The sequence below is a fragment of the Theropithecus gelada genome, chromosome 18, assembly GCF_003255815.1.
Source record: "Theropithecus gelada isolate Dixy chromosome 18, Tgel_1.0, whole genome shotgun sequence".
Lineage (NCBI taxonomy): Eukaryota > Metazoa > Chordata > Mammalia > Primates > Cercopithecidae > Theropithecus > Theropithecus gelada.
The window spans coordinates 23,416,047-23,476,994 of record NC_037686.1 but is presented as its reverse complement, the minus strand read 5'-3'; the positions used below and the strand labels follow the sequence as shown (position 1 = coordinate 23,476,994).

Genomic DNA, 60,948 nt, shown 5'->3' with positions numbered 1-60,948 from the left:
TCCCTTTTTGACTTGAAAATTATTTCACCAACTACTTTTCTGAAATGCTGCTTATAATGCATATTCACAGATTGCCCCATGTGTTATTCTAGTCATTGGCCCTTTTTTCTTATAAAAAAGGCCATGGTTTGTATTCCTACAAAATCTGCAGACACTGTTAACATAATACACGTCATTATACATCATATGTATGCTACATCTATTCACTGACATTTAAAAAATAAGGAGCTATTTTCAAAGACTAACACAGGATCTGTTACTGAGATGTGTGTAGGAAGAAGCTCAATGTAAAATATTTTCTTTGCATAGATCCTTTCAAAGTGATTAAAACACGCAAAATATTATTTATACTAAACTTTCTTAAATGTTCTATGATATTTCTATTTCAAAATTCTCTTATTGTGAGAATATGTGAAATATAGATGTAGCAAATTTAATGCATAAGCTTATACCCCTTAGCTTGAGGAAAAGACCCATGTATGGCCTCCCAGCACCAAAAAGATGGAAGAAACTCTACTGCAACTATTTCCCTTTCTCCAAGCAGCTCAAAATGCTTTAGCAAATACCTTGTGATTCTTACATCATTATCAATGATATAAGAAAAGGCAACGGAGATAAGAACCAGTGCTCCTGCTTAATCCACTAAACCACATTGCATTTTAAAATGATAAACACCTTCCTTTGGCAGTGGAAAAACAGAAGCTTAAGAATGTTTAGGAAAATTTCCTGGCGAATATGATCTTAAGGGTTTTGAAAAACTTTAAGATTTACTACAATTTGAATAGTACTTCAGAATTAGGAGTGACAACATAATCGCTTTTGGGGTATGAACCCAAACATTTAATTTATAATCGTGATCAGTTTATGAGAGAAGCTAGTAAGTGCCAAATTATTAGCCCAATACAGTGAGCTTTGCTATGCTATTTTGAATAATTTAGTCCAAAGATCCAGATTTGGTTAGTGTGCTATTCCAGCTCATTCTAGTCATATTAGACGGGAGCAAGGATCCTCTGAACAGAGCATAGTGTGTGACTCTCGTAGCTGCGTTGGGCCAGCTAGGTTGCCAGGAACACTGGAAATGGGACAGATCACCCTTTCTGTCACTATCACATTTTGCGTGAGAAGTGGATCAAAGCCTGCAGTGGAAGGTTGCACAAGGGAACCAGAAGCCGAGTAAGTCTCTGTTACCAAATAGTTACCATGCTGCAGAGGGTCAGGGATGGAAACAGCTGGCTGGACAGACCCAGAGGCGGACAAAGCAGAAGCTCCTTGACCTCCTGACAAAGTCTGGCACTTAATAAATCCCGACTGCTGGACTTCTGTGGAACGGCCACAGGATTCAATCCCATAACCACTGTCTTTAGAGGGTGGCTGAACTTGTTTGCCTTCACCATCAACACCGAGGCTTATCTCTGCAAGTTTTTTAAATTTCGGGCCAAGTGAGTCCAAGAAGCTGTCATCCAGGTCATCAGCAATAAAACTGCAACAACCCACGGAGCCCACAGGAGAACCAGTAGCATCTGCGCCTTCATTATCATAGATCAACAAGCAGTCATTTGCTTCCTGGCCATCGTCTTCCTCCGCACAGGCAAACGCTTTCTAAGACAGAGAAAAAGTGGGAAAAAAATGAATTTTAAGAAAGAGTCAATTGAACAATATAATACTGTTTGTAGAACTCATTTGGATTATGAATACCCAAATTAGGTAATCCATATAAGTAAAGGACACTGTGTACTAACAATCTTGTTCAAAAAATTATCTGGTGTTTGGACAAAAGTATGGTTGACATTCCCTCAAAATTGGGCTAGAACCTTTGTCTAGATTCTACAAACCTTGTGGGAGCCTGACCTGTGGCTGTAACACACATCCCACCTAGAAATATCCCAAGAATCCTCATCTCAAACAATCCCTCCCTTTCTCCCCTTCCCCGCAGTCTTTCTTCAAACACAATATCACTCTTTTTCTGCTTGGATACTAGGTCAAACCTTGGCACTTACCAGTATCAATACCAAAACTCAATGTGAGATCCATTCTAACCATGCCTGTCTACCCACTAATCTTTGGTTATCAAATGAGAGGCAAGCATCCTACTTTTCAAAGTCTTGTCTGTTTTGTACCCATGTTCCTTTTCTGTTCTATGCTTCCTGACATGTCATTCCTCCCATCACTGATCTTCCATCCTGTTCTTTTTGCCTCCCCTTTTTTGGGGGTCATTAATTCAGTGGTTCTTCAACTTTTTTAGACCGAGACTCTTTTGATAATGTGAATACTATACCACTCTCTCAGGAAAATATACACACGGGTATTTGGATATCCTTTATGATATAGGAAATACAAAGTGAACTGATTTGTATTCCTAAAGAAGATGCTGGAAATTCTCATATAAAAGAGATTTGCCCTCAGTTGTTTGTTCAGTTGGAGGAATGAGATGCTACTTGCTATATGCTTTCATGTTGTGGTTATCTACTCATTCTTCTTTTATTATTAATTTGTTTATTTTAGAGACGAAGTCTCACTCTGTTACCCAGGCTGGAGTGTAGTGGTGCCATCATAGCTCACTGCAGCCTCTACCTCCTGGGGGCAAGCAATCCTCCCACCTCAGCCTCCCGAGTAGCTGGGACTGCAGGCATGTACCACTATGCTTGGCTCCCATTCTTCTTTTCATCAGTGATCCAATTTTGACAGCTACCTTAGGTTATCTGTATTATTTTGGCAAAAAAACTAACAAACCACTTTTTTCTTACATTTTAACAAGCTGTAAATAAAAAGAACCACAAAACTGAAGTATATAATCAAATAAAAAGATCTCTAATGTAAATAAGATAACCAAGAAACAAAATTTTTCATCAAATTACCTGAGAAAAGTAGGAGTCCAGAAAATTCATGCTTATTGCCCCTTCAGCATAGTCCTTATTGGTTCCTCCAGTGGAATGCCTTGTTCTCATGGTTCCAGACTGCCCTGAGGAACAGATGCCAACTCCAGTGACTGCTCCGAATCCTGAAGCAGCCGCTGACACTGTCCCTGTTGCAAAGCCTGCAGCACCTCCGGATTCAGTGGCTGCCCCAAGCTTAGTGGTCATTTCCATTCCCGAAGTGCCTTCCACCGCTGTCCCTCTGGCATACGTACTTGTACAAACTTCTAAAAACAAGGGAGAACATTCTGTAATATCTTATGCTGTTATTTGTTGCGTTTTTATAGAACGGGTCTTGGGTGTCTATAAGCAGTCACCACGTAAAGCAAGTAAGTGGGAGAAAATACAATTATATGACTAGAGATGATAACATCCCACAGTATGTTAAGTGAGAGTCATAAAGGGGGGCATATAAGTGGGTGAAAAAGCTCTACAAATATACTAATTTTAAAAATGTACAAAGAAATAAGATTTTCAGTGACAACAGCCAGAAATAGAAAAGACAGGCTATTTAGTACCCAGCTATGGGAAGCTTCTAATGCAATGCTTGTATGTTTTAATGAAAAAACATTATAATTCAGCAGTCATATGAGCTCAGTATGGAAACCAAAGAGGAAACATACATAATGTAATCATGCAAGTTAGCATGTCTTGGTACCTAAAGAGAATTTAATAAATCACGACTATTCAGCCTGTTACCTTTACATTATGCTTTCATGGAAAGTTATTTTTTCTAGATAATTCTTTATATAGCTCTTGCTATGTAATTCTAATGGGAAAAGCAGGTGAGGATTGGAGCATCTGATAAAGGAAGACAGTTACATATTTGGGGAAATCTCATGTGGATTGTGCAGGATGGACACTTGAAAACAATCTAAGTATGGAATTAAGCAAAACTTTAATATTAGGCATTATTATTGTTCTTTTAGTTCACTGAGTAGTTGTGGCACTCAGATAATATTAATGAAATAGCCACTTGATAAAACCAAAGAAATAAACAAATTCACCTGCATGACCTGTATGACAACATAAGTGACCATGTCCTATTATGACTGAATGAAGGAATTAGTGATTGAACTGAAATCAGGATACTGTTAGTTCTGGGGAAGGAAGAAGGAGAACAGGATTGAGGATGTGCACACGAGACTTTAACTGAAAATGTGACCAATGTTTGGAATAGACAAAGTTGGGTGGTAGATACATAGATGTTTGTTATATTTTCCCTTACATTTTTCTATATGTGTGAAGTCTTTCCTAATTAAAAAACTAGTAATTGATTGAGAACTATACTTCACTAAAGTTTGGAAAAAGTATAACAAATCTTTAGATATTGAAAATGGTGGCATCAATGGATAAATTAATTTATTGAAGCCAGACATGTCAGGGAATTGACTAATATAAGAATATTAAAACAGCTTTTCTCCATTTCAGTGGTAACAGCTCCTGACATGTGCACACAGATGAAATTATTAAGAAGATAATTTTAATTTTAACCACTTCTTATTTTTGAATATCTCTCACTTAACTCACCATTGCTTTCAAATATTTTATGTCCACTTACCAGAACTTTCCATGAAATCGGCTCCATTGGCTGTTATAGGAGGCACACAAATATTTGTGATTTCCTGCAAACCATGTGAAAAATAAATTAATTTAAAAGTGCGCTAGATTTCAGAACAATATAGTGACATGTGGCCCCTTGCAAATTTGCAAATGATAACATTACAACAAGTGCAAATTCTTGCAGGGATAACCATTTTTATGATTTTGACATCTGAAGAGCTAAAATCCTAAAAGCCTGCATCTATTCAGCACTGACTCTCAAACTGAAGGTCAAGAAATCTCTTGTTTTTATGTCTCTTTGCCTCTTTTCCTATCTCAATGTAAATCAAACATTTTTTCTATTTAATTGAAATAAATAATTTATGAACTGGATGTTTACCTTGTCTTCAGGATGGGCTCCTTCAATTCCCCACTGATGAATTGTTCCTTCTGAGCCATCAGGAACTGGGATAAAACCACCTGTCACTCCCCCAGTAGAACCTGCCCCACAGTCACAGGTCAACAGCAGAAGGGGGGCCACTAATGGAAAACAAAACAAAACATCAGAACACTTGACTAATTTAGGAACTATTTAACATGACAATTGTCAGAAATGTTACAAAGAAAATACAGTATCTTAAATACTTGTAGAAAATTCCTAATGAAAGCCAAAATTAGTTTCTACAAATGAAACTTGGTACAGTAAGCACACTAAAATTTCATGTGATTATGAAATTGAAGGAGACAGATCAGATCATTTCTTTTTTTTTTTTTTTTTTGGTATGTTGTCTTAAGATAGGCACTGATGTATGGTGAAAGTGGCTGTTTGGCTCCTCAATCCTTTTCTTTTATATGTTTTTATGATTATTGCATTTATTTGCACATTTGGGGCTATGTGTATTGTGTCAGGTGAATACACAGATAAATATATGACCAGAATGGTCCAGATTTTAGGTGGGCACAATGGTGTTTTGGCAATCTAGTCTCTAATTATCTCTTAGTAAACAGTAATTAACCAGAAAACTCCCTCAGTAACTAGAGTGATAACCTAATAAATGGCTATCAATGCATTCTTAATTGTGATTTAAGAATTTCTTAGTTGTGGCTTGAGCTTGGCGGGCTCTTCTGGCAGTGTAAATATCTTTCTGTGCACATCCGTGCCAATAAAGATTAACGTCATACTCATGTTGACTGACCAAGAGTGAAATACTTTTTCTTGAAAGCAGGTGTTTCCTATAGTTTGTTGTCAGTGGCCCTACTGCCACCTCTGCCCTGCCAAGGCCACCTGAATCCTAATGTTTCAACTCTCTTCACTTAGAGGCAGCTTAGTGAGGGGTTTAAGCACGCACTCTCTGGAGTCAGATTCTAGGGTTTAAATTTTGGCTGTACCACTTAACAGCTATGTAATGTTGGGCATGTGACATCATCTTTCTTTGCTCAGTTAACTCATCCATAAAATGCGGCAATAAATAGTATCTACATCATAGGTTGTTGTGAGGATTGAATTAATATAGGTAAAGGCCCCACTCATTAATACTATCGCATTAGGGTTTAAATTTCAACATATGAATTTTTTGGGGGGGAAACACACATTCAGACTATAGCAATTCATCTCCCAGTCCTCTCCAGGGGCCACTGTAATGCACTGCACGCTTGTCCTTTCTTTTCCAGTCTCATGTCACAGCTCTGAATTTGACCTGCATCATCTCTTTTGAACTCTTACAATGACCTCTTAAGTGTTCTTTCCTTTCTAATTTACCGTACACACTGTTGCCAGGGTTGTCTTTCTAAAATACAAATATAATCATGTTAGTCTTTCATTCAAATGCTTTTAGCAGCTCCTCTTTTTCATAGGATAAAGCACAAACACCACAGCATGTGTATGCAGGCCTTTCAAATTAGTCCCAATGCATTCTCTGTTTCTCCTTCACTTTCCACAATTTCCCCATGTTTTAGCCTTCCAAGGCTGTATGATTCCTAAAACAGAAAATATTAAGTGTTTTCTGGCCTTGGCTGATGCTGTCAATTTTTGGAAATGCCTTTTCCATTTTTTATACTGATTATATCCTAATCATTCTTCAAGGCTCAATTGAATTAAGCCTCTATTCCGTAAAATCTTCTGTAATTACCCCTTTGTAGTAATTTCTATTATAGCTTTATCATGGTATTTTTTTCCCCTATAGTTAGATATGCATGAAAACCAAAATCAAGTTTCCTTTTCAGCTAGAAGCTAGCATAGTGATTCACACAGAGGTACTTAAAATTTTTTGATTCTTCTACTCGATTAATATGATACCGAAAAACCAAATCTCTGAGTGTCAATTTCAGCTCTTAAACTAAATGGTATATAATAACTTTAGAATAGTAAATGCTTTTGGAGAATAAGGAAGGGAAAAACATAGCATGTGTGGCAATTAGCTGTATCTATAGCAATTTATTTCTTTTCAAAACAGACTTGAAAAATATCGCAAAACATTAATATCTGTTCAGTTGAAGTGATGGTTATACATGTAGTTGTCTACACATTTTCTCTACTTTTTGTGGTTTTAAAATTAATAATCATAAAATTAATTTTAACTCTAAAGGTCTGTGATTTTTATAATAAATTAAGAACGTGTGAATTTAGCAAGGATTTCTCTTGTTTATACAAGAATTAGTCAGGAAGTTCTTTTAAATAGCGCCCTCTTACAATCAAAATACTATTTGATTTACAAGATTTTGATTCAAATACAACTTTTCAGAAACCTATCTATTGAATAAATTTTACCTTTATTGAAAAAGGATACTTATGCATAGTTTTCTAAATGTGTTTAATAAATTAGTCATATTTCTAAATGTGTTTAATAAACTTAGTGAAGGTCTTAAAGGGGATGTGTATTCAGATGGTAATCTATTTTGAGGAAATGCTAGATGAAGCAATAACTTCTCAGAACCTATGCTATCTTAATAGCATATGATGTTAATATTAACATCATTAATAACATATGATGTTAATATTAGCATCATATGCTATTAATTAATATTAGCCTATGATACCCTATTTGTATTTCCCTAAGTTTGACTAGTGTTCTCTTTTTATCTTAGAATCTCATGAGATGAAATGAATATGGAGAAAACATCTTAGAAAGTGTCACACTCATGGATAAAGCCATAATTTTGACCATGAACATTACTAACAGTGTATAGAAAGTCTTCATGATTCGCTTTTCTCTTGATTAACTCGTGCTGTCTTCTAAATGTCTGACATATATAACTTGTGTTGCTATATTAATATAGACTGTTAGCAAGTGACATGTTACACATTTCAGATTCTTTCTGAAAATGCCATTTCCCCCTAGCTTTACCTATAAAACATCAGAGAATGTTCTTTCCCCGTTGCACAGATGAGCAGGGTAGCATGGAGGCCTTTGCAAATGAGGACACCCCATCCAACAGAGAATGAAACATTGGCTACTCACACAGCAGCAGCAGGAGTCCAAGGAGCAGCAGGCCGATGGCGGCAGGCCCCAGCCTCCCTGAGGGCGGCCTGCCGTATCTGGTCCCAGGCCATGTGGTTGGGTAAGAAGTTCCACAGACGCCCCTGTTGTCACACTGACAGACTTCCAGTGTCAAGCTGCCTGGCATCTCACACCGATTGTTCTGACTGTCTGTAAGTACCAGGGAGATGTGGTATACTCCAGGAGCTATCTGTTCCTGGGCTCTGAGGAGGGCCGAGGTAGCTGTAGAGAAAGAATCATGCAAATCAACAGTGGGACGAGGTGTCTTTTCAGTCTGTTTTGTGTTGCTATAACAGAATGTCACAGACTGGATAATTCATAAAGAAAATACATTTATTTCTCACAGTTCTGAAAGCTGGGAAGTTCAATATCAGGGTGTCAGAATCTGATAAAGGCCTTTGAACTTCATCATCCCAAGGTGGAAGGCAGAAGGACAAGAGAGCAGGAGAGCAAGTGGGGGCTGAACTCACCCTTAAAACAACTCACTCTTACTGTAATGAACCCACTCCCATGGTAACACCATTAATCCATGCATGAGGACAGAGACTTCATGACCTCATTACATCTTACAGGTCTCACCTCTCAACACTGTTGCAGTGGGGATTAAGTTTTCAACACACGAGCTTTGGAAGACCTGTTCCAACCGCAGCAGTGTCTTACGCTCTTACTACTTATTTTCATTAGCAGAGTTAGAGTTGCCACAAACAGTAGGGTTGATAATAGAGAGAGGTTTGAGCAGTGATGAGGGCTATAATGGGTTCAAGTGGGTAAATCTGTCTATACCTGCCTCCTTGTCCTCTCTGCTGCAGGTAGGCCCATTATTCTCCCCCAGGAAACTCAGTTCTACTCTGCTTTTCCCACTAAAGAAGATGGGCAGCATCATTTAGAGTCAGGCACTCCTCTTCTGGGGCTTAACCACTCTCTTGTATGTCTGCACCCATCCTTGGACTTGTGTGGCCCTCTGAGTGTGTATGTGTTCCTGACTCTGTGTTCTTGTGTTTTACTTATCAAGACTTTCAACTTTAGCTGCTACTACCTCAACTGCTCTTCCCAGTTCTTAGACCATGAGCTGCAGGTCTATGATACGGGATTTCCTTGTGGTGATGGCCTATTGCCTATCTGAGTCCTGAGAATAGACTGTTTTCTATCTCCCATTGCTATGTTGCCTTTTTTTAAGTGGACCCCACAACAGTTCCTGTAAGGTTCAGTATTGCATTTCTTGAATCCTTTCTGATCCCATCATACCCTTTGACATTGTGCCTTGCCCACCTAGTCTAATCACTGTTGCCTTGCCCAGTCACACTTGGGCAGGTGTGTCTTGTGCCACATCCTGGCCCTCTCTGATCTTTTTTTGGCAGCCTCTTCATTGGTCACGTATCCAGTAAACTCATTTGGAGCAAAATGCTACATGCACAGTTTGGAGATAGATCTTTATGCCAGAAGTGTGAGGGCCCAAGGGAAGATGACCATGGAGACCAAGATCCTTTTGGTAACTCTGGCAGTGGCTGCTACTTAGGACTGAAGGGCATGCTTTAACAGCATGTACATTCATGAAAGGAAGCAAGGCTGGTTCAGAAAGGAGCTAGGGAAAAGTGAGTTTACTAAGGGTTTGAAGTGATCCCATCATCACTATAAAATCCAGAAAGGACAGAAACTTTTAGGAAGTCTAATGTTTATTTCTATGACACTTCTGGAAAGCACAAAAAATGTAAAATAAGTATGATAAAGGTTAGGAAAGAGAAAGAATGAATTAGTTCCTCCCTGTTGGATAAAGGGTTTGCAAATTTCAGTCCACTATGCTCTCAAGGTTCCTGACTAGTGACAGTGTAAGTGGCACTCCCTGTGAGCCTTGAGCAGGCTGACTTCTTCATGCTACATGTCTGCTCATAGACTGCTCCATTAGAACAAGTTTATGTATTTAGTATTTAGAAATCTAAACAGCTCTGTGATAAATAGATATCTGACTTTTTTTTTTTTGAGATGGAGTTTTCACTCTGGTTGCCCAGACTGGAGTGCAGTGGCACAATCTCAGCTCACTGCAATCTCTGCCTCCTGGGTTCAAGTGATTCTTCTGCCTCAGTCTCCTGAGTAGCTGGGATTACACACATGCGCCACCACACCTAGCTAATTTTTGTATTTTTAGTAGAAATGGGGTTTTACCATGTTGGCCAGGCTGGTCTCGAACTCCTGACCTCAGGTGATCCTCTCACCTTGGCCTCCCAAAGTACTGGGAATATAGGCATGAGCCACCGTGCCCTACCTAGATACCTGACTCTAATCTTTTTTTTGGGTGCACTATGGAAGTAGAAATAAATAGATTTAAAATGTTAAAATATCAAATGAACCCTAAAAAGGATTCAAAATAAAATATTGAATGGTGCTAACAGCATATCATTCCTTTTCTCTTCTGAAAAGAGAAATAATTCACAAGGCTACAACCACATCTTCATCGCAAAGAATTTTTCAAGTTACTTTTGGAAGGACCTGCTCTTAAATGATCTTCCTTATCCTTCTGGAAATATAAAGGAGCAGTTTGCATTTGTAGAAGCAACTTTACTGTTACTCACCATTGAGGGTTGTGATACTCCATATGGCAGGCAACTTCACAGGTTGATCTTCCAGTGCAAATGTATAGGGGCCAGTGTATCTATTATTCAGTGTTCTAGCGGAGACAACCACGGAAGGAGAAGAACTGCAAATCGCATCTTTATCGAGGACAGCTGTTGGACAATTGTCACTGAAACCGGGTACTGTAACATATACCGTGCCTGTAGAAGTTCTACCTGTGTATTCTGTAAGAACAACGTTTTAGAGTTAAAGAAATGTATAGAACAAAGTTGTACAAAAAAGGAGAATCTTTACATTTCTCTTTTCTGCAGCCAACTTAGTGTGTCTTCTCATGAAATACTATATTATCCTCAGAAGTAAAAAAAGTCATCCTATTTCTGCATCTTGTAAAACGCAAATTGAAATTTACCAAACAGGCTGATGTCTCCAATTATAATTAATTGAAAAATAATATAAGATACTTGAACCCAAGACCGGTAAGATGATGAATTCACCAATTTCAAATGAAATCAGCACAAAAATAATAACTTTCTTAAATGTGTTGATTTCACTTGTAATCAATGTGTGAAAGGTTTTTGCTTCTAAAGCACACATTTTTTATTTGGAATAAAAAATTATGTATTTTTATTACTGAAGATACAAAAGTTTATTAAATAAAAATTTTAAATGTTGAAAATAAAATATAATGAAGTAAAAATCTCTCTGTGGGGGCATTATAAGTCATTTCTGTTGTTACCCTTACTACTTTTTTTCCTGTTTTCCCAAATGGAAATATTTTTGATATTTTTTTTTGGGGGGGGGATTATGTTTTTTATTACCTTCAACATAAATTAATTTTATACTTGGGGAAACACATACACTCAATGAATATTATTTTAAAACATTCTAGAAGAGGAAATTGCATTGTTCAATGATAAAAGTACATGAGGTCTCTATAGGTACCTCACTAAAGCACCTCACATTCAAGTTGAGCTTCCCTGATTTTTTTTTGTCTACGAATCCTCACCCATCCCGTCACACCCAGGGATTTCTGTTGGTCAAAAAGTTTCTGCTTCAACCACTGCAAACCATAGGGACCTAACACAGAATTTGCTGGTTCAAACTCCACTGAGAAGTTGGAACTCTTAGTTTTCTCTCCTGGATTCAGTTGCCTCAGACTTGAGGCCCAATGCTCCTAAGATAATTCTCTCTCTAGTGGTAAAGATAATTCTCTCTCTCTAGTGGTAAAGATAATATGTTGAATAATCATAATCATCTATGCATAGAGAAACATCAATTACAATAACATTTCTCTAAAATGATTCAAATATTTTTCTTACCGTCTATGGCCAGAACCTCAGCTGTGATTGTTTGGTTAACTATGAAAGTGGAATCTCGGTCCATATTTTTGACAAATTTGATTTCAGCAGTTTTTGAATCAATCATTAGGTAACCACCATTGTTACGTCCCATGACATACCTGTTTCATAATATTAAAAAAAAAATAGTTTTCTTTCAAATGTAGAATGTTACATATTTAATGAAAATGACTCATTTTATATTTAGTATATTCATATTTAATATATGTTGACATGGAAATATGCTTTTATAAAAAGCAACAGAAAATTAACATAGCATGGATGAGCCATATTTCATAATTCTTTTTTTTGAGATGGAGTTTTGCTCTTGTTGCCCAGGCTGCAGTGCAATGGTGTGATCTCAGCTCACCACAACCTCTGCCTCCTGGGTTCAAACGATTCTCCTGCCTCAGCCTCCTGAGTAGCGGGATTACAGGCGTGCACCACCATGCACAGCTAATTTTGTATTTTTAGTAGAGATGGGGTTTCTTCATGTTGGTCAGGCCGGTCTTGAACTCCTGACCTCAGGTGATCCGTCTACCTCGGCCTCCCAAAGTGCTGAGATTACAGGTGTGAGCCACTGTGCCAGGCCCATATTTCATAATTTTTAAGCATATATTAGCTGAGTTTTCCAACTCTGCTGTGCACAATAAAATAAAATACCTGTGTACTTGCTCCACATAATATAGCAATTATTTTGCATGGTGCCATTATATTTTAGGCATATATGTCTTTGTATGTGCTGCTTTATATGATTAAAACATGTTCTTATGGTGCACTTCTACCCCTTTGTAAGACTCAACTGTAAGTTTCCATGAGACATGTTCCCAATTTCTGTTGATAGGCTAAGGCATTCTTCTCTTGGTTTCCACTGTAACTTATGCTTACGTTATCTTTGCTTCCAATACAGTTAGATGATCACCTAATGATTTAGCTAAATGTTACTTCTTGAGTTACCCAGTTTCTTGTTTTTATCAATGTCATATCTCTATTCTTGGCGCATGATAGTTTATGTGTTATGTTGTGATAGCTTATAGATTAAAACCTCATCAAGAAATAAGATATAAATAAAAATAGTCTTACCTGACATTTGAGGCAGCTTTGCCAGTGTCCTCATCGATGGCTTGATATGTTCCCAGGATATAATCCACCAATTTTTTGCTACTTATGCCTTTTTGCACAGTAAATGTCTTGGAAGCAGGACGGAATGCTATTCCTTCTCTTACATTTATTACGTGAATTGTGACTGGGGTTGACTGAACTCGGTATCGGGAGATTACTGATTGGTGAAATTCAGCTTTGTTTTTGACAGCAATACTAAGTTTCACATTTTGTAGTTGTTCATAATCTAGAGCCTGGAGAAAAAATAGAATTAGAAGGCAGTTTCACAAAAATATACTCCCGCAAACCCAGTAGATGATGACAGCACACTATGCAAGATGCTGTGAATGAATTCTTTTGTTTTTAAACAGCAAAACAGCCTCAGAAATTATTGTAATGTTGAGATGGAGAAAGCTTTCGAATTCTTAACTCATGAGACCTCAGTTTGGTACTGATTATTACAAAGCAGGGTACCTCTTTCAGACTAGCGAGACATCATCATAGTCTCTTTAGGCTATGAGGTGCAGTGGAAAGAACCCAGTGTTTGCTATGGTAACATAATTTGAATCCTGGTTCTGCTGCTTAATAGCTGTGTGACTCAGAGAACAATGTTTGGTTTCTCCGATCCTCACCTCTCTACTTCTCAAAAAAAAGCCTTACCTCATCAGGGTGTAGTGAGGACTGAACAAATCAAGCCCCCTAATACATTCTTATAACTGGCAGTTATGGTCATTTGCAGAATCTTCATTGGATTTATGTGCAATGGTGTCTTTCCTGACTTTAAAAAATCCTAGGTGGGAAAGGCAAACTATTTTCACAGTCTTGGTTGGCAAATAGGCCCCTGCAAAGCAGTGAGTGGGTGGCCCAGCAACTCTTTGTAGACCCATTTTCAGAAGGTCTTGCATGATAGCCATTTGTTTGATCCCCTTATTGAGGTGGCCCAAATCAAGGCCTGAGGAATCCCAGGATAACTTTTCTTCATTCACTAGTAAATTTTTTTTGAGAGTGATGAGATGAGAAAATGCTCATATTGGTTACACCTGTATATCACTAAAAGTGATTCAAGTAAGAGATCTGGATTTAAGTTTTAACTTTGCAATGACTGGCTTTGTGTGCTGAAGCATTTTCCAGTGAAACGGAAGAGAAAGATGTCTAAACAGGGAACTATAATACAAAGGGTAAGAGGCAAAAGAGATTATAGGGTCTGGGTGTGAAAGCAAAGGAATAATTTTACTTAGGAGAGCTATGAAGGGTTCCTGAGCGGTATTCATCTAAGCTGGGTGTTGAAGGATGCCGGGAAATTACCCAGGCATAGGTGAAAGCAGTTGCAGGCTGAATACAGTTGGCAAATTGTCTTGTGAATTTCATCTTAAAGGGCTAGCAGCTAGCAACCCTGGCTGACCATAGAGTCATCTGAGGAGCCTTAAGGACCCACTGCTGCCTGGGCTTCTCCAATAGTTCCTACACTCTTACTGTCCGGGGAAAGTTGCAGGTGACTTGAGTTGGTAATTAGGGTTGAGGGCCAACTGCATAGCCAATGTAGAGCTAGGGATGGTTTTAAAGATAAGAGTAAGGGATCCAAACTGTTTTTAAGAAAACTGTGGTGGCGAACTGGTAAGAATGAGGAGAACAAAGTCAATAGAGACAAGAGGTAGGGATATCTATTAGGAGGCACTGCAATCATCTAAGAGAAGAGAGGCAAAGCCAGTCCAGGGCACAGGCAGTAAGAAGGTAGAGGAGGGTCAGATTTCAAAGACAATTTCTAAGGCTGTATGTTGTGAGGAAATGCCATGATTCAGGGGTAAGGGCCACGTTTCTAGTTTGGGAGACTGAATGACACCAATACATGAGATAGAGAATAGCTCACTCCCAGGCATTGCTGGGAGTTTATAACAAAACCTTTGCAAGTGGGGATGGCTGTAGCACTAGTCCTGAAGAGTAGAGTAACAAAGGTCTGCGTGTAGAGCTTTCAGCAGCCCCTTGTTAAGGCGTTATATGGTCTGTCACTCAACTGGATTTAAGGTTTAAATAAGGATGCTCCCACGGAATCCAAAATGCTGTACCAAAGGCCGGGTGCAGTGGCTCATGCCTGTAATCCCAGCACTTTGGGAGGCCGAGGTGGGTGGATCACTTGAGGTCAGGAGTTCAAGACCAGTCTGAACAATATGGTGAAACCTCATTTCTACTAAAACTATAAAAATTAGCTGGGCATGGTATCACACAATGTGGACCCAGCTACTCAGGAGGCTGAGGCGGGAGGATCACTGGAGCCTGAGAGGTGAAGGCTACAGTGATCACACCACTGTACTCTCGCTTGGGTGACAGAGTGAGACTTTGTCTCACAAAAAAAAAAAACAACAACAACAACAAAAAAAAACCAACAACCCAAAAATGCAAAAACCAACCAACCAAACAAACCAAAGTGCTGTACCAAGGAAGGGGCCCAGGTCACACTCTCAGATAAGGAGTCTGTCATAGCCAAGCATATTAAAACCTTTACTCAATTATTTGTCTTTTATTTTGCAGATTTTGTTCATACATTCCCATTTTGTAGGAAGAGTAGCAATTTCTTCTCTACTGGCTGTAGCTAATCCATTTAAAACAGATTGACAAATTGGCAAGCCATGATTCCACCTATTCTTATCTCATCCTAACTTCAATCTGATTGCTGCGAATGAGATTAAGTAAAGAAATGTGTTTTACTTTCTTGTGCTTGAAGTATGGACAGCCATAATATATTACTATGTGCTTAAAGTAAACATAGTCACTCCCATAGCATATTAGTGTGTTTGTGTTTACTATAGAAAGTTCAATAGCTTGGAAAGAGTTCAAGATGTTAAGAGAGGTTGTCCTCAGGTTATGGGGCTCTATGGGGATTAAAAAAAATTCAATCTACTTCTATGTGTTTTCTATAATGAAGTGATATTAACAAATAAATACGTTTTATCTGCAGAAATGATCGTTTTGGTTAATACAGATTTTTTTTTTTTTTTTTTACTAGTGAAGGGAAATCAGACCTTACCTTCACCACTTTCAGGATGCCTTCATTAGTTCTGGGATCAGTTTGTATTTCAAACCAATTTCCTTCATTCCCAGAGGTAAAGAAATATACTGCAAGCCAATTATCTGTGTACTCTTCATCCAAATCTGTTACTTGAAATCGAATTAATTCAGAACTTAAGATATTTTCTTCAATACGTGCTGAATACTGAAAAGGTGAGAAGCAGAATTAAAGACTCAATGACAGGTTTTACATGAAGGGATTATGTTTTTTCTAGGTAATCCTTATTTCTCAAATTCTGTATTTCCTTCTTCTGATTCCCAAATTCTTTTATTTTTAAAAAAGCGTATTTCTTTAAAGATAAGTGCAGAGAACTTAAATAAGAGCCAACAAACAGGCAAGTACTGGATTAGGATTTCAAAGTATTAAAAAAAAAATATATATATAAATGATTCTTTAAGGAGCAGTGGGTGTACCTGAGAGTCTCTAAACATTGGGAAGTTATCGTTGACATCTTTCACTTTAATACTACATTCACATTGAGTTGATAGTCCTTCTCCATCTTTGTCTGCACCACTCACAACCAGACGATAGCTGCTAGCTTGCTAAATTTGGGTAAAAAATAAAGAAAAATAATTAATCTCTAAGAATTATAATTGGAAACTACTTGATTCCTATGGGTAAGGAGGTATAAATATTCAAGTTTATATAGAAGACATTTGCGGGGCTCTGGATGGTTGGGTGGAGGTCTTTAAGGGGCTAGGGCAGGTTTTCTGTTTTTGAGAGCTTCTTACGGCAGGACAGTATTGTATCCTTAGAGCAAAAATGGGCAGTGAGTAGGGTGGGAGTAATAAGCTCACTGATGGAGCTTCTCTGTTAGTCTATTGGAAAGTCATTTGTACAAAAATAATATGGAGTCTGACAGGGTAGCCTGTGGTAGTGGAGATAGAAGGTGCTGGTGGTAAGTAATGAGGGAGATTGGAGAAGGAGATTCTTTACTGCTCTGGAAGCAGGGATAAAATTAAAAGGAGTCAGGAGAAAAAGTGTGATATAAAAGAAGGTTTTATTCCAGATAGAAATTTCTCCCTTCATCTAAGATGCTTGCTTCTCCTCCATCACATGAGGAGTTAGTCGTAGTTCAATCTTTGTCCATGTATGTTTATGTCAATGCTTTCTTTCACCGCCCGTGTTTAACTACCATTGGTATGTTCAGGGTACAATTGATTTTGCAGTTGCCCAGTACACATCTTGCCTCACCAGAATCACACTCAAAAATGCAAACAATTTCCCTAGATTAGCCCAGTTAGGTACTGAGAACTTCTTTTCTTTTTTTTATTTTCAGGTGAAATGGAGTCACCTCTCTTGGTTTTCTTATAATCAAACCCTTTATTTTTGAATGTTCCCCCAAGTGCTTTGCTGTACCTCTCGGTCAAGAGAATTGGTCAAAGTACGGACTTCCCCAGTGTTTCTGCTTAGAAGGAACATGGGTGTGCCTGCTGGTTCCTGAGAGACAATTTTGAAGGCAATTTTGGAATTCAAGTGGTTTGGTTCATCTGCATCTGTGGCATTTAGTATCATCACCAGTGAGTCTAGGAATACAGGAAAATGTTTGTTAGAGAATATGTAACAATTGACATTGTGTTTACTTTAAATATTCAAAACAAGTTCACATTGATGCTTATTTCTAAATATCCTTAAATCATCTATATGTTCAAAAAATTGCATATCACTTGTGATACCTCTTTCCGTCTCTCCCAACCAGGTAGAACTGCGCTTCCTTCCATAAAAACCCTTCAGTTCTCTCTAAGCCTTACCTTTGTTGAGATTGAGGCTATATTCTATCTCAATTTTCTCCCTTGATAGATTGTCATAACTCTCCCCTTTCCACAAATTATCCAAGTAATGTGAGTGTGTCTCTGTCCCTTACAACCTAAAAGAGCCCAGCTGATGCATCCAGGCTACCCAAGGCTGCCTGTTTAGCTTTGTGACTGCCAAATGCTCATATAAATTGTATATATAGAATAAGATACTATTGACCTGATAACCAGACTATAACCTAGAAATACAATGATAGTAAATAATTAGCTCAAATACACATTTTAGAAAGGAAGACCCAGATTTATCTTAAAGAATTTTAGTTTTCAAAACAACTGATTAAGAGCATAAATTAGTTTATAAGAATGACATATTGTAGTGGTACTCATATTTGAAAGCAGATAAATTGAAAGTGGTAAGTATCGTAAAAGACTTACTTGAGGCACTATTTTCTTCAATTTCACCCATGAAAATTTGTTGTGAAAATACTGGTGGATTATCATTAATATCCAAAATTTTAACCGTTAGTATAAGTGGCTTCTCTACATCTAGTCCTTGAGCGTTTAGAGCCCGACATGTGATCTAGGAACAGAGGGAAATGTGGATTATGACTCTGCAATCTTAGTTTTCATACTATTAAAACTTGTAGAAATAAGGCCTCTGTTGGCATGTACATAAATTTTGTGCAAAGAATAAATGTTTCCCCAAAGGGTAGACAAAGTGGAAAAAAGTGCCTGCTCTGGGCAGACCAATTGGGCAAATTGCCCCTTCCACCAGGCTAATGCTGTGTCATGGCAAACTGAAGCACTTGGCATGCTAGATTTCAACCCTCATTCATGCACCCTCTGCTGTGTTCCCTCAGGCGAGGCTCTGTGGAGGGACTAATATTGTTATTTGCTGGTGGACTGATTCATGTACTGAACTCTTCTCTAAATTTACCAGTAGAAAAGTGTCACTTTCTAAAGCAATGGTATACAAGGAGAAGGGTAGCCCAATGTTGAGGACCCAAACTTACCAGGAAGCTTGGAGTTTCCTCTCGGTCAACTATCGCTGTTATGTTAATATCGCCAGTGTTTTTGTCAACAACAAAGATTCCAAAAGGCGGCTGATCAATTCCCACTCCAGAGATTCGGTAGGTAATTTTCTGGGTTGCTTGGTAATCTGAAGTAATCTACAGCCCCAAATACCCAAAATGTTGAGGTGACCATTACTCAAGCCTTTCCCTCTCCACCCCCACTTCCATAGTCTAAAGTCAACTGTTTATTCGATTCACTCTTTTTGACATTGTGCCATTTACATTTGCCTTGATAGATACTAGGAATATGAAATAAAATCAAACTGTTGCTTTCGACGACCAGCCTGAACCAATGTGTGCTAATCATTTTGGTGTTAGAATATTTGCACGGACTATGGCCACATGATAGTGTTAAAATGTTAAAAGAAAGTCAGACATTTAATATTGACAAGGCTACTCCTGAAGGCTCCCTCTTTACCTGACATTAAAAAACAAAAGATATTTATTTAGTTTAAATAGGGGGAAGTGGAGAGACAAAAAGGGAAAGAGATCATATGGTAGGGTTAAAATATGTATTAAAATAATTTACTTTTTATTATGGTAATTTTAAAGCTTTTTAACATGAAAAATGTGAAATATATATAAAGTTAGAATAGTATAACAAGCTGGGTGCGGTGGCTCACGCCTGTAATCCAAGCACTTTGGGAGGCCGAGGCGGGCAGATCATGAGGTCAGAAGTTTGAGACCAGCCTGACCAATATGGTGAAACCCTGTCTCTACTAAAAATGCAAAAACAATTAGCTGGGCATGGTGGCGCACTCCTGTAATCCCAACTACTCAGGAGGCTGAGGCAGGAGAATTGCTTGAACCCGAGAGGAGGAGGTTGCAGTAAGCCGAGATCACGCCACTGCACTCCAGCCTAGGCAGCAGAGTGACTCCATCTCGGGGAAAAAAAAAAAAAAAAGAATAGTATAACAAACCTGATACATCCTATCACTGAGCTTCAACAATTATCAATACATAGCCAATCCAAATTTTGCTCCCAACCATTTCTTTGTCTTATACATGCATTATTTTTCCTATTTGTTTGCTACACCCTGTATCCAAGTAAGCCTTCTATGTTAAAATTGGTTAGTATGTCTCAATTCTTTTTTATAACCCTAGAAGCTACCTTCCTCTCTCTCTTTCTCTCATTATTATTATTATTGTACTATTTTGTTGAGGATACCAGTTCACTTGTTCTGTGGACTCCCCAGTCTTCATTTTGTTATTTGGAATTGCCATATTATTTTAATTGATACCTTATACATTTATTCTAAAAACTCATACTGCCCCTGTCGATATAACTTACCTTGGCAATTGGGTTTCTTTTTGAGTTATCTTCTCCTTCTCTGCAGGGTTTGGCAAATTTCACCCATTCACGTTTCTGCCTTCTTTTAGCTTGTTGCACAGTCATCTCTTCTTCGTCATATTGACCTTTCGTCTTATGTAAAAAGGGATTCCATTCGTTATGCAAATTAATGGTAATTTTTACTTAGAATATTCATTACAGACACCTAGGTTGAGGAACCCCCTATGTTTCAAGATCTCTAAGACTGTTAGGTGTCTAATTAGCTCTCCTTGATACTTTGTCAAGCAAGTGATAAATGTTAAATAACTAAAATAATTACAAACCTATATGATTTTTAATATTAGCATTTAGTCATATTTTATATTTTCTTTTTATACTCCACAGTATCTTACTGGGCCCATAGGGTTTGACCAGTTGATTTGCTTAAGATAAGAAGAAAAGAATGCATGAAATAAATTATAATAATGACATTTATAGATGACTAGTGTTTAAATATTGTTGTCAGTTACTAGAATTTTAGTTCTATTTATTTTCACAATTATTGAATAATTTTAGATATTAACTATTTATTTCTCCTAAACACAATTTAATTTTTTAAACTAAACTATTATTTTAAGTACAAAAACCTTTTTCATACTTTACCTCTATTCGCAATTCTCCATGAACCAATATGACCACCTGCAGACATTTAAATAAAGTCAAATTAAATGTGAATTCTTCAAATAAGGAATTACATACAATGAATAATCCAGATTATTATATTCCATTGTTCATATTGTGATTTGTTTCTATTTCAAAAGAAGTAAGTTTCAAGAAACAATAATCAAAGGGTAAGTTCCTACTAGGAAAAGGAATATTACTGTCAATATAAACACATTTTTAATTGACTACAGAATTTTGATGATATAAAGAAGAACCTACTGGACTTTGCAAAAACTATGCCTAATAGTCAGTTGCAGTAACCAGACAATTCTTACCTGGCTGCTTTGCATACAGTTCCCAGAAGCTATGAAAGTCATCACTTTGGGAAACATTGGTAAGCACCATTGTGAAATGCTTCAGAACGGGGCCACAGGGGATTATTAAAAACCATCAGCCACCCAACTCATTTGTAGGAAGGCGATCCTGTATTAGTCCTCTGCAATTACGGAACATTTTCTCTAATTGTACAAGTGAAAAGAATGGAATGGAACCAGTCTGGTTTAGAGAACAAAACAGAAAAGATGAGGATCTGCTATTCCAGTCACAAACCCTGTTTGCAGTGAGGCATGGATCTGTTCGTCTCTGCTCTGTTACTTCACTTTAAATATTGAACTTAATTTTCAGATTGGTCCAAAAAAATTTAAATGAGAGTAAAACGAAGCCATGTAAGCTAGGGTCTTCACCTTCTCAAGAGTATATGAGATGTTCATCTGCATCATTTTTCATCTTCTGTTCTGCCTGGCATGCATTACCTCTTTCTACTCCACCCACTTAAATATTGCTCATCCTTTCAGATCCATCAAGTTTCAACAACCTCCCTGAAACTGTCTTTACTGATGTCTCTTTTTCTGAGTTTGTATAATACATATTCTGTACAACGAAATTTAGCCCATGATGGTTTACCACAGTTTATTATTTCTTGTTTTATGAGCATGAAAGAATTTCTGTGCTAAGCCAGGAGAATTGTAAACTTTCCAATTCAGTGCTGTTAGTTTTTTTTTTTTCTTGTAACCCTCACAGGTACTTAACAAGTATTTGCTAATCCACTGATTATCTGATGAATCTGTAGAAAAATAATGGTGGAAAATCAGATAAAAGGAAAAAAAAACTGGAAGAGTAATAACAGTAGCTAATGTTTTTTGTGTAGTTTCGGTATCAGCTGCTATTTCCTAGAGCTTTATACTTATTGCCTCATGTAATACTTACAGCAGGCACCTGAAGGAGATTCTAGTATTATAATCCATAGTATAAGGATGAAGAATTGGAGATGTGAGGGAATGAATACTTTGCCCTAGCTAGTAGCCATAATAGGATAGCAACCGCAGCAGCCTAACTCCAGAGCATGTACCTCTGGTACCTACTACTAAATTCTTTTTTTCGCTCTTTTTGCCCTGGCTGGAGTGCAATGGCATGATCTCGACTCACTGCAACTTCCGTCTCCCGGGTTCAAGGGATTCTCCTGCCTCAGCCTCCCGAGTAGCTGGGATTACAGGCATGGGCACACCACCACACCTGGCTAATTTTGTGTCTTTAGTAGAGACGGGATTTCACCATGTTGGCCAGGCTGGTCTCGAACTCCTGACCTCAGGTGATCCACCTGCCTTGGCCTCCCAAAGTGCTGGGATTACAGGTGTGAGCCAACTACTGCTAAGTTCTAACGAAAGTTGTCATAAATAGAAAACAAACAAACAAAAAAACAAGCAAACAAAAACTAATGGTACAAAGACAATTATATGACAGTCAATTTAGATTTCTATTTGGCCAAAGGCTGTGGTTGCTCCTGAAACAATGTAGATTTATTACACTGTTTATTTTCTGGGGTTATAATGAATAGACTAGTCCAAGTCTGAACCAAACGAGTAATTATGTCAGACATAAGAAGTCAGAACTCTTCCATTCTAGACATTCCAGCTGAAACCTTGATTCCAAAGAGTGTGTGTTCAAATTTGTCATGGAAAAGAACCATTACCTGTGGTTATAACATGTCTCAAAATGATTTTCCAACGTTGTTGCTCTTTTTTAAAGCAATACCTTGAGTTACTTGGTAGAAAAGACCACAGCGAGGTAGTAACTGCACAATTCCTTTCTCAGAGAATAAGAACGACTCAGCTACACGTGAGAGGAGGGATGGGCCAGGCAGGCTCCCCTTTACAGGAAAGCTGGAGAGTCATCCCGAAAATATGAATCATGCTTGGACTAGCCCCACAGAGAATGATTCTTCTAATAGACAATAAGGTACCATTTCTGTTTTCCTGGGAAGTAGGTGACAGGAGACATTTCTGAATATTGCAATGATCTTTAGATTTTTAGAGGACATCACAGCCTTACATTATTTTCAATAGTATTTTTTTAAAAACAAATTATTTTAGTTAATTAATATTTATATAAGGGCTACTTGTTTTAGTTAATTTACTAATATAATAATTTTGGATATTTTAAAAACAATTTATGTGTTTTTATTTGTAAATCTGTTTCTTTTCATTGGCAAAATTGTATATATTTATCATGTACATGTTGTTTTGAGGTATGTATAAATGGTGGAATGACTAAATCAAGCTAATAAATGTTTACGTAGTTTTCTGATGATTTGAATGAACTAAGTTGACTCTTTTGGTAGCCTGGATTGGAAATACCAATGTGGAGTAAACCTCCCTTATCTTGAGAATTACTGTACTTTTGTTTATTTTTGTTTTCTGGTTATTTTGTAAATTTTAATTATATGATTTTTAAAGCATTGATATAGCCTTAATGCCTTGGTATAGATATGAGTTACAAATATTATCAAAAGCAAATCTAATTATTAAATTTAAAAAATATATGAAATAAAGCAATTTGATATCCATATGCTCTATTTGTTAATAAAAAGGTATATGGTTATATCATTAAGGTTCCTATTGAATATGGTATGTACACAATAAATATAATCTGAGGATATGGGTAGCTAGATTAAACAAAAAGCAACTATAATAGCACCTGCTCTTTAGTTTGGCTGAGATCTTGTTTAGGGTTATCTCATACTTTAGTGTGGCAGGGGACAGAACATAAGACTATGGATTAGATGCAGGGAGCTCATCCCAGCCAGGCCTAGGGCCTGACTACGCTTCTGATTTCTAGAATGGGGATTCTTGTGGAAATTTGTAGAATGAATTAAATAATTCAAATAAATCAGTCAAATTTAAAACATGATTTTGTATTTATTAAGCTTTTTTGGGAAAAATGTCATGAACCATACACAGGCAAGTAATATCATTCATATTAGCATATTTCATAATATCTCACAGCTTTCTATATATGTTGAAATTTAAAATGTAAAAACCCTAAACATTGTGATAAACGTTGTGTTTATCAAGGCAAATTCCTTAATTGAACAAAGTTGATATACGTCTAATTACATGGAAACTATTTGTGAAGAATTCAATTTCCAATAACTGATTTTTAGAGTAAACTCAATTAATTTAGAAAGTTAAGCCTTGTATCATGACAGAATGCTAGAAAAATAAATATCCTTGGATATTCTTAAATGCTCATTTGAAATGCTGTGTAGGCTGCAGTCAAGTATGATAATATAAAATTGGATACTGGATTCTGAATCACTGAATTTAAATCCAACTCTCAACCATGTACTAGCATATAACTTGAGAACATTCCTTAATCTTTCAGTTTCTTCATCTGTACAACAGGAATATTAATTTTACTTACCTTATAGGTTTGTTGTGCGGATTAAATAAATTAATTAGGTGTAAAGCACATAGGTGAGCCCTAGCCCATAGTAAGTTAGTTTTATTAAATTGACATTGACATTTAATGAAATGTTAATGCAATTCTGTCACCAAACTTCAAAAAGAGGTATAAAAGGCTTTTTTTGAGACAGAGTCTCGCTCTGTCACAAGGCTGGAGTGCAGTGGCACCATCTCAGCTTACTGCAACCTCCGCCTCCCGGGTTCAAGCGATTCTCCTTCCTCAGCCTCCCGAGTAGCTGAGACTACAGATGTGTGCCACCAAGTCCAGCTAATTTTTGTATTTTGAGTAGAGATGGGGCTTCACCATGTTGGCCAGGATGGTCTCAATCTCTTGACCTCGTGATCTGCCTGCCTTGGCCTCCCAAAGTGCTGGGATTACAGGTGTGAGCCACTGCACCCAGCCTAAAAGAGCCATTTTTATATGAAGTGACCAGTTATTATTCATTATCAAGGTGCATAAGAATGTTCTCTTTCTTGACCATGAGAAAGAGAAAAGAAATAGTACTCCACTGTACAACTGTGTAGGTTGCTCCTTGAATAATGCCAGGGCACTGTTCACACTGTAGTTTATGTGAATGCACCTCCTGGAGTTGTGCAGTGTACAACCTAGCCAGCTGCACAGCAGCTCTCCAAGAAAAAGGTATGTATTAGATAGATTCAAATATTCATCTCATGATTATGGATAGTAACCAATTGTCTACGTAATTTTCTTATGATGAACTACTCAAGGCAAGGCCTCACCTTAGGCTACCAGATTGACTCTTAACTGGACAGAAAGAGCCAAAGGCTAAAAGGTTTGTGAGAAACCTCATGAGCACTGAATGTTCTAGCTCCAGATGAAAACCAGTTTCAGGTATGAAGCAAGAGGGAGTGCTAATTGGTAGAAGTAATTACATCTTTCCCGACTTCTGCCCAAGTAGGCAGGGCTGGAAGAACCACTTGGCAAGGTTATTCTGATTTTAGAATATTAACTTTTTGAGAGGTTCAGTAGGACATTTATTTTTCTATGTATTAGCAGTGCTGGAAACTGGGTCAATCAGAAGAAGAGATACCTCAGAGATTTTTCATTTTGTTAAACATTTGGGCCATTTAGCCTAAAATTCTTTTTCTAAAGATTTTCTTTTTTAGATATTTTATAGAAAACAAAGTGGTTGAAGATAGTTGTGCTCTATTTAGAACACTTGCTAACTCAAACTTGGTATTTAAACTACTTCTCTCTTTTTTTTCCTACCACCAACTTCTTTAAAAAAAATTGTACTCTAAAAATCTTTAGATTTCAAACATCTCTATTAATTTTTAGTGAGGAAAGCTTTACCTAATATAGTAACATGAAGTTATATAGCAAATTGTTCAAATGCTCATAGAAGTGTTGGATGACAAACTGTTCTGGATTTCGTGAACTATGAAACACAATGGTTTCCTTTGAAAATAATTTTTGTTTTCGAAAGATTAAATCTCTGAAGATAAGCATTTTCAACCACGAGTCCTTTCCTCAAAAACGTTTATTTTACATTGCATAAAATGGATCAAACAAGCACAAGAAACTGATAAATACTGCATTTTTTTCAACGTAGACAGTTATTCCCCATGCCTTCTCCTCCCAAATATAGCTTTTATTTTTTCCTGTCAATTTAAAATTTGATGTGACAACTGTTTTTGATATACTCTTTAGCTGAAGACAAATGTAGGCCCTTTCTTGACTTAGTAACACTGGTATCCATGGTTATTTAAGATAGTAAGACACAATATGAAGAAGATATCAAGAATTACCCCATTACTAAAAATAGTACAAATGATAAAAATTAGAGGGTACAAACCACTTCATCTTTCTCACAGCACTTTTAAATTGTTTTGCATGCGCTGCTGTTTTATTCTCACTATGGCCACTTTCATTAGGCAGGGGGTGGGGTATGATTCTTATTTGACAGTTGAGGAAACAAAGCCTATAGTGAGTCAGTGGCATAGCCAGAGATTTAAGTCTATGACTTTGCTATTATTTCTCACTGTTCTAGGCCACCCATGTATGGATGGTGAATTATTACAAAACCTTTAAACACATCTGCCAACTTTCAGACCCCACCTGCAACAACAAAAGATGAGCATTCCCACTTGAGAATGCTTTAGAAAACATTGCTTTTCCCCCCCATAACCACATTGTTTCAAAACTCTGGGTGGCTCCCTACTTGTAAAAGGTTTCCACGAGCCTTCACAGAATGCACCTTTCAATCTAATCCTCAGCTGCCTTTCCAATTCATGTCCAGATTCTCCAAAGCAAACTGTCATTCTAGTCAAACCGGTGTGTCCATTTCCCCTAGGCAAATGTCCTAACTGTGCCTGCCTTGATTATACTCTTCTGACAACCCACGAGATCTCCTTTTGGCCTGCGCGTGTATACTTATCCCAAATCAGCTCAAATTTCACTGAATCCATAAGGACTTGATTGCCTCACTCCTAACTGACACTGCCTTCTATCAATAGCATTAATAGTAGACCAGTACTGTCCAATAGAAAGATAAGAATCACAAATGCGAGCCACATATAATTTAAAAATTTAGTCACATTTAAAACATTTTTAAAAGGTGAAATGCACTTTAACAATATATTTAATCTAATGCATCCAAAATACTACCATTTCAACATGTAATCAACATAAAAAGTTACTAATGATATATTTTACATTCTTTTGTTCATTCAAAATCTTCTTCCAATTATGATGTATATTTTGTGTTAAACAGCACACCTCAATTCAGACCAACCACATTTCAAGTGGTTTAAAACCACATGTGGCTAGTGGGCCATATTGGACAGAGTAGGTCGAGACCACTCAGTTGAACAATTATGTATGAAGTGATATTGTTGGTTAAATAGCGTGTATGTGTATGTAAAATTTTCCTGAGTGGAGCCAAGTGTATGTCATTTCATAGTTTCCTTTATGACTAGAATTATAGGGACATTGTGGGGGAGGTTTATTGTTTAGATAGGGTTCATTAAATCATTCACTTGTTCATTCTTCAAACAATTGCATGTCCACTCTAAGATAGATATAATAAGCATTGGGAATATAAAAATAAAAATTAGCCTCAATATAAGGATGTCACAGTCACTCCAGAATCAGAGGGGTAATTGAGAGTGGCCTATATGTCAAAGCAGAAAAAAAAGAGGCCTCCTTAGCTTGTGGTGGCCCAATCCTATGTCCTCATGGCAACACTATCCCGACAGCCCATGCTGCATGGCCCCTAACTTCCCGAGCTTTGCCACTGGCTTGGACATAGGGGTTATCAGACTACCTGGAGTGCAGCCCCGACATTTCTCATCTGGAAAGGTGGGAAAGTCATACAACTGTCACATTTCTCTTGAACAACATCCTCCTTTCAAATAAACTCATCAGGTACTGAAAACAGTTACATTGTTGTAATAGAAATAGAATTTTAGAGGCTAGGTGCAGAGGCTCACACCTGTAATCCCAGCATTTTGGGAGGCCGAGGTGGGTGGATTCATTGAGGCCAGGAGTTTGGGACTAGACTGGTCAACATGGCAAAACCCCATCTCTACTAAAAATACAAACAAATTAGCTGGTTGTGGTGGTGCACACCTGTAATCTCAGCTACTTAGGAGGCTGAGGCACGAGAATAGCTTGAACCCTGGAGGTGGAGATTGTAGTGAGCTGAGATCGCACCACTGCACTCCAGCCTGGGTGACAGAGCCAGACCTTGTCTCAAAAAAAAAAAAAAAAAAGAAAGAAAATAATAATAATAATCATCTCAGGGAGAGCTAAGAAAGCCCTTTCCCGAGATCTAGCTCCGTGTGACTTCTTGAAGTCCATTTCTCTCAATGTTTTTAGATGAAGAAATGAGGTAAATTGATGCCTAGGCCAACCCAGCTTATCATAGAAACCATTAGAATTAGCATTAGAAATTGTTTTGATGTTCATTTTTAAGGTATGTTTAACTACTTTGATATCTCCATATAACAGATAATATTGTGACTTTTTTTTTTTTTTTTTTTTTTTGCTATAAGAACACAGTTAAGGAGTAAGTTAAACTGTAACATCCAGGTTTTAAATAGTCTGTAACATTCCGTTTCTCTTTTAGATAATACTATGTACAACTTTCTCAATCAACAGAAGTATTTCTCTTCTGAAAAAACGGCTTTAAAATGTTCTATGTCTTTACCCCCACTCCCAAAGGCTGACATTTTCTTTTGGCACATAATAGCTAAACATAAATACTTACTTAATAATCCTCCCAACTTCTCTAGAGTCAAACACTGCTTTGATTTTAATTCTGCGATTTTTTACTTTTAAAAGCATGTCAGGTATCAAGCCCAGGCGTGTAGAGTTCTTAGCTATATGCTAAGAGACATGTAATCTTGGGAAACAGAAGTGGCTCCTGTGTTCTTGTTTGTGGGTTAGAAAAGCTAATAAAAGCATAACTTTAAAGAAAGTGAAAATGTTGTGGAAAATATAACCTGTGATTAAGATTACTTAATTCATTAACTAAAAAGAAATTCCAAACGGTTTTTAAAACTCATTTCTTTCTGGTTTATTTTTCTATGTAAAATACAACATAGACAGAAAACAACAAAAGAAGGAAATTGGTAATCTTCACAATTTCATTTTAAAGTGTGGATTTGCACTGCTCTCCTTTTAGAACTTATAATAAAGATTGAGCAATCAAATATAATATTCTTTAACAAGAGATGAAGCAGGGAAGTTTGTGATTATTAGGAAAATACAGGACTTACCATGAAGATGGCCAGAGCCCCTGTGGTTGTGGGCAAGAGCCCCATCATTGTCTCTGATTTCCCTGGTGAACAAGTCCAAGTGAGCCGCTGCTTCTATCCTGCCAGCCGTCTGCAGATGATGGCTAAGAAAAGCCGTCAGTGGCGTCTCGTCTCTGCTGCCTTCTGAAGGAGTCTACAGATGGTCTGTTATGCGGTCCCTCCCCACCCTAAACCAAGGGTAGGTCTCACCAGAAACGCTTGCATCACCTTTGCTCCCAGGTAAAAACTTAGCCACACCTCAATTCCTAAAGCAATGAAATCCTTTGTTGGAAGCTGAAAGAAAAGTTCACAGGCTAAAGACAAAGTTTAATAGGAAGGTACCAGATGAATAGTAAATTAATCATGATGTGGAAGTGCAAAAGCTAGTCCGGACTACACTTTGTCAGTGTTGATGTCTTATGGCTGAATCTAGTTGACTATGGTTACAATGAAAACCGAAAAGCAAAGCAAAACATACAAAATCCCCCAAAATCTAACTTGTAAAAGAGCATTTATTTTCAGCCTGAGTATGTGTGGGTAGATCTAAAGTTAAGCAAAATGTAGATGTTAAGAAATGATATATTTTATTGAAAGGCACTAAAAATATGAAGAAAAGAAAAACATCCCATTAAGCAACTACGAATGTAGGCTTTGAATTAAAAAAAAAAAAGAAATAAAGTTGAACAGTTGTATGGTGCTTTGGATATTTGAAATATATAAATAATGCATTGCAAAATTACTCCACTAATATTCAAATGACATCTTTTATGCTGTATTTCTTTTCATTTATAACTTTCAAAAAAGCCTAGATTGCCTAATAAGGTAGATTATCTTGGTGCTCTTTTCATTACTCAAGACATTTTCCCCAGTGTGGTGAACCTGCTTGCTGTTACATAGTCGGAGGTGCTTAAATATTTCGACTCTAACTCAGGATAAAGCAGAGGGGAAAAATTACCAGCCCCATTTTAGCTACTTTGCTTATAACATTAGAATTTAAAGTACTTTTTACAGTTTCAGAAATATTGAAAGAAAGGTTTGGTGGAAGAGCAATTTTATCTTTGAAGTATTACACATCAGGTTTTAGAAACCACTTAATCACAGAGTGTTTTTGTTTTTTGCTTTTTTTGAATTGGGGTCTTGGTCTGTCGTCCAGACTGCAGAGCGGTGGTGCGATCTCGGCTCACTGCAACCTCTGCCTCTCGGGTTCAAGCAATTCTCCTGCCTCAGTCTCCCGAGTAGTACAAAGGAATTTCCTTCCTTCCTTCCTTCCTTCCTTCCTTCCTTCCTTCCTTCCTTCCTTCCTTCCTTCCTCCCTCCCTCCATCCCTTCCCTCCCTCCCTCCCTCTCTCCCTTCCCTCCCTCCCTCCCTCTCTCCCTTCCTTCCTTCCCTCTCTCCCTCCCTCCCCTTCCCTTCCTCCCCTTTGTCTCTCTCTCTTTCTTTCTTCTTTCTTTCTTTGCTCTTCTTTCTTTCTTTTCTTCTGATGGAGTCTAGCGCTGTTGCCCAAGCTAGAGTGCAATGGCACGACCTCGGCTCACTGCAACCTCCGCCTCCCGGGTTCAAGTGATTCTCCTGCCTCAGCGTCCTGAGTAGCTGGGATTACAGGCACGCGCCACCACGCACGACTAATTTTTGTACTTTTAGTAGAGACGGGGTTTAGCCATGTTGACCAGGATGGTCTCTAACTCCCGACCTCAGGCGATCCACCCGCCTCGGCCTCCCAAAGTTCTGGGATTACAGGAGTGAGTCACTGCACCCAACCAATCACAGAGTATTTTAAGCAGAAAGGATTGTGTAGTCTAGGAGTTAGAAAAAATATCAAGTGAGCAAAATTTTGTTTTTGTTACTTTTTAAATTGTGGTAAAATATACATAACATAAAATCTATCATTTCAACTATTTTCAAGTGTACAAATCAGTGGTACTAAATACATTCACATTGTTGTGCAACCACGACCGTTACCACCCTTCATTTCCAGAAAAGTCTTGTTTTTGAAATAAAGCCGTTGTAAATAAAGTTTTATTGGAACACAGCCATGCCCATTTGTTCATGCATTGTGAATGGCTGCTTTTGTGTTGTAACAACAGAGTTGATATGGACAGAGACTGTACGGCCACAAAGTCAAAAATATTTTCTTGTTCTTTACAGAAAAAAAGAAAAGTTGCTCATCTCTGAGTGATACCATATATCTTAAATGGTATTTGTGACAAATCTGATGAGTGTTGATGGTAACAGGGAAATAATTAGGGAACCCTTAAAATCTGCTTCCACTAGGAAGGAAAATTTCAAAAGACCAGATTTGGTGTTCTTTGTAGAGTTCCCGCTAAATTCTATATATCATATTTTATGCACTTTTTGACTAAGATCAAAAAGTGAACTACTACTGAATCCTTTCCAACATGAGAAAACTGAGACACAGGACAAGGTCTTTTCTGAGTGAGGAGGCGATTTCTCTGTGACTAGACTAGTTAACAAATAAATGTGATAAAATCTGAGCTGAGTACTATTGAATTTGTCAGTGATTTATATAATGCAGAATTCAGTGACCAAAATGTTGGTTACCTTTCTGAATTTAGTGTTTGAATTTGTTTAACAGTGGTGAGAGTTTGGGTTCATGTGGATGTATATGGGTGCTTTTTTCTTATAATAAAATGTGAGGACATATATAAGTATGGACAAACCCCATAATATACTAGAACTTATTTTTTGAATGAGGGGATTATAGATGTATTTTTATTTTTTCTTCATTGCATCTTTATATATTATATTTTCTGATTTTGTTTTTTAATGAGAATACTTTTTAATAATTAAAAAAGAAAGTTATTTGAAAAATAATGTGAACAAAGCTGGCCTTTATGAATAATAGCATTCTAAACTTCGAGGCAGGGAAGAAGAGACAAACAATATGCTTTTAGATTTTTTCTTCCCCATCATTTAATATATTGCAACTCTTCAGAGTGTTATTGTGATGAAGGCAAAGGAGATTTTTAAAAATGATAACCAGTGAATTATATTTGTAAGCATACCTATTAAGTTGCATTGTGGACTAAATTCTAGATATGATTCACTTTGTTATGATTTGCATTTTCTAAAACTCCAGTTTGTTAACAATTTTAATTAATTAGTGCTTAAAAATGGTAATGATCATTCCACTGTTAGCTTACCTGAACACAGGTTGAGGATTTCACTGGCAATTCACTTTTGTATTTTGAAATGCCATCTAAGGATTTTTGGTCAGGTAGTATATTAAGAGCAAACGCAGCCTTGATAGGAGCGTCATATGGCACATTGGTCTGATGCAGGCTGATTCCATTTCTTGTCCCTGTAGAGGAGGACTGTAGAACGCAGTGACAAATCTCATCATGCTGTCCATAGGCATTTGGAGATCTCTCATCTTTCCAAGTGCCCTTGACAGCACTACGTTAAGCCAACACTCCCTTTCCTTTGGAAGACTGGGGACCTCCGTATGGTAATAAAGCACCCTTGTATTCGGGCCACATTTATATGGTGTTAGGAAAGTAATCTGCAGGTTAGTCCTGCTGGGACGTGCATTTGGGTAGAACCTCTGGACTTAGCAGTTCTTTCTCTTTTCTTCTCATTTATGTTTGGAAAAGGGAAGAAGGAAAAATTTTCCCGTGTTTTCTGGTGAGTGGTTAGTTATGTTATTACTCTCTGGATAATGTCTTTGGAAACCTAAGCCCAACCTGAAACTGGATCTTACTCAAGAGGTTGAAATAAAGATAAGAATTATAACACTATCATAATCACTAAAAGGGATCTTCATTTTGTCTGTAGATTGTGCTTCCATTAATGTGCCTTGTTGAAAATATATGAGTTGAAAAGTGGGTACAACACATCACAGGTTGAAAAAGCTAAAGAAACCATTCCTCTCTTTGGCGGAAATTGTACCATGTCATGTTGTCACATAAGGAGTGAAGCAATAAGAATGAGTATTTATTCCAATGAGCAGTGTCTTCAGAGGTTTCCATGATGTTTCTAGAGCTCGTTATCTACAGAACTTTTATTGTCTATTAAGTAGAGAATGTTAATTAACTTTGCTTTCACTGGCAAGCCTTCACTGGCTTTAGTTTGTTTTGATGGGAAACACGTAATATATCTTATATCTCAGACATTACTACTTTTTGGTATTTAATTATTCTTGAATATCCAGAAATTCATGCATTGAGATCATAGTTTCACAAATCATGCATTAACAAAATTATATATACATCTTGGGCTGGGCATGGTGGCTCATGCCTGTAATCTCAGCACTTTGGGAGTCTGAGGCGGGTGGATTGCCTGAGGTCAGGAGTTTGAGACCAGCCTGGCCAATAGGGTGAAACCCCGTCTCTACTAAAAATATAAAAAATTAGCTAGGCATGGTGGTTTGAGCCTGTAATCCCAGAAGGGTAATCCTGGGAGGCGGAGGCAGGAGAATCTCTTGAACCCTGGAGGCGGAGATTGCAGTGAGCCGAGAACGCACCACTGCACTCCAGCCTAGGTGACAGAGCGAGACTCTGTTTCAAAAAACAAAACAAAACAAAACAAAACAACCCAAAGTTACACATACATCTTGAAATGGCTTGCAAAAATAATGATCTATCACTTTTTGTTATTCAAAGTAATTGAAATCATACAACTCTTCCATTTAGGATCATCATATGAAAATATCCAGAAATGTAACAAAATGTAATCATTGTGCATCTGTAGAGAACAGTCTGTACCTGAATAATTAGTAAAAGGAACTGTTGACCCAATTTCCTTTTAGATGGTGTGTAACATGGTTCACCATGCTTCTCTGATCCCTGGAATTACTTCTGTAAAAAGATTTGCAAAATTTTTATCATATGCTGATTTAAACCCAGACTTCAGAAGGGTAAATGTAGATGAACATCTTTCTAAACGTTTTACTTATGCTGTGGACCAGAGTCAACCTCTTTTTGCTCTGAATTAGTCTGGTCAGGTAATTGCTTGTTTGTGGGAGTATATTTGTAAGGTCATAAAAAGTGTGACGAAGGAGTTTTCCAAATTAACCTAATGCTCACTTTAAGAAAATGTTTCTTTTAGGAAAATCTCTTCCTCAGTTCTTATTTGTCAGAGGTATAACTGACAAGTTTTGATTTACCTGTAAATGTGTTTTGAATCCACTTTAGTTCTCTCTTCTCTGAGCTTCCTCATTAGCTAAATTTTTAACATCTCTCATGTAGCCTGGGCAGTGGGCTTTTAACTGAACTTTTGCTTTTTTCTCATCTCTTGTCCAGTTTGTCCCTCACTTAGCACACTGAGTGCTATTTCTAAAAAGATCACGGCTTCCAGTGTGCTTGGAACAGAATAGAAACTGCTTGTCATGTCGTATAAGGAACTGCCTGACCCATTCCCCATTATCCTCTCCAGGCACGTCGCCCACTCCCTATCTCTCTTAGGCACACGTTTAATTCTTCCAAAGCCCTAAGCTCTTTCTGCCTCAAGTCTTCACGCAGAACCTCCCCATCATTAAGTGGTAGCTAATGAGACCTTCTCAGAGATGTCTTTATTCCCAACACTTGAGCACCCTCATCCCTATTTTAAAAAATCATTTATCCCAGTCTGTTTCCTGTATAGTGCTTAGTATACACGGCAGAATTTATTTCTTGGGTTGCTTGTATTGTCCTTCTCCACCGCTCAACCGTGAGCTTGACTGGGAGGAATACACGTCTATTCCTTTGACTAGAATATTCTCAACAGTTTGCAGAGTGAATAAATGAAATTACCTTTTAAAAATATGAGCAAATATATCTGTTGGATCAAAAGGCACATATAGTCCAAATTTTTCACAGATTGTCATCCGTAAGACTATACCGATTTATGTTCCCACCGATAATGTAAGAGAATGCCTGTCCCTCCTCCTTGTCTGTCTCCTTCCCATAAAGTTTGTTATTGGTAAATCTTTTCTGCTTCTTTTATGAGAAAAATAGCACTCACGAAAAAACATATTTTAGCTCTATTTAGAAATTTAAATGTTATTTAAATATTCTAATAATTTATTACAACATAAGAAATTAAAATAAGGTAAAGTATTTCAATAGTATATCAACTTAAGACACCAGATTGAGAACTTAGAAAGTTCTGGATCTTGGTTAGACCCAGGGGACCTGGCATCCCTCCTGAACCTAACGTTGTCCTAACTCTTCCATCATGTCAGGTGATAGGATGATATGATATGAAAAGATGAGAACCAACTATGCAAAGTCAAATATTAATTTACTACACTCTTTGGTTCTGCTACGTCCCCTTCATTTGTATATTTTACATCTTCCTTTTGATGATAAAGAGCACAATTCTCAGAAGTCCTCAAGTATTTTTAAGTAACATGGGAGAGTTGGCTTCTGTTTTTCTAGTAATCAAATTGTATCGGTCTTATTGTTGGTAATTTCTAAGGAGGGAGATTTTCTTTTTTATGAGTGTTTTAATTTAGATCTCCACCCATGGGAAGGAATAACATGTAGACAGCTCCACCAGCTTCTGAAACCACAGCCTGGAGTCCTGCCTGCTAATGGAAATGTATGAAGCAGCATCTGTGTTTCTTGCCATGCCGCAGATGCCTGTCTGTAGAAGAATGGAGTCTGAAAACAGCATGGAACGTTAAGGAGAAATGACCTCCAGGATTTCAGGAGTGACTGCAGATGACAACCACTAGCTCTATCATGATGAGGAAGGGAAATGCTTCTAAAAGAGGAGCTTGTCATTGTTTATTCTTCAGAGTCAGCGCATTTTTCTACCAAAGACTCATGTATTACCGGCTTTTTACCTAGTGGGGCATCACAGACTGATACTTTTATGATTAGTAAGTTCCAGGTTCGTTTGTCAAACCTGTAAAACTTGCACAACTTATTGTACTCTGTGTTTCAGTGTTGGTGTTTTAAGAAGGAACTACAAAACCTCCTGAAAAGATTAATTTCAGAGAGAACAGCTATTTCAAGTGTCTTATTTATTTATTTTTTGGCTGCATTTTTCGGGTGACAGAATAACGCGTTCATCTCAAGTGGATCTGTAGTGCTTAGGAAAGCACCAAACTTTTAGTTTACACACACGACTATTTTCTCTGCAGTTTTGGACATGTTTAACTGACTTTCCTTTGAATAAACACAATATTCTATTCACTGACGTTAAGAAGTAGATTAGAATCTATTACTTAACTGAATTGTTAATAAATCTGTCTTATACATTAAAATGAGACTGCAGTCACGCCCTACTCTCCCCTTTGAGCTATGTATTCATCTCCTGAAACTCCTTGCTCTTGCCACAGGCAGCTGTAAATTAACTTAATAATGCCGCACTGGATACCATAACCTGTAACCTACAGGAGGGGTGTCTAATCTTTTGGCTTTCCTGGGTCACATTGGAAGAAGTATTGTCTTGGGCTACATGTAAAATACACTAATACTAATGATAGCTAATGAACCAAAAAAAAAAATCTCATGATGTTTTAAGAAAGTTTACAAATTTGTGTTGGGCCGCATTCAGAGCTGTCTTGGGCCACATGTGGCCCACGGGCTGCAAGTTGGACAAGCTTATCCTATAGCTTAACAATGTATAGCCAATCGTGAATCAATATTATTTATAATATTATTATAATATTATTTATATTATTTATAATATTATAATATAATAATATTATAATAATATTATTTGTAATATTATTATAATATTATTTATAATATTATTTCTTTAAACCAGTGAGAATTTCTGACAAACAACTTTGTATCAGCCTATTCCTGGTCCCCATTTTTTGCCTTTACAAATCCACTTGTTGCTAACTGGAGTATATACTGAGGGCAACTTGAATTTATATCTATGCTCCTGGGTTGCAGTCCTCTAGTTTAACTCAAATAAACTATCTACTTAAGTTAAAAAAAAATCTGCCTTACAGAAAAATGCGTTATTAGCCTATAGTTTTTTCTTTATTGTTTCATATTAACATTTAACATCATTTCAATTTCTTTACTGAAACTTCTTAAGATTCCCATGGATTCATTCAGTCTGAATTCTAGGTGTGCTTCTCAAAGCACAATTTTTGCAGCATAAATTGATGTTTTTGATCTGAGACTGGCACAGCTGCAACATATCTGGCCTTTCTTCTGGAAGGTACGCCTAAAAGAGATTAAAGGTAGAGAAAACTCCACCTCTGCTCTTCTTCATTAGCACAGCATGACCATGAGTCAGTTTAAGCTTCCTTTTTGATACATTAGACACCAGGCCAATTTTATGGATGTTTGTTGCTCAACTTGTGCAACATGGTGGCTTAATGTCAGTCTTCAGTGTGAAGTCAGGATGGACAGATTCTCAGAACATCTCTTTATTTCTTTAGACTCTAAAGTGATGCAATTTCTGCTAAATTGGGTTGGTCTGCTTTCATTTGAGGGCAGTGCTTTGAGCTTGTGAAATTTTATCTCCAGTTACTAAGTGTTGCTATACTGAAGCTCCTCAATATTCTTTATTTATTATTGTTTTTTGAGACAGGGTCTCACTCCTGTTGCCCAGGCTGGAGTGCAGTGGCATGATCATGGCTCACTGCAGCCTAGACTTTCCGGGCTTAGGTGATCCACCCACCTTATCCTCCCAAGTAGCTGAAAGTACAGGTGCACACCACTACACCTGGCTAATTTTTTGTATTTGTGTGTGTGTGTGTGTGTGTGTGTGTGTATATATATATATATATATATATTTTTTTTTTTTAAAGTAAAGATGGCATTTTGGCATGTTGCCCAGGCTGGCCTTGAACTCCTGGGCTCAGGCTATCCACCTATCTTGACCTCACAAAGTGCTGGGATTACAGGTATGAGCTGCTGCGCTAGGCTGCTCCTCAATATTCAATTGATCTATTAAGGTTTTCCTTTTGGGGGGCTATATTTTGATAATTTACATTTTGTGGGAAATTATTTATATCTCCCAATGTTTTCAAATTTATTATTACACATGTGCACTTAGTACTTTTCTTAGAAATTTTAAAGTAAATTTTTATAGAATAAATATATAAATGAATAACTTTTCTTTATCCTAGTAATAAGGATCTAAAGAGTGAATCGAAAAAAAAAATCTATTCACAATCTCAGTTAAAAATTGTAAAATTCTTGCAAGTTACTTTCCTAAGAATCCACAGAAGAATATTAATAAAGGACATAAAATAGGATCAAAGAAAATAGACATTATTAGATTTCTGGATGAAAATAATTACTATTATAAAATATCAATCCCTAAAAAAATGCTTAATGCAATTCTCAGACTTGACCCATAGTATAAGTGGGGAATAGAGGTGGGAGAGAATGAAAAGAATCTGAAAGTCTATGTGAAAGAAAATATGTACCTAAAAGCTAATAAAAGAATAATTATGAAGAATATTGAAGGGTTTTGTCTTACCAGATATCAAAATTTACTATAAGGATACTATTATTCAAAAAGCAACTGTTAGATATAATTATTGTTTCTGAACGCACATTTCTATGTGGGAGGCTTCAGCTACAGGAAATCTAACCTAGCTCCCCATCTCTCCTTAGCGCCTGTTTTTGGATGTAGGAAGAAATCATCTGGTTGATGAGCTTGGGAGAAGAAACTAAACTTGCTTGGTTCAGCCCATTGTCCTTGCCCCCATGAATCCTCATCTAGAGTTTTCTCTCTTTTGAAGCCAGCCTGTTGACAAGACGCATCTTGTGCTTATGCTAGCTATAAGCTCAAAGAGGCACCCTCCATCTTTCTGCCATGGTTGTGGGGTTTGTCTGTGACTGGGTGAGAAAATTCAATTCTGAGATGAGTATTAGGATGCTCACTGTGACTGCCCATCTCAACCATATCACCCACATCTATTGTGTTACAAATTATAAAGCTTATATATATATATATATTTTATCTCTTTTCTATACCTTGTTTCTCATTTGCATCTAATATGTTGGTTCCCTAATATTTAACAGATATGTCATTATGCTAGGAATAGATACATAGAACACATAAAGTATAATATTTTGCAGGTAATAAAAATAATTAATTAGAGATATACCAGGTGACTTAGAGGTATACGTACAGGGTGTTGTTGAGTGAGAAGAGCAAGATATAGAATAGTGAATGTAGTATTTTTTGTGTGTGTGTGTGTGTGTGTGTGTATTGTATATGACTGTAAATGATTATTTGAACATAGAAAAAACTGTGAAGGATCAAGAAAGGCTATTAGAGTGGGTTTTTTATGCAAGAAAACACTACTATGATGTGTTTAACTGAGGGGAGAGGTAGCTAAGCGATAAAGGAAATGGAAAAACATTTCACTGAGAACTCTGGAATACGTATCCTAACACCACACTTATTCATCTTTGTCAAATTAAATACACATTTGAAACATTAAAATTAAAAATAATGTCATTGATATGTTTAATATATTTCCTTTCAAAGTATTAACTATTAAGATAAAAGAATGTTTAGTATTTCATGTTTAAAACTATCTCGAAAAAGATGAACTTTACTATTTGATGTTTAAAACTATTTAGAAAAAGTTTTATATATATACATGTGTAATTATTATTTTAGAGCTTTGTCTAGTAACAAAAATAGCATAAAAATACTCTGCCGTTGGATTTCTCTGAGTCATGTGTTTTGCGCTAAATAAGAACAATGTGGTCTGAAAACACATGCGTCAGTTCTGCTTGTGCTGCTGAAGGTATTGACAGAGTGATCAACTGTGTTCATTTATTTTTCACATGACTGACAGAGATGTGTGCTTGAATTAAAAGAGACAGGGGAAAAAATAGGGAAGAACCTTATTTTTACTAGCAGTTTGAAATGAAATCCCCAAAGAGCATCGTTCACTACTTTGGAAATAACATTCTTACTGCTGAAGACAGAGGGAGAGAATTGCTGTCCTGGCAATGGGTGTCAATAAAAAAGTGACATTACTAGGGGCACTGTGATTCACTAGCAATTTCTAGGATCACAAAAAGTTTTAAAAAGTGATCCCAGCTGTACCATTGGAAACTCTGGCCCATAGCAGGTGGGTAGCTCCCAGCAGGTGAGCATAGAGGCTAGTTATCCTCATCACCAAGCCCAAGGCAATGATCTGGGAGAGTCTCGTCAGCTGTGAGCCAGCATCTCTCTCCAATGGGTCTAATTCAAGAGGCTAACCACGATAGGAAGTGGGGTCTCCAGGCAGTGGCTTCAGATGTGTGGCTGGATCATAAATCAAAGCAATCCTGAATTCATGCAAGCAATTCAGGAAAAAGTATGCAGCCCAAAAGAGTAGATCTCCTTTGGAGGAACTAGCCTGTAAGCTCTCAGAGGGCAGGGGTCAGGTCTCTCATTGGCCACTTCTCACCTGGTCCACTACTTGGCTCTCAACAGCTACTTGTTGAGTAAATAAGTGGAAGGATGAATCATTGGATGTGGGAGTAGAGATGAAGGGAATTGAATTGTGATCCTTAGCTGTGCTCCAGATAGAGCTGGTCAAATAAAAGCTAGAAGCCAGGGGTCCCCATAATCCCCTTGAGGCGATAATCTAAAGATCATTGAATACCCAAATACACTTTTATTTCAAGTGAGCAAGGGAGATGATGTTTACTGAATACCCTTTATATACTTAATTGTGGTACTAAGTATTTTTTAAAATATTATTTATTTAATTCTTTAATTTCTCAAATACCCTGTAAAGAATAGATTATTAACTCTTTTTATAGACAAGGCAACAAACACTCAGAAATGGTGAACCCAGTAATTTATTCAAAATCACCATACTGGTAAGTGGTGTAGCTGAATATTTGAACCAGATCTGTCTGACTTCAAAGTTCATGCTTTTCCCACAACACCAATGACTCTGAAAGGAAAGGCATAACTACATAAGAGAACATTTCATAATTTGGTAGAGAGTGCGTTTTTAGTCTTCATGTCCCCTTATTTGCAGACTGAAAACAAAGCAGTCTTATCGGCTATGACTTTGATTTTTAAAAATCATGGTATTTATTAGAATTTCAAATAATTACAGATTTGTATGTTTATCAAAAGGGGTTGTGGGTTTATAAAAGTTGAAAAATACTGTACTTGTGTATTTTGTGTTCATTCTCTTCTTAAACTGTTTTAATCTTTATCTTTGAAGTTATATTTAAAAAATCAAGGAATTACAATATCTTAATATTTAGTCATGAGTTACTTGTTTTTTTTTTTCAAAAAAAATTTAAAGACAAATTTTTAAGAGAAGTATTTAGATTCACAGTGAAAATGAGAGGAAGGCACAGAAGATTTCCCCTATGTTCCCTACCCCCATAGCCTGCCTGATGATCAACATCCCCCACCAGAATGGCATATTTGTAACAGTAATGAATCTACACAGACACATCACAATCACCGTAGTCTATTGTTTCCATTAGGGAACACTTGGTATTATACATTTGGTGGATTTGGACAAAAGTGTAATGACACGTATGCACCATTATAGTATCATATAGAGTATTTTCACTGCCCTAAAAATGCTCTGTGCTCTGCCAATTTACTCCTCTCCCACCCCAACCCCTAGCAGTCACTGATCTTTACTGTCTCCAGAGTTTTGTCTTTTCCATAATGTCACATAGTTAGAATCATACAGAATGTAGCCTTTTCAGATTGGGCTTCTTTCACTTAGCAATATGCGTTTATAGTGCTTAGATGTCTTTTTATGGCTTGATAGTGCACTTCTTTTTAGTGATAAATAATATTCCATTGTCTGTCTATACCAGTTAATTTATCATCCACCTACAGAAGAATATTTTGGTTGCTTCTCAGTTGTTTTGGCAATTATGAATTAAACTGCCATAAACATCTATGTGCTGGTTTTCATGTGGACATAAATTTTCAACTTCTTTGAGTAGACACTAAGGGGTGTGACTGTTGGATCATATGGTAAGAGTATGTTTAGTTTTTTAAGGAACTGCCAATTGTCTTCCAAAGAAGTTGTACCATTTTACATTCGCATCAGAAATGAATGAGAGTTTCGGTTGTTCCACATCTTTGACAGCACTTGGTGTTGTCAGCATTTTGAGTATTTTAATTGATATGTAGTATTATCTCATTGTTGTTTTAATTTGCATTTCCCTGATGATATATCATGTGAAGCATATCTATTTGCTATTTATGTATCTTCTTTGGTGAGCTGTCTATTAAGGTCTTTGACTGATTTTTAAATCAAGTTGTTTGTTTTCTTATTGCTAAATTTTAAGAGTTATTTCTATATTTTAGATAACGGTCTTCTATCAAGATTTGTCTTTTACAAATATTTTCTTCCAGTCTGTGGTTTATCTTCTCATTCTCTTGACATTGTCTTCACGGAGCAGACATTTTTAATTTTAATGAAATCTAGCTTACCAATTATTTCCTTTATAGATCATGCCTTTTGTGAACTAAAACGTCATTGCCATATTCAAGGTCATCTAGGTTTTCTCCTATGTTATCTTCTAGAAGTTTCATAGTTTTGCATTTTAATTTTAGCTCTATGATCCATTTTAGTTAGTTGTGTGAAAGGTACAAGATTTGTGTCTAGATTCACCTCTCTGCATGTTGATGTCCAGTTCCACTTTCTACATGTTGATGTCCAGTTCCAGCACTAGCTGATGAAAGTATCATTTCTCCATTGCATTGTTTTTGCTCTTTTGTCAAAGATCAGTTGACTATATTTGTGTGGGTCTATTTCTGGGCTCTCTTTTCTGTTGCACTGATTTAATTGGCTAGTCTTTAGCCAATATCACACTGTCTTGATTACTCAAGGTTCATAGCAAGTCCTGAAGTCAAGTAGTGCCAGTCCTCCAACTTTTTGCTTCTCTAAAATTGTTCTGGCTATTCTGAATCTTTTGCCTTTCTGCATAAACTTTATTTTGTTTGTTTGTATTATTATTATTTTTTTTGGAGATGTAGTCTCACTCTGTTGCCCAGGCTGGACTGCAATGGCACAATCTCAGCTCACTGTAACCTCTGCCTCCTGGATTCTAGTGATTCTACTGCCTTAGCCTCCCAAGTAGTTGGAATTACAGGCATGTACCACCACACCCAGTTAAATTGGTTTTTTTTTTTTTTTTTTTTTTTTTGAGTAGAGATGGAGTTTTGCCACGTTGGCCAGGCTGGTCTTGAACTCCTGGCCTCAAGTGATCTGCCCACCTCAACCTCCCAAAATGCTGGGATTACATGTGTGAGTCACTGTGCCTGGGCCTTTCTACTTAAACTTTTGAATCGGCTTGTTGATATCAACAAAATAACTTTCTGGGATTTTGATTTGGATGTAATTAAGTCTATAGGACATGTTGGGAAGAACTGACCTCTTGACAATATTAAGGCTTCTGATCCATAGACCTGAAATATCTTTCCATTTTATTTAGATCTTATTTGATTTCAAAAGTTTTGTAGTATTCCTCATATATATCTTAAACATATTTTGTTAAATTTATACCTAAGTTCTGAATTTTGGGAGATGGTAATATAAGTGACATTGTATTTTAAATCCCAAATTTTACTTGTTCATTATTGGTATACGGGAAAGCAATTGATTTTTTTTATTTTAAGTGTATTCTGCAATCTTCCTGTAATTGCTTATTAGTTTCAGAAATTTTTTGGCTGATTCCTTCAGATTCTTTACATAGACAAAACAGTTTTATTTTTTTTCTTCTCAATCTATATTCCTTTTATGTCATTGTCTTGTCTTACTGCATTAACTAGTGCAATATAACATTAAAAAGGAGCGGTGAGAGGAAACATTCTTGCCTTTTTTCTGATCTTACTGAGAAAATCTTAGAGTTTCTTATCATTAAGTATGATGTTAGCTGTAGTTTTTTTGTAAATATTCTTTATCAAGTTGAGACAGTTTCCCTCTATTTTTAGTTTACTAAGATTTTTTTTTTAAATCATGAATGAGGGTTGGATTCTTTTTTTTAGCTTGTTGATGTGATGGATTACATTAATTGACTTCAAAAGGTTGAACCAGTTTTGCATACTGGGATAAATCCCATGTGGTTGTGGTGTATATTTTTGAAAATACATTGATGGATTTTATTTGCTACTATTTTTTTGAGGATTTTTGTATCTATGTTCATGAGAGATATTGGTCTGTAGTTTTCTTTTTTTTTTGGTAATATTTTTGTCCAGTTTTGGTATAGAAGAATGCTGGCCTCATAGATTGAGTTAGGAAGTATTCCCTCAGCTTCTATCTTCTGATAGAGACTTTAGAGAATTGGTATAATTTATTCCTTAAATATTTGATAGAATTCACCAGTGAACCCATCTGGGCCTGTTGCTTTGTGTTTGGAAAGATTACCAATTATTTATTAAATTTCTTTAACAGATATAGGCCTATTCACACAGTGTATTTCTTTTTGTGTCAGTTTTGGCAGATTGTGCCTTTCAAAGAATACATTTGTTTCATCTAGACTCTCTAATTTGTGGGCATAGAGTCATTCATATTATTCCTTGACTATGCATTTAATGTCCATGGGATCTGTAGTGATGTCCCTTTTTCATTTCTGATATTAGTAATTTGTGTCATCTTTTTTTCTTACTCAGCCTAGCTAGAATTTTATTGATTTTTTTATCTTTTCAAAGAACCACCTTTTGATTTCACTGATTTTTCTCTATTGTTTTCCTTGGTTTCAGTTTCATTGATTTCTGCTCTAAGTTTTATTATTTCTTTCCTTCTGCTTACTTTGAACTTAATCTGATTTTTTTTTTTTTTTGTAGTTTCCAAAGGTGGAAACTTAAATGATTGATTTTAGATTTTTCTTTTTTTAGTGTATACATTTAATGCTATAAATTTTCCTCTAACCACTGCTTTCTCTGCATTCCACAAATACCATAAGTTTAGTTTGAAACATTTTAAAATTATCCAGAGATTTCTTCTTTGACCCATGTATTATTTAGAAGGGTCTTCATAATTTAAAAAACCCCTTTTTAGTATTAAAAAAATAGTAAATATGCATTGCAGAAAGTTAGAACACCCAGTCCAAAAAGAAATTAAAGTCACCAAATTCTGACCACCAGAGAGTATTTTTATTAAAACCTTAAAGTACATGTCTTGTTTGTAAAATGGGATAAATTGCATCTTCTTTGCAAGAAGCGTTTGGGAGAATTAAATAATTAAACAAGTGATGTTAAAAAAATACTTAGCATGACATTTAAGTACATAGAGGGTACTTAATAAATATTAGTTCCCTTTCCTGATTGAAATTCTTCCAGTTACTTTTCTATTCACATTTACTTGTCTTTTTGTACCAAGGTAAGATTCTAGTGTAGGTGCTGTTTTGTTACTTGCTTTTTGCGTGAATGAGCTCTACCTTTTAGAGCTCTACCTTTTAGAGCTCATTAAATATTCATCTTCTTAATGTCAGTAAATACTTATCTTCTCTAATACTCAGTCCATAATCAAATTTCCTCAAGTAAAGAAAACATGATTTTACAGTTCATTTGTCCAAATCAGGATCTGATTCAGAAACACAATTTTTTCCTCAAATTTCTTTAACTTTAGCAGTGTCCTTTTATTTAATTATTCTTTTTAATATCAACTTGTTGAAAAAAACTGAAGCAGTTATCCAACAAAATGTTCCACTTTTGTATTGGTCTTGAGATGTTGTTTAACTTGTTCCTCTATCTTTGGATTTCTAATCCCTTGTGTTTTACTCCTATATTTAAAGGTTTATCAAATTCTAATTAAATATTTTTGTACAGAATGCATCCTAAATACTTCATATTGCATCTTGTCGGAAGACATCATAACATATGATTGACCCACTTGCTTCTTTTTTTTTTTTTTGAAATAAGGTTGGATGGGGTCTTGCTATGTTGCCCAGGGTAATCTCAAACTCCTTGGCTCAAGCTTTCCTCCTGCCTTGGCCTCTTAAAGTGCTGGGATTCCAGACATGAGCTACTATACTTGGCTTTTTTTTTTTTGTCTGAATGCTGCTAATTGATTCAGGTTAAAATGGGAATGAAGACCCCAAGGGAGATTCTAGTGATCTGAAGTGACGGTCTATTTAACCTGCGAAACAAGTTCCAAAATATTTCCACAGTTGCAAAAATACACCAAATATTAAAGATATTAAACTAGCTCATGGTGATATGCTTCAAGGTCTAAAGACAAAGTGGCTTATCTGTGCAGCTGACTTCAGTGGTACCCTATAGGTCCAGGCTGTTACAGGTCTAGACGGGCTGAGAAATAAAGAACTGAAAGCTGGACCAGCCCAATTTCCTGCTTTCATCTAAACTTACTCTCCACAAATAATAAGAGTAAGTTTAAGTAAAGGAAATTTAAGTAAGGGAAACGTATGTTCAGGTTTGCATTTCAGATGTGTCTTTTCGGTGCCAGCACCAAAGAGGCACTAAAAATACACATCTGAAATGCAAACCTGAACATGTGTTTCCCTTACCTAAGTGTTTTCAATGTCTTCCCAAATACCATAAGATAAACTTCCAGCTAATTTGAGTGACACATGGTTTTCCAATGTTTGGTCAACGACATTTTCAGTCTAATTTCCTGTCCTTCCCTGGCATGACTTTATGCTCTTTATATGTGTGACATACCAGACTGCTGGTGGTCCCCCCACCACTGCTGGAACAGGACTCCCCCACCCCCTTCCTAGCTGCTTCCCTAGCACTAAGCTCAGGATCCGTCTTCTCCAGGTACTCGGCTCTGAGCTCGCATACTAGCCTGTGCTCTGTGTCTGCATGCCCACAGCACCCGGGTAGAGTTTTCTTAAAGGTTATATTAACTGAAATGTTGGCTTAAATTTGATCTCTGTTATTGGCCTTTGAGTCCCCCAAGGGTGGGATTCTCTTTGTACCCCCAGTGCCTAGTCTATTCATAGCAGATACTGCATAAATATTTGTTAAGCTGAAGTGAACTCAGTGGATTAAAAGCCTGAGCAAAATATGAGCTAGAAATCATTCCTCTGAGGGTTACATCAAAGAACAGAGCTGGGGGTTCCTGGGAGGAAATCTAAGATCAGGGTCAGTGACATCAATTCAGACAGTAGGATATGGGCAAGTTTCAGTGTCTGAAACTTGAGGAATCAGAAGAGGCAGCTACTTAGTGCACCCAACTCCAAACCAGGAAATGACTGTGTTCTAGAAGGCGGACTCTCCCTCTGCTCTGCCTTGGGCTGGGTGGGAGGGGCTGGCTTCTAATCACCTTTCAGGGTGTGCCCTTCTTCCTGTCTTTCTGGACTCAGCCTACTCTTTCCTGGCTTTCTAGTGTCTCTTGTTCCCTCATTTTTCCTTCCTGCTATTTCATTTTTTTCCCTCTCTGCCTATTGACTCTTCTCTTTCTGTGTTTTTTTCTATTACTTCCCTCCTTTGTCTTTTCACTCTTTCTCATTACCTCTGGGCAGAATGAGGATCTGAAGCTTGTATCAATCTCTTTATCAGAGGAAAATTTTGTGTTTTGCATTTTCACTTAAAAATGTAAATGTCCCCAAATAACTTTTTCTCACTCTTAAAAAAATCAACTAATTAAAGTGCTTGATGTTCATTTAGATTTAATTCAAATCTGCTGTGCAAGAGCTTGAAGAAAAGCAAACTACTGTGTGTTAGGGGGAAACGTGACCCCCACCTTTACTGGGGTCAGGTTCAAGCATCCATCCTCCTGATACATCTATTATCCCCCTGAACCATCTATCATTCCCCTGATCCATCTATCATCCCCCTGATCCATCTATCATCTATCATCATCCATCAATCAGGGGGATGGATGTCCTGACAAAGGTGTGAGCATCCCCTTCTCTTTCAGCCCAACAAGAAGGACAACACAGGGAAAGAGGTGAGGTTAACACAAAATCCCAAATAATTCTGGAGTTCCTTTTCGAAGAGTTGTCCCTCAGGGAACAATTGTTCATTGCTCTCCAAGAGGTTTTGTCCAGTTTTCTCAATTGACTATAAAACATTCTGGGGATTGGATACCTCAATTGACTATAAAACATTCTGGGGATTGCATATCTGCAGCTTTACTCACAAAGAGGATCCTTTAGGACTGATTTCTTCTTGAACAAAATGCCTGGAATCTTCAAGTCATTCTCATTCAGGAAAGATATTTTATCCAACAGGGATTATCTTGCTAAACAGGAATAGGTGACAACTGGGCAATTTAACACCCAGAGATTATGTTGCCCAAGAAACTCATTTTTTGAAGGTGATGACCATGAAGCCCAGAGACATAAGGGACTGGTCTACCCTTCCATGGCCTGCCAGTGTTGAGGACAAAGTGCTAATAGATAAGGGGGACATGTATCAACATCTACAGGATGTGGTCTAATTTTATATTTCAAAAGTTGAAGATCAAAGCAAAGACAGTCAAAAGTGGGGTTTTCTAGGCTTCAGTTAAATGAGCGAAGAAATGTAATGCACCTACAACCACAGCCTTATTTCCATGTAGATAAACTGCCTCTCCTTAGTAACGATTACAGTGGGCCTAGAGTAGGTGAGGATCATTGAGTACTCATTTTTACAAATTATTCTCTGCATTCTAGGGATTTAATGACTTTCTTATTTTCCCAGTGCTTTTCCAGAAGAGGTATTCTGTAGAAAGGACCTACCCAGTGCTTAACTTCCTGTGATGTGAATAATATCGAGTGTATTGATGGTATCTCTCACATGCACAGCATTTGTCCTGCTTCGGGGGATCCTGCCTTGTGTCTATTGCTCTAGTTTCCCTCTTCCTAGCACTAAAACCCTTCCTATATCTCTCTCAACTTACTCACAGAATTCAAGCATTTGAGAGCCTGAGGAAACTTAAAATGAACTAGTCTGGTGGCTTTCAAATTTCTTTTAACCACAACTTATGGTTAAAAACATAGTTATTCCACCAACAAATACACACACATACACACAGACACATGTACAGAAACGAAACAAAATTCTTAAGGCAATACTTACTCTTACTTTGTGTGATGTATTCAGATTTTTTAAAAAATTTTATTAAATTTCATTAAAAATGTTTGTCTAGATAGGCGTGCCAAATTGACTTTGTGATCCATAATTGGAGGTGTGACTAAAAATTTGAAAACCACAGATTTGGTCAAATTCTTTAATTTTATAAATAAGCAAAGAAATGAGAACAGATTTTATGTGACTTATCCAAGAATTAGACCACAGTGTGAATAGAATTCTCAATCCAGTCATGCAAAGTTGCAAGCCTTGGTTGCAAGAAGCTGAAGCATCTAATATTTTACCCCAGAAAGGTTAATGACACATCTTTTATAATTTATTTTTTTAAAGATAAATTTTTCCCATAATCTACAGCTAATAGAAGAGATGATTTTGGTAAAAATGTTAAGAAGTGACTGAAGAAGGATAACTCAACAAATATTCATTTTACAGGCAGATATTAGTGCCTAACATGTACTGAACACAGTCTGACCTAGAGACATAAAGATAAATGAGATAATGGTATAATTTTGGATCAGGGTGTGCCAACAGGCATGGAAAGAAAGGAACTAATTCAATTCATGCTGTGAAGTGTTATACATGACTAATTGGTTATGCAAAATTGACAAATATTTAATGAATGCCCATTACGGTGATTGTATTTTCTAAAACTCAATTTAATGTAACAAGAATGTACACATAAGAGGACAACAGGTGGATGATTTTAAGTTAAGCCTGAGAGGGGCGGTGATAATAATTACGAACCTGCCCTGAAAATTCAGGAGGTATGGTTGCTATTAATCACGCACCCAACCCTTAGAGTCACCAATTGTTTCAACTTTCAGAACTCATGAGAAAGCATTTCCTTGTTTTGACCAGATTTTCTTGTTGGTAAATTGATGGATGTTTTCTCTTTCAAGTAGTCACTGCTAATCTGTCTGCCTGTCATGGAGCTTAGTGGTTTCAACTTCAGATTTCATTTCTCAGCCTTTTTTCTTGTTAAGCTACTTGTTTTTCTGTCTTAGCTGAGGATGCTTGACAAGTACTTTGCCAAAACATGCAGTGAAATGAACACACCCTCATCTTCAGAGAAAGAACACTCCTTTTTGTCCCATGGAAACCATAATTCCTAAGCCAGGGTGATTATCTGTGGTCTTTTCTCTTTATCCCCTCCTTTCGCCCTTTAGGGGAGAGAAGAGTGTGGAGGGAGGAATCAGGGAAGCCCAGTGCCCTACTGATGCTCTGGACTTTGTTTTTGGAGGTAGCCTGTGATGCAGGGCAGAAAAGAGCTGATGCCTTGGAGAGAGACTGGGAGAGGCTGGAGTTAATAGAGGGTAGGTGTCCTGTTCTGTCTTATTCTGCTAGTGAATTGCTCACTTTTTCAGATTCTGTGGCTTGCTTTCTCCTTTTAGAGAGCCTCTCCAGTCTCTTGACTCTCCAGTCTCAGAAAATCTGAAAATTGAGGAAGACACTAGCTTCTTAAATTAAAATAGATCAGTTACTTAGTTGATACCAAGTTACTTATGTGATAAAGAATTTTTCTTTACTTTTTGTTTCTTTAGATAATTGGTTGTTTTTTACTGATACATTTTATGAAATTGGGATGAGTGAAAAAGTGGTAAGGTTCCAGTTAACGTTTTTTAGCACTTGCTCTGTGACTTGATCCTCAAGTACTACTAGATTTCAGTAGTTGGTGGAGGCATTCTGAGTCTTTGGTAAAGGATTCTAATCATGCTGTGAAGATTATGCTGCTGTATGAATAGATAACAGCCATCAGAAAAAGTTAGTAACTCTTATTAGCTTGCAACATTTGTTTGGGGAAGTTTGCACCACCCAGCTTGTAACTGTTATGAAAGTGATTACTATATAAACGGAATGTTCCCTCACATGTCCAGGTCTTCCATCCTATCCAAGGGATAAAACAAAACATTTTATGCGAGTTAAAATGTCAGTTGTCACAGTACCTTCTTTCTTGCCAACATCACAGTGCAGGTGAGGCAGAGCATATACGTTATTTAGAGGATAATCTAAATTAAGGGAGGCAAAGAGAGGGGTGGAAATGGAAACTATGGAAATAGAAAATAACAAGGAGCAGGCTAGTACGTGAAATCCACAAATTGTGAAAGATTAGTCATAGTGTAATATATTCTGGACAGTGTAAAAATCTTCAATTGTTTGAAATTAGGAATGAAGATAAGTAATAAGTGCCATCTCAGGATAAGATCCACCATTATCATGTCAGATCATGTCCTCTTTCCTGGGAAAATATATATATATATTCTTGTTCTCATTTGCACTGAAGAATAAGCTGGGAATATTTTTTTCCGCTAAAACATTATTTAAATCTAAGGATACTTATTAATATCTGTCAACCGAGTTCTATCAGTCAGACCACAGGTAATACCTGGGAGATTCTCTTGTGGCATTGTGGTTCAGGTCCTCTCATGCCTATTTTCTTGGAGGAAAGAGTTCTTCAGGGTTCAAATTGTTAGATATAATTTGGTTCTTTCTTAGAAAATTACATCCTCTAACTTTGGTTCTAGGACTATACTATTTGTAGATAGGGACTGGACACATTGTAGATAGCAAAGCCTATATTGTCTTCAGTCCAAAAACCAAGTAAGTTTTACGGTCATCAAAAACAACTGGAACAACCTAACCCTTGGTAGCAGGGGTTATCTATTTAAATATGCCTTTATGATGCTGGCAACCTTATAAACAAATATAAGCTTCATAATGGTATCGGTTGGACTCACAGACTCAGAACTGGAAGGAAAACTAGAACTCCAGAGATACAAAAAAACTTATAGCTATGATTATTGTACTTTGATGTATAAGGTGTCTTCAGTAACATCCACGACTATCTTGTTAACAGTGTGTTGTAATATACATATTTTAAAATATGTGCATAGTCATTAACTCCAAAACTTCAATTCTAATGGAAATAATGTAAAGTGCATGTTAAGCTCTATGCACAAAGGTATTAATCACACAATCACTTATAGTATAAAAGGAGTAGAGGAAACCTCAGTGTCCTTTCATGGGATGAAATACCTCTTAATGTATTTTACAAAGAATATGAAGCATAAAATGCAGGCACAGGCTTTTATATAGGATAATCTCAATTTAAAAAATAATGTATGCAATGAATACGGGTATTAGAGAAAGGCTAAATTTCAGTCACAGATTTCGTTTTCTTAGGCCTTATCTGTCAGTTGAAGGGTAGAGCTGTGTTAGCATTAGCTGAAGAGAATTATCATAGTGTTAGTTGTTGTCTCTGGGTAATGGGAAATGATTTTCATTTTCTTTTATATTTTTACATTTTCCAAATTTTCTACAATGAGCATGTTAATTTTATACTAGGAAAACAGTCATCCTGCACCAAGAGCAAAAAAAAAAACAAAAAAAAAACCTTGACATCTTAACAGAGTTTTTCTTTTCGTTTCATTTCTATTCCTTATAAATGTAGAAGGCATGTTTTTCTTGAGGTGGAGGACTAGGTCTGAGTCAGCTCCTTCAGCACATAGTCCTACACAGAGACCCTTATAGTTTGCAGGGCAATTCCTGGGCTCCGTGCTTTTAGGTTACAGCGCCACCTTTGGGATATAGCCAGCATCACTCGTTACTACCATTTGCTGATGATGTGAAATGCACAATTATAGTACGATTTTGTGACCACCATTTGCTGATGATGTGAAATGAACAATTATAGTACGATTCTGTGATGTGGGCAGCTAATAATTCAGTTATTCCAATGGTTAAGATGTGTAGATGGAATGCATATTATTTCTTCAGTGCCTTGGTTCATTGAAACAACTCCTTGCTGGTCTTCTCATCAACAGCTTCATTCTCTTCCTATGCAATGCCAAGGCAAACTTCACAAGTGATTTCAAATTCACTATTCTCCTTTAGGCATTTCAATGGTTCTCTTTCAGATTTAACTTTCAGATTAAAATGGAAATTCCTTAGCATGTCATTCATTTCCAGATTTCTGACTCCTTCCTGTCTTGTGATGATCTGCCTTTATTCTTCAGCCTTACCAGCTGCTTCCAGTTGTCGGAGAAGCCAGTCTTTCTTTATCTTTCCTGTTTCTCTCCTTCTCTCCAGTTCCATCCTATTGGCCTGGAATGCTCTTCTCATTTCTTCATCTGGCTATTTCCTGTGGTTCCTTCTAGGCTTGGCTCAAAGGTCATTTGTTATGGGAAGCCTTTCCAAACTCATTAAGGCTAGGCCCCCCTTCTCTTCTCCATTAACACTCTCATTCATACCCCCTTGTATAACTGTATCTCATATTGTATTTCAACCCTTTAATTCTTCCTGAATCTGACTGAAGTCCTTGATGGTAAGGACCCTAATTCACCTTTCTATCCCTAGCCCTTAGCTCATAGGCAAATAACGAAAATGCTCAAAAAACATTTAATGAATGAATGAATGAGCACTGGAATTGGTTCATGGTGATTTCCTTATAGTTTTTCTTTTCAATTTTCTTCATCTATAAAAGAAAGATCATAAGGTACATTAAATAAGAAAAATTTTGAGAAACAATTAGCCTAGTGCTAGACACATACTAGTAAATACTTGTTTTTTACTTTTTTTTTTTTTAAAAAAAATAATTCCTATCTAGTTTCATGTTCTTTACATATGGTGGCTCATGCCACACTGATATCAAAGTCCTCACCCGGTCACTGCCTCCTTGTTAAATACATAATGTGTATTTCACGAGACTTCCTAGTCAATCAATATTTATTCTGATCACATGCATGCATGGTGGCTTTTGTGCCAACATCTCACCATCACTCACCACACAAACTTGCTGCCTCCCTATCAAACACACATTCAGCCTCTCTCTTACCTTTAACTCGGTAATCTTATCAATCTCAGAAAACCTTAGCTCTGTGAATTTCTAACCAACGTATGGTCCTTTTTTGTTTTCCTCTCTCTTTTCTTTTTCATTTTTTAAAAGTTGTGTTTTAGAATCAGAGAGTACATGTGCAGGTTTGTTACAAAGCTGCACATGATGCTGAGGTTTAGGGTATGACTGTCAACCAGGTAGTGAGCACAGTACCAGATAGGTAGTTTTTCAGTCCTTGTCCCACACGCACCTCCACTCTAGTAGGTCCTATGTCTATTGTTCCCATCTTTATGTCCATGGGTACCCAATGTTTAGCTCCCAGTTACAACTGAGAACATGTGGTATTTGGATTTCTGTTTTTGCATTAGTTCCCTTAGGGTAATCATTCCAGCTGCATCCACTTTGCTGCAAAGGACATGATTTTCTTCCTTTTTATGGCTGCATAGTATTCCATGTTGTATACATACCACATTCCCTTCATCCAGTCCATCACTTATGGGTACCTGGGTTGATTCCATGTTTTTGCTATTGTGAATAGTGCTGTGATGAATGTATGGGTGTATGTGTCCTTTTGGTAGAGCAATTTATTTTCCTTTGGGTATACACTCAGTAATGGGATTGCTGGATAGAATGGTAGATCAATTCTTAGTTCTTTGAGAAATCTCCTAACTGCTCTCCACAGTAGCTGGAGGAATTTACATTCGCACAAACAGCGTATCAGTGTCCACTTTTCTATGCAGCCTTGCCAACATCTGTTATTTTCTGACTTTTTAACAAAAGCCATTCTGACTGGAGTGAGATGCTGTCTTACAGTGGTTTTGATTTATATTTTGTGGTCCGCTTTTTAAGAAGAGTTTTCTCAATGCTTAGGGTCAATCTTTTATGCCAACAGCAATAAATACAGGTAGTCTTCAATTTTCATTTGTTCCCCTTTCATTCAACTCACTTTATCTACTTTATATATTGGCACCGTGACACTACCTTTCTCATGCACAATTCAGCTAGTGAACAAACACTTTGTGCTAGCACGTGCTACCTGCCTGCCAACACTTCAGTAACCAGACAATACACACTGTTATCGGTAAAATGGATTTATATAATTTTATTTATAAAAAGTATATATAAATATATAAATGGATGTATATAATTTCTATAATTGTTTGAATAATTTTATTGCCTTTTACCTTATTATTTTCAAAAATGATAAGACATCTCACAATCTTTTGTTTGCTTTCTTAATCCATAAAAGCATTGGCAAAATTGCTGCCAGTAATTCCTTCTCATTATCAACTGGCTTTCTTCGGCCTACCGTTATTTCAAGTAAGCTAAAATAGAATTTAAATAAGTTGTCTTAGTAAATTAATTTTCATTGTCTGTATTCGATATTTAGTCTATGTTGAAAATACTGTAGCAACCATTTACGTATTTCAACATTTATGATAAAAATGGAAAATTATCTCATATTTACTGATATTAAGTTGGCTTTCTGGAAGTGGGATTTTTCCATGTGACATGTAAGTTTAAAGTTTAGGATTCATTCATTTGGCTTTCACGTTGCTTTGGAAAATGTGATTAAAATAAATAACTTTTATCTGGTTCTTAATACTGAGAGCTCTATTTTGCTGCCTCTCATATAATATTTTTGTTACTGAATTTATACATAAGAAATAACTTCAAAAGAAAAGAAAAGCTATTAATCAACTAATGGCTGCAATGAAAGCAATGTTATTATCAATGGCCTCTCTCAGTGATCAGCAAATTTCCAGAAGTATTAACATTCTTCTAAATCATTTATCCTGTGTAAATGTCACAATGGAAAAGGCAAAGTTACAAATTAATGCCGGAGTTTTGAAGACATCAAAGTTATTAATGTATACATTCAATTTAATTTTAATTAATTCTAAACATATCCTTCAAATTTCTTTTAACTTGACTGTATTAGAAGTGCCAAGATAATAATAATAAAAGAAGAGTCAACGGGTGGGGACTGTACTTACCAGATAGTAAAACACACTGAAAACAGTATACTACAGCTGTAACAATAGTCAGAATTATCAGCATACCCAATAATATATCAATCTAATAGAAGAGAGACTAGAAATGTACTTAAGTATGTATGGAAATTTATAATATTTATTGATTAATTTATTTTTTTATTATCAACTAATATTTACTGAATGCCAAATTCTGTATAATGATGAGTAATATCAAGTAATTATAATCTTTATTAGATTACTAAACATTAAAAAGCTGATAACATCAATTATTATTAGGTCTATGGCTAAGCAAGCTCTGTCAGGAACAGCTGGCAGAAGTGTAAATGGACATTCTTGTTGACAGAAAAATTTGGGAAAACGCTATAAAAATTATGTGTCCATATACTTATATATGGCATCCCTCTTTAAAGAGTCTATCCTATACAAATATTTCAATTTCCATGTGTTTGTTCTTATATGTACATGTATATTATGTCTATATTAGATATGTAAATATTCATTGTAGCATTATTTGTAACAGCAAAAACTGAAATCAACCTAATTTTCTGGTCATAAGAGAATGGTTAAAAAGGTGTGGTGCAAATTTATGAATATTAGGCAGATTTTTGAATGAATGAGGTTGATAAACATGTGCTGACACAACATGATGTTCATGATAAGGTGAGAAAATCAAGCTACAGAAAAGTATACTAGAAAAAATTCGATGACAAACTCTTGGCACTGAATTCACAATCTAATACCTCTGTTTGGCTAACTGTAGGAAAAGCAAATCCGCTGCCACTGCTTTAAAAACTGGCTGTGTTGGGTATCTGTGCTGTATTGATAATTACCAATTGTCAATTTTGCTCTTCTATCACCCACTTTTAAGGCCTTTGTGGAACTACGTTTCCCAGCTTCACTTTCTCTGTAGCATTTTTAGAATTTAGTTTATCCATCTATACCACAATTTCTTTCAAAAAGCATGTGAAGTTATTTTCCGTGACTTTATTTTAGTACTCTTTCTGCAAAAGATCAATTTCTCCGGAAATGTGATTGTCTTGTTAGTTAATATGCTTGTGTCTTCTCCCATAGGGTGACATTGACACAAGCTTTTTGGAGATCATTCAGAAGGCTGCTATCTAGAGGCGACGCTGTTGAACTGCAGACACTTACTTTCAGGTGCTTGAGAGAACTTGACTATATTTTTCACTTCTAAAATTAAATGAATGCATGCTATATACTAGACATTCTAACACCACAGATACAGAAAAGAGAAATGCATTGTCCGTATTCTTAAGGGGCTCACAGGCTAGCAAGCACAGGGAAGTAGTGTGGTAATTTCTGAAGGGAATAAAGGAGAGCTAGCTATAACAATTGTCAGAATTATCAGCATACCTAATCATATATCAACCTCATAGAAGAGAAACTATAGCAGCACCCAAGCAGGCTGGGGTGGTGGAAGAGATAACAAGAAATGCTTCTGAGAAGTGGCGATGCTTGAGGTGAGTAAGGAAAAGCCAAACAGATGAGGGCAGTGGCGAGGGCTCCAGATTAAGAAACTAGGGTGGAGCAGCATGACAGAGGTATGAGAAAGCAGGCCCTGTTCTAGGAACTACAATTAGTCCAAACACCTCACTTCAAATGATACAAACGGGAAGGGCATTCAATTTGCAAATACTTTGACTAACAAGTAGGATGATTAATTGGAATCGCTTTAGAAACATCAAGGACCTGCTCACCTTAGTAGTGAGCTAAAGGATTTCCTAGGCTTGGAATGGTGATTTATCAGAAGATCCTGACTTCCGCAGAGACAAATACTAGGCTCTGTACCTCAGTCAACAAGCCACGTGGGTGTCTCAACAGAATACAGACAGACTGTCATGAGGATTCCTGAGGGCCGTCTCAGTGCCACCTCATAAAATTGGGCCTGCCCATTGGCCGGCACAAAAAGTTTCACTGGTTCTCAATTTCCTACCAAGTTAAATCCACCCTCCTAATTGGATTCAAGATCCTTCTATAGGCTGCCTTTCACATATCCTTCCAGAATTAAATAAAAAGAATTTGGCGTATAGCAGTAAGATTTTTGGAGTGAGTCCTGGGTTTGGATTTTAATTTTGCTACCCACTTAACCTCTAACAAAAATGATTTCTGGCCGTGTGCGGTGACTTACGCCTGTAATCCCAGGACTTTGAGAGGCGGAGACTGGTGGATCACTTAAGATCTGGAATTTGAGACCAATCTGGTTTAGTAGAAACCCTGTCTCTACTAAAAATACAAAAATTAGCCATGTGTGGTGGCATGCACCTGTAATCCCAACTACTCATGAGGCTGAGACAGGAGAATTGCTTGAACCCCGGAGGTGGAGGTTGCAGTGAGCCGAGATCGTGTCATGCACTCCAGCCTGGGACACACAGTGAGGCTCCATCTCAAAAAATAAAAAAGGATATCTCTTAGCTTAGCTTTTGTGTCTTCATCTATGACATGGGTATAAATCATACCTCATAGTGTTATTCTGATAATTCAGTAGGATAGTATATTTTGAGTAATTAATGCAGTAACCATCATTTAAAAATGACTGACTGACTATATGATAATTTTAAAATTCCTATTTTGTTTCAGACATTTTTAAGTAAGTTTAATTTGGCTACTTAATAGTCTTTCGATTTACCCTGTGTTTTGACTTTTATATCTTTGTAATTTCCATCAGACAAAATTCTACATTATCTTCAAGGATCCTTCCTCAATTCCCCTGATTGAAAATAATTATTCTTTCCTTATTCTACAGAAATTGTTTCTCTGGTACAGAAACAATAGTAATAATTTTGGTGAATAGAGAATTTGTGAAAAAAAAATTGTACAGGAAAATTTTCTCACCCTTTTCACAAGTACTGTTTTCACCTCTTTCTAATATTTTTATTTATTAATTAAATGCTTGGTACTATTTTATTTTAAATTCATTTCTTAAATCTCATGCCCCAAGATTGAATCCAGTGGGAAGAGATAATTTTTTTAAACTTTTATTTTAAGTTCAGGGGTACATGTACATGTTTGTTATATGGGTGAACTTGTGTCATGGGGATTTGTTGTACAGATTATTTTGTCACCCAGATATTAAATGTAGTACCCATTAGTTATTTTTCCTGATCCTCTCCCTTCTCCCACTCTCCACCCTCCAATAGGTTCCATTGTCTGTTGTTCCCCTCTATGTGTCCATGTACTGTCATCATTTAGTTCCCATTTATAAGTGAGAACATGTGGTATTTGGTTTTCTGTTCCTGCATTAGTTTGCGAAGGATAATAGTTTCATCTCCATCTGTGTTCCTGCAAAAGACGTGATGTCATTCTTTTTTATGGTTGCATAGTATTCTGTGGTGATACTTAATTTTTTAATTGCAATGTCTACAATAATTTATGGAGTTCATTAAATTTATGTTATTTTGTAATGAGCATTTACTAATAAAATAATTCTATTGATAAATTTTATCATTAAAAAACAAATGAATTACTCTAAATTTTAATTTATAAGTGAATTCATGTCCCTGTACTGTGGGGCATGATAAAGATGATGATTATTTATAATGATAAAGATGATGATCCATAAAATGGGAAAAGATTTTCTGAATTTGTCTGTGTTTACATATAAAATACTACATTAACCAAAGAGAAAATAAAACATTGTTTCCTCATCATATGTAGTTTTTAAATAAATACATAAAAAATTACATTTAGTAATTAATACACCATGATCAGAAATAACTAGTTCAAAAGAAGAATTTTTTTAGAAAGTAACTTTTTTCTTTAACAAGTTTATTAATTCTGTGTTCTTAATGTTTTCCTTTCCCTTCACCTAAGACTTTTCCAAGATTACCTATTAATTCACGTAATGATGCTACCCCCTCAAGTAATTTCACAGGGCAGGAAATATGATTCAGACTATATGTTATCATATTTATTTAAAAAATATAATTTCTTGAGCTTTTGGGTTCATTTTCAAACCTTAACATAAACACGATATCGTTTTTACTTCTTACACAAATTAACACCCTGAGTTTTAAGCAGTAAAGAGAATATTGGTTTATGCTGTTTTGTTTGAGATGACATTTAAAAAATATGTCCATTTTGGAAGCTTGAGTTGCATCTGAATGATACTGATCACCTTGGAATGGTGGAAGAGTTCTCCTTACTAACAATGTTGAGAGAAAATTACATTGTTCAGCTCTTGTTTCCACAGATAGTATGGAGGAGGGCATCTATTAGAGGTAAATCTTTTCTTTGGAAGCAGCTTTAAGTCTTTGTGTATTGATAAAGAGAAGAAAAAGCTCCCAGGAACATTTTCTTATCCTTTCACAAGTGGTGTTTTTACCTCCTTTAAAAATTGTAAGCAGGGCCAGGCGTGGTGGCTCACGCCTGCAATCCCAGCACTTTGGGAGGCCGAGGCGGGTAGACTGATTGAGGCCAGAAGTTTGAGACCAGCCTGGCCAACATGGCAAAAATCCGTCTCTACTAAAAATACAAAAAATTTAGCCGGGTTTGGTGGTGCGCACCTATAGTTCCAGCTACTCGGGAGGCTAAGCCACAAGAATCGCTTGAATCTGGGAGGTGGAGGTTGCAGTGAGTCAAAATCACGCAACTGCACTCCAGCCTGGGCAACAGAGCAACACTGTCTCAAAAAAAAAAAAAAAAAAAAAAAAAAAATTACCTATTAGTTAAATGCTTGGTATTATTCTTCATTTCTTTAATCTCATAGTGTTTTGACTATTTTGTAATTCTTAGAATGATTGTCCTAATAGAATGCAAACTCTAGTTTTGCAGGTCAATTTCCACTTTTTTGGTCAGTTTAAAATATAAAAAAATCCAAATTTAAAATAGTCACTATATTCTAGAAGAGAAAACTGATTGAGTTCA

The 60,948-nt window shown here is 36.7% G+C and overlaps 1 protein-coding gene across 1 annotated transcript; it reads right to left on the bottom strand.

Annotated features, from left to right (window-relative positions):
• Nucleotides 1-571: 571 nt before the first annotated feature.
• Nucleotides 572-29,486, bottom strand: DSG3 (desmoglein 3). Its single transcript, XM_025365267.1, has 16 exons — nt 29,325-29,486; nt 20,782-20,817; nt 20,140-20,271; nt 18,789-18,944; nt 18,211-18,355; nt 17,381-17,547; nt 16,435-16,563; nt 15,980-16,165; nt 12,940-13,211; nt 11,839-11,978; nt 10,519-10,743; nt 7,913-8,173; nt 4,855-4,994; nt 4,474-4,537; nt 2,856-3,139; nt 572-1,599 (listed from the first exon to the last, which is right to left on the bottom strand). The coding sequence occupies exons 1-16, from the start codon at nt 29,370-29,372 to the stop codon at nt 985-987; spliced, it is 3,000 nt and encodes a 999-aa protein (XP_025221052.1). The 5' UTR covers nt 29,373-29,486; the 3' UTR covers nt 572-984.
• Between the last annotated feature and the right edge of the window lie 31,462 nt (nt 29,487-60,948).

What these genes read in the sequence shown, in the direction of transcription:
- DSG3 (XM_025365267.1), bottom strand. Translation starts at nt 29,372, where the DNA reads ATGATGGGGCTCTTGCCCACAACCACAGGGGCTCTGGCCATCTTCATG. An exon ending in AAAGCTGCCTCAAATGTCAG is followed by an intron (nt 11,979 to 12,939) that starts GTAAGACTATTT and finishes ATTATGAAACAG; the next exon opens with GTATGTCATGGGACGTAACA. An exon ending in TGGACTCCTGCTGCTGCTGT is followed by an intron (nt 4,995 to 7,912) that starts GTGAGTAGCCAA and finishes GTTTTCCATTAG; the next exon opens with TGGCCCCCCTTCTGCTGTTG.